This window comes from Manihot esculenta, chromosome 18, assembly GCF_001659605.2.
Source record: "Manihot esculenta cultivar AM560-2 chromosome 18, M.esculenta_v8, whole genome shotgun sequence".
In the NCBI taxonomy this organism is placed as follows: Eukaryota; Viridiplantae; Streptophyta; class Magnoliopsida; order Malpighiales; family Euphorbiaceae; genus Manihot; species Manihot esculenta.
In genome coordinates this window covers 5,640,432-5,699,309 of record NC_035178.2, presented here as the reverse complement: position 1 = coordinate 5,699,309, position 58,878 = coordinate 5,640,432, and the positions used below count along the sequence as shown (strand labels likewise).

General features: G+C 37.3%; 4 protein-coding genes, 1 long non-coding RNA gene, 1 other non-coding gene and 1 pseudogene across 7 annotated transcripts; 5 read left to right on the top strand and 2 right to left on the bottom strand.

Moving 5' to 3' along the window:
- Positions 1-4,568: 4,568 nt before the first annotated feature.
- LOC122722548 lies at positions 4,569-4,991 on the bottom strand. The gene is made up of 2 exons (XR_006349491.1): positions 4,933-4,991; positions 4,569-4,792 (listed from the first exon to the last, which is right to left on the bottom strand). It is a non-coding gene; the product is annotated as an uncharacterized LOC122722548 (long non-coding RNA).
- Positions 4,992-5,419: 428 nt separating this feature from the next.
- On the top strand, positions 5,420-7,989 carry LOC110608391 (annotated as a pseudogene).
- A 1,591-nt stretch (positions 7,990-9,580) lies between these two features.
- On the top strand, positions 9,581-12,223 carry LOC110606816 (wall-associated receptor kinase-like 22). Its single transcript, XM_021745803.2, has 3 exons — positions 9,581-10,532; positions 10,657-10,830; positions 10,930-12,223. The coding sequence occupies exons 1-3, from the start codon at positions 9,731-9,733 to the stop codon at positions 12,153-12,155; spliced, it is 2,202 nt and encodes a 733-aa protein (XP_021601495.2). The 5' UTR covers positions 9,581-9,730; the 3' UTR covers positions 12,156-12,223.
- Positions 12,224-17,124: 4,901 nt separating this feature from the next.
- LOC110606889 (protein FAM91A1) lies at positions 17,125-23,329 on the top strand. Of its 2 annotated transcripts, XR_006349487.1 has the most exons (9): positions 17,125-17,560; positions 17,895-18,040; positions 18,462-18,579; positions 19,056-19,152; positions 19,293-19,399; positions 20,783-20,905; positions 21,048-21,200; positions 22,803-22,863; positions 22,954-23,029. XR_006349487.1 is itself a non-coding variant. In XM_043953643.1 (8 exons), the coding sequence occupies exons 2-8, from the start codon at positions 17,913-17,915 to the stop codon at positions 23,082-23,084; spliced, it is 765 nt and encodes a 254-aa protein (XP_043809578.1). In that variant the 5' UTR covers positions 17,127-17,560; positions 17,895-17,912; the 3' UTR covers positions 23,085-23,329. The 2 variants fall into 2 exon arrangements, 1 of the variants encoding a protein (XP_043809578.1); XM_043953643.1 differs by lacking the exon at positions 21,048-21,200 and having other exon boundaries at positions 17,127-17,560; positions 22,954-23,329.
- Positions 23,330-26,641: 3,312 nt separating this feature from the next.
- Positions 26,642-29,869, top strand: LOC122722544. The gene is made up of 3 exons (XM_043953644.1): positions 26,642-27,748; positions 29,064-29,114; positions 29,222-29,869. The coding sequence occupies exons 2-3, from the start codon at positions 29,091-29,093 to the stop codon at positions 29,765-29,767; spliced, it is 570 nt and encodes a 189-aa protein (XP_043809579.1). The 5' UTR covers positions 26,642-27,748; positions 29,064-29,090; the 3' UTR covers positions 29,768-29,869.
- Positions 29,870-34,262: 4,393 nt separating this feature from the next.
- LOC122722521 lies at positions 34,263-35,363 on the top strand. The gene is made up of 2 exons (XM_043953529.1): positions 34,263-34,429; positions 34,655-35,363. The coding sequence occupies exons 1-2, from the start codon at positions 34,263-34,265 to the stop codon at positions 35,361-35,363; spliced, it is 876 nt and encodes a 291-aa protein (XP_043809464.1).
- Positions 35,364-53,399: 18,036 nt separating this feature from the next.
- Positions 53,400-53,506, bottom strand: LOC122722574. The gene has a single exon (XR_006349512.1). It is a non-coding gene; the product is annotated as a small nucleolar RNA R71 (small nucleolar RNA).
- Positions 53,507-58,878: the final 5,372 nt, after the last annotated feature.

Sequence of the window (58,878 nt, the reverse complement as noted above, 5' to 3'; positions counted from 1 at the left end):
AATTTTAATTAAAAAAAATTTAATTTTTTATTTATTTTGAGTTGATTAAATTTTTAATTTTAAAATTTTAATTATTTTAATTTAATTTAATTTTAATTAAAAAAATAAAATGAATCGATTAATAATAATAATAATATATTTTTAATCAAAACTTAGTTGCCACGCACTGAAGGAAGCTTCTTAGTAACTATCTCGAAGTCAGCGTCAAACCCATCATTATATGTTTTGTTTGGCTGTTGGCTAAACATTTATAAGTAAAATTTTTAATTTTAAATAAAAAAATTTAAATTTCAAATTTACTGTAATTGTAATAAATTTTTAAATTAATTTTAATTAAATTTAAATTTAATTACATAATATGTAACATATTATTATTTTATCATATAAATATTTTTTTAATTTAAATTAAATTTTAATAAAAATTCTAAACTCTTAATTATTAAAATTTTTAAATTATATAATTAAAATTTTTATTTTTATTTTAAAATTTTAAGTAATTAAAAATTTAAGTAATTAGAAATTTAAGGTGTTAAATAAAATTTCATTTAAGTTAATTAAATTGTTTGTAAAAATAATCATACCTGAAATGTAATTTAAATTAATTTAAAAAATTACTATGATTATAATAAATTTAAAATTTAGTATTTTTTTATCCAAAATTAAAAGTTTTATTTATATATTTAAAAAACTTAAAATTATAATTTTTTTGAGTTTATAGACTTTTTATTTTTAGAAATAAGTTATGTATTTTTTTCAATGACTAAATAGTTATTATTATTATTTTAATTAAATTTTCATATTTTTATTTAAAATAAGTGTTAATTTAATATAATATTTTTTAATAATAAATATTTTTATAAATTTAAAAATTATTTACTATTTTATGTATTTTTTAATTTTTATGTTAATTAAAATACTAAATTTTTAATATTTTAAATTATAAAAATAATATTTTATTATTAAAAATAATATAATATTAAATTACAATTTATTTAGCAATTAAGTAAAAATATAAGAATTTAATTAATAAATAAAAATTTGACTTTTTTAACTCTTGAATAAAAATAGATGGTTTTAATTTTACATATTTTCATAATTTTTTGAAAATAGTTATATATTATTTTTATATTTTTCATTTTTAATAATACATTTTAATTTTTTTACATTTTAAATAGTTAAATAGTTTGATGTCCCTTATTATTTTTTTGAAAATCTTTAATCCTTCATGATTTATTTTGTAAATAAAAAATTAAATAAATTATTACAAGATCATGACTAACTTTATTTTCTTTAAAAATAAAAATTTTATAAATTAAAAAATAAATTCTTTCATTTTAAATAAAAAATAATATAAAAAAATTAAATAAAATAAAATTTTAGTGAAATCATTTATTCCAAATAAGAAATAAAAAAAATTGTGGCTTAATATTATAAAATAAAATTTTAATTTCTACTTGTATATATATAGACACTAAATATATACATATATCGACAACATATATTATTTAAAATATTTTTAAAACTATTTCAAAATAAGATATTTTTAATATTAATTTATTTTAAATTTTAACGATTTACTCAAAATTTATTTCTTTAATTATAAGCATCATTAATTAGTTAGATATATCAGTTATATTTTTTTAAACAACTCTAAAAAGTGAAATAAGTTTAATAATAATAATTATTATTATAAAGTTGCCATGGATAAGATTTTTTTATAATAAAGAATTGTATATATTTTTAACTTATAGTTTAGGAATTGAAAACAATTTATAAAAAATATAAATATTATAATAAATAGAGATTAATTTGTAAAATTATAAGGATTATTTTTTAAAAATTATAATATTTAAAGATAATTTAATTTAAATATAATTTTTTTTACTTATAAAAATTTAATAAATTTATATATTATTGATGTTTTCAAAAAAAATTATAAAAGAATAAATATTATATTATTCACTTTTAAAATATCTATTATTAATGAAATTATAATAATTTTAATGTTAAAAATTAAAAATTTATTTTATTTAAAATTAAAATGAATGACAAGAATGAAAAACCTACATTTTGAATTATTTTCTTTATTTTTTTAAAAATCAAATGATATAAAAAATAATAAAGAATTATTTTTCTTATAAAAAGAATAAAAATTAAATTTATTTAATTTTAAAAAAATAATAAAAAAATCGTAAAAATGATTACTTTTACAATTATGTCTGCCTGCAGTGATAAATGGCTGTTAAATTTAACAGCAATTAATAAAGGCTGTTAAATTTATTCAAATTTTATTTTTAATTTACTTTATTATCTATTAAAAGTTAATCATCGTATTAAATTAAAAATTAAATTAATATTTAATTATAATATGATAAAATGGTATAATATGATGGGAGAAGATATAAATTAAATAGAATGATAATGTGAGATAAACAAATAAAATTTTAAGATTAGAGTTTAATGTCAAATCCCATATTGACCATAAATAAAAAATATTGAGAGTTTAAAGTTAATTTGAATCCAAAATGTAAATTGGAGTCTTTAGTTGGAGAAAGGTATGAAAATTAACATATGAAGTGAAGACGCCTAAAACTAATAAGAGTTGCCGGTTCTTTGAGTCAAGATTTTGGACTCAAAGACTTGTTCCAACTCATCAAAGAGTTCCAACTCATCAAAGACGAGTTGAGTTGCCGGTTCTTTGATATGGGATTTTGGACTCAAAGACTTTATGTTGTCTTTGATGAGTTGGATCCAACTCATCAAAGAGTTCCAACTCATCTTTGATATGGGATTTTGGACTCAAAGACTTTATGTTGTCTTTGATGAGTTGGAACTCCAACTCATCAAAGAGTTCCAACTCATCAAAGTTGACTCAAAGACTTTATGTTGTCTTTGATCTCATCTTTGATATGGGATTTTGGACTCTAAAGTCTTTGATGAGTTGGAACTCCAACTCATCAAAGAGTTCCAACTCATCAAAGAGTTCCAACTCATCAAAGTTGACTCAAAGACTTTATGTTGTCTTTGATGAGTTGGAACTCTTTGATGAGTTGGAGTTTCAACTCAACTCCAACTCATCAAAGACAACATAAAGTCTTTGATTCCAAAATCTTGACTCAAAGAACCGGCAACTCTTATTAGTTTTAGGCGTCTTCACTTCATATTTATTTCCTCCGCCTTTCCCTATAAATGTCCCCTATTCCTCTTTCATATGACAAGCCCTATTTCTATCTAAAGTTCCCTTCCCCTCTCTCTCTATTGCAGGACCTCTCTCCAACTCACTGCCTGAAAATGACAAAAAATCTCTGGAATTTTGTAAAGATCAAATTCTCTTCTATTCTTTTATTTTCTTTTGTATTCTTTTTTAGATATTAATGATATTTTAGTTGTTTTTAATGCAGGCTCGTTGGTTTCGGTGGGACATAATTCTGTCTATTATTGCCGTTGGAGCTGAGGCCATATCAGCAGCACTTGAGCAGACCTCTCCACATAAGGTGAAAGCTGCAAGATATGGAGTGATTATGGCCATTGTTTCTGTCCTCCTAACATTTGCAGACCTTGCTTGCAACAAGTATATGCTCATACGGGACAAAAATACAAGGCCAAATAATAATCATCACGAGTTAAGGTGGGCGTTTGCAGATTCTTTTGGCTCTATAAGCTCTATATTAACCCTCATTTCTTCTTGCCTCCATTACAACTTTCTGAGTAATGGCAAGCAACAGCCAATACAGTTCTCAACCATACCTCTTGCCTTCTCTGTTTGTGTGTTCTGCTCCAGAGTTTTTCGACAACCCAGCCATAAGCATAGACCTACTTTTGTCTTGAACTGCAAGCTTTTGGGTCTCATATATCTAGAAATAGAATCTGGCGAGATATTATTTGATAACGATGAACCTACGCAATTTGCTTGCCCGGTGTGCCAGATAGAACAGATACATCCACAGGGTGTTTACTCCATTCCTCAAGTGTCTCCTTGTCTATCAAATAACTTTCCATGAGAAAAAATTATTACACATTGTACGATTAAATATTAATCATTTATTATGTTGGATTTATATAAGACACTCTTATAAATGAGATTATTATACGGTGTAATAAAATTTCTACTTATTGTATAAATCATGATTTATTTGTTCGATTAATAATAGTAAAAGATGACTAGAGAGCGGTGGTTTGTTTTTAAAATGTTGTGTCAGTCAAAATTTTCCTTGGTGCAGGATGATTCCTGGAAGCTAGATGGGCTGAATTCGTTTCCCTGTGTATTAATATTAATGACAAGTAATTTTCATGGGCGCGTTGTATGCTACTTTATATTTTACCTAATTTTTTGCTAAATTAAATTTTAATAATAATTGATAAAATACTTTATATAAAAAATAAAATTTATAAAAAATTTCGGTTGATATATATCTCCGAGAAACATGGTTATGCTCTCATAATTCTCCAGCCTCAGAAATAATCAATAGAAATTTAATAATGGCGAAATTACTACAACTAGCAGCTGAGACAACCATAGAAACTTCAATAAAATATAATGGCAAGCCATCCGCATAGATGTTTCATGAGTAGATCAATAAAACAAAGCACTACAAAGGAAAACAAAGGGATAATAACAACAGCAGTAGAGTCAACTGCACTACTCTCATGATATATTCATCTGGTTTTTTACTGTATGCAAGAAACGCATACCCGAAATCTCAATCAGATGTATTTAGAACAAGAGGGCGGCTAATTTCTTCCATCTTTATTTATACTTCCGTCTCCCATCTTCATCACCTTCAAATTATTGCTGAAACTGAAGAGATATTACATATAGGAGAAGATAATTCACACAAGTAGAGATATATATACATATTTCTTGCGTTGCTCAGATCAGCCAAAGCTTACAGGAGATGAAGATCAAGAAACAGGAGAACCTCAGAAACTCACCGTTTACACTTGATGACTTTGAGAACCCAGGAAGAGCAGGCTGCTTTCATTCGCCTACGCGGCAACGCCCTGCGGGAAGCTTCTTCGAGGATACCACAAAGTCAAATATATGATCAAATTATTCTTCTTAATTATAGAGCTGCGGTAATTAATAAATTTTGAATTTTCAAAATTATTTTAAAGATCAATAAAATAATCAACATTTTTGTATCATACATATGTAATAATTTATTATAACACAATGGAAATTTTAAAATTAATTATTTGTAAAAATTTAAAAGACATATATGACTAATTTGTAAAATATAAATGGACTTATTCGTAGATCATTGTTAAATTAATAAGCTACTCATTTAAAAACTCATGATATGATTCATTTATTGGCTCTTTAGCTTAATTCATTAATCTAAAATTTAATTGGACCTTTTTTTTTTCCAAAGTTACAAAGGATAAGGAGGTAAGTTCACTTTGCTGTATTTGCATTTTGGTTTCTTCTGTCTACTGTTTCCTCATTGACATTGATGAGTCGCACGAGTGAACGAGTTGCTGATTCAAATGGGGTAGGCTGGAACGTGAGACTGGCAATTAAGCAAAGTCCTCCTATTAAAAGCGTTTAAAAACCAGAGAACTGAAATAATGGAGAGAGCTGCAATGGTTCCGCTGAAGCTTCTTGTCCTTTTGATACTTGTATGCGTTACAGCACCACCGGCCATGGCTGCATCTTTGGCAAACCCAGTATGCCAAGACAAGTGCGGTGATGTTAACTTCTACTTCACGTTTGGAGTCGGAGAAGGTTGTTACATGAACAAGAGCTTTGAGGTTGTTTGCAACGACTCTTTTACACCTCCAAAGCCTTTCTTAAAGAGCATCAACATGGAACTTCTGGCACTTGTATCAAGCAGTGACGCTGTTCTTGTTAACAATCCAGTAATTCATTCCGATTGCGGTGACAAAGTCTCTACAAATAGAGGAGTTAACATGTCAGGCACTGGTTTTGTCTATTGAAATGAGGCGAATAGATTCACAGCCACGGGTTGCGACAATTATGCCATGCTTGTTCAGGATGGTGAAACAGTTGGAGGGTGCTTGTCTATTTGCCGCAATGAAAGTAGTAATACAAGGGGCTGTTATGGTCTCAACTGTTGCCAGGCTACTATTCCTCCCAATATCCAGTCTTTTGAAGCTAATATGACAGACCTTAGTGGTGAGATTGATTGCATCGGTCGTAAGTCCGCCTTCATGGTTCACCAAGATTTGTTCGATTTAAGAAGCCTTGATGAAATGCTTCAAATGGATCATGTTCCTGCACGGATAGAATGGGCAAAGTTTCAAGGGAATTGCGATCTAAGCGAAACTATAACCCCATACATCAACTGTACTTCAGACTCCAAGTATTGTTGAGCACAGATAAACACAAGGCAATTGTGTATTTGTAGGAATTGTCAAGGTACAAATTCTCACTCAGCTCTTTCAGATTACTTAGATTGATGAAATTTACCTGGTTGAACAAAATTTGTTTTCGCATTCCAATATCTGGTTGATATCAGATCCGCAATTTATAGGTTTATTTATTGTATGTTATTTGACAGATGACAGCAAATGCACAGATGGAGGGAACTATAACTGTGATCTGTTTTGTATGCATACTCCGGGAGGCTACGACTGCCCCTGTCCGACTGAGAATTATGAAAATATTTCCAATATTTGTTACCCATCACATCTCTTTTCAAACCAGAAATCCCACTCCAAGTTCATTATTATAGGTGCGCAAGTTTCTCTATTTATGCCATTCTTCATTTCTGTCACATACAATGTTACAAACTTGACTCTCTTTTGGGCTGTAAAGGCTGCGCATCAGGTCTTGGATTTTTGCTCCTCCTAATTGGTTTATGGTTGTTGTACAAGTTAATGAAGAGAAGACACGCAATGAAACTCAAGCAAAAATTTTTCAAAAGGAACGGTGGGTTGTTATTACAACAACAACTCTCCTCTGAGGGAAACAATGTTGAGCAAACAAAACTATTTGCTTGCAACGAATTGGAGAATGCAACTGACCACTATCATGAGAATCGAATCCTTGGTCAAGGAGGTCAAGGAGGTCAAGGAACAGTATACAAAGGAATGTTGACAGATGGGAGAGTTGTTGCTATTAAGAAATCCAAAGTAGTAGATGAAGATAAGCTTGAGCAATTCATCAACGAGGTGCTAATTTTATCACAAATTAACCATAGAAATGTGGTCAAGCTACTTGGATGTTGTTTGGGGACAGAAGTTCCTCTACTTGTTTATGAGTTCATCCCTAATGGAACACTCTTCCAATATATACATAATCAAAATGAAGAGCTTCCACTTACATGGGAAATGCGTTTGCGCATTGCCACAGAAGTTGCAGGTGCTCTATCCTATTTGCATTCAGCAGCCTCCTTGCCTATTTATCATAGAGATATAAAGTCATCCAATATTCTTTTGGATGATAAGTTTAGAGCGAAAGTGGCAGACTTTGGCACCTCAAAATCAATTTCAATTGATCAAACACATGTGACCACTCGAGTACAAGGAACTTTTGGATACTTGGATCCAGAGTACTTCCAATCAAGCCAATTTACAGAGAAAAGTGATGTTTATAGCTTTGGAGTAGTTATTATTGAGCTTTTAACTGGACAAAAACCAATCAGTCCACTACGATCTGTTGAAGCGAGAAGTCTAGCTACATATTTTCTAGATTCAATGGAAGCAAATCGTTTGTTTGAAATTGTTGATGTTCGAGTTCTCAAGGAAGGTGGGAAAGAAGAAATAATTGCAGTTGCTAAGCTGGCAAAAAGATGTTTGGACTTGAGTGGTAAGAAGAGACCTAGCATGAAGACTGTGGCAATGGAGTTAGAGGGAATTAGAGCCTCTCAAGGATTTTCTTTAACAATTGAACAGGATCAGGAAGAGGTTGATTTTTCTGTTGGCGACTATACTGGGCCATGGGATGTTGATTCATCGTCAACTGGATCACTTAATAGTGGTATCCCTGGCCATTGAGATGTGCAACCAAAAATTTCTAGTAACTAGTTGCCATAAACACTCTGCCATTAGGCTCATTTTCACTGTTTCTTGAAGTGAAGTTCTATTTATTTATTTGTTTGTCTGTATATTTGATAAACTAGATAGAAATTTCTTCACATTTTGTTTTTGAAATAAATGAATAGTGAAATATGAAATTTATTTCATTGCATATGAAATCATTAATATAAATTTCTTTTAAAGGTGTATTAATTTATTTTCATTATAAAGGCTGAAGATAAATTTATTATTTTAATTTATGAATATTTATGGTGTAGTGAGTAGAGTATTATGATAAGCAACAGTTATAAAAATTAAATAAATTAGAGAACTGAATGAAATAAATAAAAAAATATGATTGAATAATTCTACATGGACAGAAAGTTACGTTGGACTATTGTGTTGAAAAGTATAATATGGCTGCCAATGGACTTGTCTCCCTTAGCCTCTGTACTTTGGTCTTTGAAGTTGAGTCCACTGTTGCTACAATTGGTTGTTTGTTTAGTTGATAATCCTGAAAATTATGGAAAAAAAAAAACACTTGTACAACAATTTTAAATACAGAAAAGTAATTTTTATTTAGACCCGATTTATCATCATTCTTATTTATTATGGATTTCAAACATAAACACAAGTTTTTTTTATATATAAAAATTATTTACATATTTATATTTTGGATTATGATGAATCTGAGTTTAATTTTTTTTTAGAAATATTATTAAAATCAATAAATAATAATGATAAAAGATATGCAAGTACTTTCGTTCAGCAATCCATATAACGAGAAAGAATTGACATGAATGATATTAATGGCAAGGATAATAAAAAGATTAATTTAAAATTGACCTATTTGGCAATAATTTTATGAATTTTTATATTTGTAGTCTAAATTTGTAATTTAAATTATAAAATTTTAATTTTTAAATTTATTATAATTATAGTAATTTTTTAAATTAATTTTAATTAAATTTAAATTATCTTACTCAATATGCTACATGTTATATAAATAATTTGATTAATTGAAATAAAAAATATAAATTATATAATTAAAATACTTAATTCTTTCATATTTAAATAAAAATTTTAATTGAAAATTTTAATAATTAGAGATTTAAGATCCTAATTAAAACTTAATTAAATTATTTATATAATAAAAATAATGACACTTGATATTGATGTGCGAGCTAATTTAAATTTTATTAAAATTAATTTAAAAAATTAATATAATTATAAAAATTTAAAAATTGAGACTTTTTATTTCAAAATTAAAAGTTTAAACTATAAATAAAAATTGTAAAATTTGGATTTTTTAGTCAATAGACCTTTAAAATTTTACAAGATTAACAAATTTGCCAACGTTGATCACTTCAAAACCTGAGCGCCTATAGTAGCTGAACATGATAATGAATTTCAACGTTCAAATCTTGATTTTTCAACAAAAGGTAAAAAAAACTCAAATCTTGAAGATCACTTTGATGATATTATTCTGTCTTGGTCAATAATTATAAATAAATTTACCAATATCACTTAAACCATAAAAAAGTCTGATAATGACAGGATAGAGAGTGATTGAGCAACTCATGGCACAGATGGGTTCCAGATTCAACTTTGGCAGGTTACCAATTTGCTCCGGAGCAAGAAATTGGAAAATTCCAGGAGCCAAGAAATATATCTGGCTAACCCTGAAGTATCCATCCCAAGTCCTTTTAAGGCCTGGCCTGGAAGTAGCTTAATTAATTTGATACCTGTAATGGAAAGAAAGAGACGACAGAGAATGATGATTGCTCTAATGGAGCTTGGCTTCATTACAATATTATGGCCAACACAAATTCTAGCAGTGGAGCCTTGTCTGTCAATCTGTGGTGATGTCATCGTCCAATTTCCATTTGGAATTGGGAAAGGTTGTTACATGGATGAGAGTTTCGAGGTAACTTGCAACTACTCTTTTACATCTCCAAAGCCTTTCTTAACTAGCATCAACATGGAGTTGCTGGACATATCAACAACAGGGCAAGTTCAAGTCAGCAATCCAGTAATTTATTCCGATTGCAGCAACAAAGCCTCCAATACGACAACAGTTTCCCTTTTGGGCACCCCTTTCGTATTCTCAAATTCTTCTAGCAGGTTCACAGCCCTGGGTTGTGACAATTATGCTCGATTTATGGAGGATGGTGGCAACATAGTTGGAGGATGTCTGTCTATTTGTCCTAGTGGAGCTAATGCAAGTGGCTGCTACGGCATCAACTGCTGCCAGGCCACTATACCTCCTTACGTCCAGTTCTTTGAAGCAAACATGACAAGCCCTTTTAACAGCATGGCCGGTCGCAGCAGCTGCAAGTCCGCTTTCATGGTTGATCAAAACTGGTTTGCGCCTAAATCTTCAAGCAGCCATGATGATCTGAACCTCGAGGATCATGTCCCTGCGGTGCTTGATTGGGCAGCTGATCAAGGATATTGTGATATAAGTCGCGAGCCAAACATTAATTGTACCTCTAGCTACTGCTGGAAAAAACTTCACGAAAATCAAGTTTGTATTTGCAGAGGATGTGAAGGTACGTATCTATTCTCTGTTGGTTCAACTCTGCATAATTTGGACTAGAGATGGTCATTAATAAAGAGGGCAGGACATGGTTGCAATTTTTTTCGTTATGTGTTGTTGGATTTGTTATGTGACAGATATGGTCAGCTGCACTGATCCAAGAAACTATAGATGTAGCTTGTACTGCATGTATACGCCGGGAGGCTACAATTGCAGCTGCCCTTTTGGGTATGAGCGTCTTAGCAGTAGCAACAGATGTTACCCATATGGTTGGGCATACAAAAAATCTCGGATCAAGATCATCATCATAGGTATGCAATTTTCTTTGCTTATAATCAATCCTCATACCACTTTGTCTATATATATAGTTTATAGATCAAGTGAATTGAAGCTATCTTTTGGCTTTGCAGGCTGTGTATCAGGTCTTGGATTACTGTTCTTTGTAGCTGGATTATGGTTGTTGTACAAGTTATTGAAGAGAAGAAAGGCCATGAAGCTCAAGCAAAAATTCTTCAAAAGAAATGGTGGATTGTTATTACAACAACAACTGTCTTCCACAGAAAATAACGTTGAGCAAACAAAAGTTTTTACTTCCAAGGAACTGGAGAAAGCAACTGATCACTATCATGTGAATCGAATCCTCGGCCAAGGAGGTCAAGGAACAGTATACAAAGGAATGTTGACAGATGGGAGAGTTGTTGCTATTAAGAAAGCCAAAGTAGTAGATGAAGACAAGCTTGAGCAATTTATCAACGAAGTGTTGATTTTATCACAAATCAACCATCGAAACGTGGTCAAGCTACTCGGATGTTGCTTGGAGACAGAAGTTCCTCTACTTGTTTATGAGTTCATCCCTAATGGAACACTCTTCCAATATATACATAATCAAAATGAAGAGCTTCCACTTACATGGGAAATGCGTTTGCGCATTGCCACAGAAGTTGCAGGAGCTCTATCCTATTTGCATTCAGCAGCTTCCATGCCGATCTATCATAGAGATATCAAGTCATCAAATATTCTTTTAGATGAAAAGTTTAGAGCAAAAGTTGCAGACTTTGGCACCTCAAAATCAATTTCAATTGAACAAACACATGTGACAACTCGAGTACAAGGAACTTTTGGATACTTAGATCCAGAGTACTTCCAATCAAGCCAGTTTACAGATAAGAGTGATGTTTACAGCTTTGGCGTAGTTCTTGTCGAGCTCTTGACTGGACGAAAGCCCATTTCTTCATCATTATCAGCTGAACAGAGAAGTTTAGCTACGTATTTTATATTTTTAATGGAGGAGAATCGTTTGTTTGAAATAATTGATGATCGAGTTATGAAGGAAGGTGGGAAAGAAGAGATTATTGCAATTGCTAAACTTGCTAGGAAATGCTTGAACTTGAATGGAAAGAAGAGACCCACGATGAAGACAGTGGCAATGGAGTTAGAAGGGATTAAAGCATCTCATGGAGCTTCCTCCGCCATTGAACAAGACTATGAAGAGGTTGATTATATTGTAGGCGACTACGCTGCTGCATGGGATGTTGCTTCTTCTTCAACTGGATCCCTTAGCATTAGTATACCAACCCGTTCAGACTTGCAGCCTCTAATTTCTGGTGCCAGTAACCCTGGCCCCATGAAACAGTAGCTATATGCGAAATACTTGCATGGATCCGTCCAATATAAATTAAGAACCAAATAAATAAGTATTTTCATAAAAAAAAACTCTTTGATTTTTTTTTTAAATCAGAATAAAGAATTAAGAATTAATAAAGTAGAATTTGAAAACTTTCGGATTTATTTAAATACATTTACTAACATATTAAGCATGTGAGTACAATTTTTAAATTTTTTATTTTGTGTTGTATTTGGTAATTTATTTAATTGTATCTCATTACTTTTTTTTTAAATTTCAATTATATTCAAGTAATAAATTTTTATTAAAATAAAAAATATATATATAATACTATATTTAAAGTGAAAAATAATTTCTAATTATGTCATCACAGCTAAAAAGTATAAATTAATATTTTATTATTTAATTTGCGACTGACAAAAAAAATGTGACAAACTTTTAGAATCTTAATTGGCTTTGGGAGCATTAAATTTAGAATCAGGGAAAAAAGCATATGCATGGTTAACCTTTAAGGCTTTGTTTTTTTTTTTTTAATAATTCGATTAATATTTAAAGCAACATATAACCTAATATAATTTGACTAAAAAAAAAAATTGAATCTGAGCAACTTCAAAAATCTAATTTAAATACTGTAATACTCAATTGAATTTAAATATTTTATAAAATTAAATTCAAAAACTAAAATTTGAATTTTATAATTGAGTGAAGCTCAAATTTAGCAATGTGTTAACTCAATTTTTTGAAAATAATTCCAGTATTAACATAATCAAAATCAATAATTTATTTTTTGAAAATAATTACACTAACATTGATTTAAAGTTTATCAAAATTCTATAAATATTTGAATGCACTGAATTGGATTATAACTTTCTTCCTATTATATATTAATTTTAAAATTTTAATTTTAATATAATTAATTATGAATTTCTATATTTTTAAAATTAAATATTTAAAATTTTTTATAATGTAAATTAGAGATTTTTTCATTTATTTTTTTTGTTAAAAATATAAAAATATATTTATTATTTTTTTTAAATGAATATACTGCACTCGAATTTTTAATTTTAATATAACTAATTGATTAACTCCTATATTTTTAAAATTATACATTTAAATTTTTCTATAAGTAATTCCTCCTTATCTATTATAATTTAAATATCTTAATTTTTATTTTTTAATTGAAACAACACTTAAATTTCATTAATTTTTATTTATAATATCTCATTTAACTAATTTTTAATAATTTTTATTCTTCAATTTCTATTCATTAATATACTTTAATACTTATAATTTTAAAACTCTTAAAAAATATTTATAATTTCAGTTATTTTTAAGTGGTACTAAATAACATAGATATATTGTAAACTTTTATAAAAAATATTTTAGAAGAAAATTGTATTTTTAGAAAAAAATTATAATTTACTAGTTTTGAATTAATATCTATAATGAATAGTAAAATTATAGTTTTAAACAGATTAAATATAGAGAAATTTAAAAATTCAATTTTCAAAATATAAAGATTGATTTGTCAATAATATTAAAATTTCAAAATTAAAATATAGTTTATATAATATAAAATTCTTATCTATATTAGAAAGAGTATAAGTGTTTATAAAAATATTTTAAATATTTTAAATATTTATTTTTTTAATCGATTTACTAATAAAATTATAAAAAATACTTTTAATTTAAAAAGAATAATTATACAGTAATTTGAATATTTGATTCTAAAAATATAAAAATTAATTTATTAATTATATTAAAATTTAAAAATTAAAATGTAATTTATACTATATCTTAAAAAACCATTTACAGTTTCTTACTATTGCAGAAGCTCTCAAAACTGAAAATGGTTCAGTCATCATCCTCTCAAAAAAAAAAAAATATTTAATTTATCATATTTAGAAGGCTAATTGATTAGCACTCCAAGACTTAGCCTAGTAGATCCTAATAGCCTTGAGAGGTCTAAGGTTTTACTCCCTCAATCCCTTATTTCAAAAAAAAAAAAGGCTAATTGATTTATTTAGATGAAAAAAATCTTGAATTTTTCTTAATTGATGATGAAAAATTAGCATAATAAAATCTGAAATCTCTTAAATTTATTTAGATGTACTTGTTATACTAAATTAAGTATGTGAGTGCAACTCTTGAATTTTTTTATTTTGTGTTATATTTGATAATTTATTTAATTGTATTCGATTATTTTTTTTTAAATTTTAATTATATTTGAGTAATAAATTTTTATTAAAATAAAAATAATTATATAATACCATATTTAAAGCGAAAATAATTTCTAATTATGTCGTCAGACTTAAAAAGTATAAATTAATATTTTATTATTTAATTCGCGTTGACTAAAAAAATGTGAGAGCATTAAATTTAGAATCAGGGAAAAAAGCATATGCATGGTTAACCTTTAAGGCTTTTTTTTTTTTTTTTTTTTTTAATAATTCGATTAATATTTAAAGCAACATATAACCTAATATAATTTGACTAAAAAAAATAAAAGTTGAATCTGAGCAACTTCAAAAATCTAATTTAAATACTGTAATACTCAATTGAATTTAAATATTTTATAAAATTAAATTCAAAAACTAAAATTTGAATTTTATAATTGAATGAAGCTCAAATTTAGCAATGTGTTAACTCAATTTTTTGAAAACAATTCCAGTATTAACATAATCAAAATCAATAATTTATGTTTTTGAAAATAATTACACTAATATTGATTTAAAGTTTATCAAAATTTTAAAAATACTTGAATGCACTAAATTGGATTATAACTTCTCACATGCTGTACATTATTCGTGTATGTTTTAAAATTAATAATTTCATGGTTTTTATTATATAAAATTTAAATTTTCACCAATGTGAAACGGAAAGCAGCGAATGGAAAATTCACCGATGTAGAATGGAAAATAGGCGATTATCACACTCTCCTCTATTAAAATTATATCAATTATTACTCTGTCATATTAAAACTGCATTATTAAATTTGTGACGTTCTCATTGCAATTAAATCAAATATAATCTAAAACTTCACCTCGTCTCACATGGTTTCACATCATTTTATAGAAGTACTAATTTTACATAATTTTTCTGATTTAAATGACTAATAAAAATTAAATAAATAACTTTTAAATATATAAAATATTTAATTTAAAATAATTAATTTAAATTTATTAATAATTTTATATTAATTATTACATACAATTTAAATTTCGTGAATATTTTTCGTAAAAACGAAAAGAAGCGGATTATCACATGTTTTTTAATCCATTTATTACAAATTAAAAAGGAAATAAAAAACGACTTGCTATGATTAATTAAATTATACTAATCGTGGGCCTTATAACCCTAAATTATCAAATACTTGTATCAATTTTTTTAATGAGTTGATTAAATACGATTGTTTATTATTAATTTTGTATAACATCATAAATATAAATTTAATATTCCTTAAAAATTGTAAAATATAATTTTTAAAATTAGTAATGGATAATTAAAGAGTGTAATACCATGCTAGTTATAAGATTTGGTTTTGAGACAAAACATTATCCGAGGGTTTTAGTAAACCTTAAGAATGAAAGAAGCCTCAAGCTTCAGGGCTTTTTACCTTTTTAAGTTAAAAAAATAAAAAAATTTTCAAACTTAGATGGGAAAATTTTTTTCCCAAATTAAGATAAAAGTTGACTCTACCGCATTTTTAAAGTGCGGTAGAGCTTACCGCACTTTAAGACTGCGGTAAGAAAGAAAATTTTTTTAAAAAATTATATTACCGGACTTTAGAAGTGTGTGGTAATGTAATTTAATTTTTATTTAATTAATTATTTTATTATATTATATTAATTTAATTATATATTAAATTTATATAAATATAATTATGAAAATTATATTAATATTAATTATTTTAAATTATTTATAATATAATATTATATTTATTTTATTAATTATATATTAAATTTATATAAATATAGTTATAAAATTATATTACTATTATTATAAATATTAATTATTTTAATTTATTTATAATATTACATTTTTTTTGAAATGGGTTTATAATATAACATTATATTTTTTATATTTATTATTCTGTATTTTAAAATTTAATTTTTATTTAATTAATTATATTATATTTTATTAATTTAATTATATATTAAATTTATATAAATATAATTATAAAAGATATATTAATATTAATATTAATTATTTTAAATTATTTATAAAATAATATAATATTTATTTTATTAATTATATATTAAATTTATATAAATGTAGTTATAAAATTATATTAATATTATTATAAATATTAATTAATTTAATTTATTTATAATATAACACTATATCATTAATATTTATTATTTTATTTTATTGTTTTCATTACAATTAATTTATAAATATTTAATTTTTGAAATAATAACAGCTTTTAATTTTTTTTTTAAATTTTAAAATAGTAAAAAGTCTAATTTTTTTAGGTGTTGTTAGTTATATAATTTTTTAAAAATTTAATAATAATAAAAATAATAAAATAAAATGATAAATATGAAAATATAATGTTATATTAAAAATAAAATAATATAATTAATATTTATAATAATATTAATATAATTTTTATAATTATATTCATATAAATTTAATATATAATTAAATAAATTAAATTAATAAAATAAAATATAATAATTAATTAAATAAAAATTAAATTTTAAAATGTGGAACTCCACATTTTAAATTGTTCACGTACATTATTACACTTTTAAAGTACGTTAATATAATTTTTTTAAAAATTTTTATTTCTTCTAGCACTTAAGAGTGCGGTAAACTCTAAGTATTTTTAAAGTGTGGTAGAGTCAACTTTCACTCTTATGAGAAAAAAGTTTTCCCAAACCTTTGAGGATTTTTTTTTTTTCAACTTGAAAAGGTAAAAAGCCCCAAGCTTCAAGCCTGAGACACAACACAATCATAGTCAAATATTCAAGAGCTCTCATTACAGGCAGGCAACGCAAGTTTAATCCTGAGACTAGGTCCGTTTGAAATTAAAAGCTTCTTAATTTACACCAAATCGACTTTTGTAATTTATTTTGTCCAAATCTCGTTTGGTTCTTCTCTTCCTACCAAACTCTCTCTTCATTTTAAATCAGGACAGCGACTCCACAGACAAACGCTCAACACTTTAGCTGAAGAGGGAGAAAACGGTAACAAATAGAGAAGTTGAAGCTTCACCATTCTCAATCCTTCGTCGACCAACGAAGTCATAAGAAAGGGAGACTAGATCGGAAAGTGGAGACTCGTTTGATTTCGCCTGATGAGTAAGAATTCTAGCTTGGGGTAGGCGCCAAGGTGACCACTGAACAAAAGCTGACCTCTCTAGCAACCTTCAGTGGGAGCAACCGGTGGAGGAGGCAACGACGGCGTTGACGGTAATTACCCCCTTGATCGACTAGCTTTTGAGTCGATTTTGAACAGTGATTTTTCTTAGTTATGCCTGGATCTATTCGCTTTGCTCTATTAGAGTTATTTTGGATATTTTAGCTCATTTTGCATGTTATCCTTTTTATTAGTTGCTTAGTTTAGATGCAAAAGCTGAATGCGATACTTCGTTTAGAACGATACTTTTCTAGTTTTCTAGTGGCATGTATGCATCTGTTTGATGTAGTATAATTAAAGCTGTTAGTGAGCTTGTAGTTGCTGGCTTGAGTGGTTTCGACAGTTAGTTGATTGTTATGGTTTGATTATTCTATTTACTGGGAGCAGATCGAGTGAATTGCCACTATGCAGCGAATTCCTGTGACAGTTGAGGAACAGCTTATTTTAAAAGCAATAAAAGAGGAATGCCCATGGGAGAATCTCTCCAAGAGGCTTCAAGCAACTCTCACTTCTAAAGAAGAATGGCACAGAAGGTCAGATTAGCTTTTTCTACGCACCTTTATTTGAAATTTTCAGGTTCTGTGTCTTTGGAACAGAAAAAGTTGTGCTGCTTTTTGGTTATGCAAATAAGGTAAGGGAAAGTTTATGCAATTGGCATCTGATAAGTCCGTAAAAGATTCAGATTTTATTCACTGCTGCAATTTTATTTTGCTGAAAGTGTGATTACTAAAGGTGGCATTTTGTTGGCCTTCAAATGTATTTTCTGAGAACTGAATGCGGTCTTAGTTAAGCTTTAACATACGGGATTCGGATTAATATTTTTCTACAAGCTGCTTTTAGTTATGACGGGTTTTTGGGATTATATTCTCAAACTCCCTTCACATTTCCTTTTTCTTTTTGACTAAATTTGTTTCTAATATTTGTTGTTTCTTTGCTTCTGATGAACTCTTACAGAATAGTTGAACACTGTATAAAGAAAAGACAACAATGGAACACCTCTTTTGCTCGCAAAGTGTGCAGAGAAGGTGAATATTATGAAGACATGATGCGCTACTTGAGAAAGAATCTAGCGGTGCGTGTTGTACAAAGTATTAAAAAAATCCATATAAATTAGTCCCACTTTGATCCCTGTGATTTTCATGCTGCTGCAATCCCATTCTTCTACTGTTGCTTAAAGCACTGATTCAATTCTTGTTTGGCTTTCTGAACTACTGGAAAGTAGTTTGTTTTGGGATTCTCATATAGGTCCTACTGTTTTTCATATTGTCCAGTTCACTTCAAGAGGAAAATCTTGTTTGACTTTTTTAGTTAAATTAATATTTTAAATTTGTGATGAAAGGTTAGCACACAGTATTTTTTTGGCAAGGTCAGTCATGTACTAAAGTAGCAGTTTCATGTAAAACATGCTTTGATATGTTCTTCCAAAGTTATGCATATAGCTTCCTGTAATAGAAGGTAATGTGAAGCAATTATACAAGTGCAGCATAAGGCAGTGTCATTTGCTTTATGCTTGCATCTGCATTTACTTTTTGGTTTCATTACTTGCAGCTGTTCCCTTATCACCTTGCTGAGTACGTTTGCCGAGTGATGAGGGTATCACCTTTTAGATATTACTGTGACATGATATTCGAGGTCATGAAAAATGGTAATGTGCTATTTCATTTTATCAATTCTGTAAGGGTTTCCAAATTGCTCATCCGTTATATTGTTAACTCCTGCTAGATTGTAATCAGTAATTTATATCAGTCCTTCCATTCATTTTCATGTATTTCATATTCTCTGCAGAGAAACCATATGATAGCATCCCGAATTTTAGTGCTGCAGATGCCTTACGGCTTACTGGAATTGGGAGAAATGAATTTATCGATATCATGAACAAGTGCAGATCTAAGGTACTGGATCAGATGCATATATGCTTACAGAATCACGTGGCTGTATTTGAGTACAAGCATGCGTGTTTTTCTGTAAATATTGAGATGTCTATATTTCAAATGTACTTGAACTCCCCATTTTGTTGAATTATAGAATATATGTGGCTGAATTTTTAGATGTGGCACTTGAGAATAAGAAGCAAAATTGAGGCACTTCTTCCTTACCCTAGCATATTGTGCGTGTGTTGGTGGGATGGGGAGGAACCAAAATTCTTCCTGAAGTTCACACTTTCTTTTTTGCTTATCAGGAGATATAACAGTTAGTCTTATGTTTTTGGGTTTGACAGTTTGCTTGAAACCCATTTCACATGCATCAGGAGCTTATATACATGCATGCAGGGTGGAGTTGTGTGTATTTGAGTGGGGTCAATTGACCCATCTCGATTTTTTTTTAAAAAAAAAAACTTATATACTTTGTATTAAATTATCAATAATCTATTAAAATAAATTATTTGTTCATTAAAATTTAGAGATATTATTATATTTAATGAAAATTAAATCTTATTGAATAATTTGCCCCATACTTTTTGTATTATTTTTAAAAAATAAATAATAATACCTAAAACTATTAAAAATGTATCTAATAAATCCTAAACTATACAGCCACATATTTTTCTTTCTATTTTCTTTTTTCTAACTTTCATCTTTTCTCATATTCACAAGATCACAATTTCTCCGTTGTTCATCTATCTTTATTATTATTATTATTGTTGTTGTTGTTGTATATTCAATTTTCATTGAACGAGAAATCTGTGGTTGAATGATTCTTTTGATTATATATAATGATAAAGATGTATTTAGTCGCCTATATAATAAAGCAATTATGCAATGCTTTTAAAATTTAAAGACTTAGGGAGAATGATTGTAAATTTAATATTATATCAAATTATTATTATATAAAGTTATTTTCTTTGTATATGAAATTATTACTACATATTGAATATTTATATTTACTACAATAATTTTTTTCTCAAAATTAAGTAAAATAAAATCTTTTTCATCCCATCCTGGCTCCACTCCTGCATGTATGCAATATGAAATTCATTGTATTCTATTGCTTCTTATGAGGTTAAAAATAAAATCTTCCTTGTCAAATGTAGTAGTCTTTTTGTAGTCAAGTTATTTAATCAAAACCTTTATAGCTACATTATCTTGATATTAAGAACCATCTAGTTAAACTATTCACTGTTGCATCTATTTTGCTGTATGAAATTTTGCTTTAATAATAAATCCTCTGTTGTAAAGATCAAATGGAACTTATTTTTGTTACTATTTCATGCTATAATGTCAAAGTAAATACTAATTGTTATCTTACCCACAATTGGCTTATCTGGTGCTGTTTAGAAAATTATGTGGAAGCTAAATAAGTCCATTGCAAAAGAACTTTTACCTACACAACCTGTGGACTTTGCAATTGAACCATGGTGGGGAGTCTGTCTTGTCAACTTTACCTTGGAAGAATTTAAGGTAAGTTTTCAATTCTTTGTTTTGAATCTAAGGCACTACCTTTGATTTATGTGCAATTGTGGCACAATTAATGCACACTCAAGACACCACAATCTTTGTGCAACTGATTGTAATTCCCTCCTCTATCTCTGTGCATTTCTAGAACTCTCAGAAGAAGAGATGGCAACAATTGATAAAGTTTGTAAGGAGGAAAATAATGCATATATCCTATTTGATCCTGACATTATAAAAGGTCTGTATTGACGAGGATTAATCTACTTTGATGTCCCTGTCTACCCCGATGACCATTTTAAAGGTGATTTCTTTTTCAGTCATTGTGAAATCAGGCTTTCTAGGTTTATCCTTGTTTAACTATTTGTTAAAGACGCCAATTCTCCAAGTTGGACTATGAAGGCTATATTTGAAGCTCATTTCTTTGGTTCACATGACTTGGTTCTATTGTTTCTGATATATTTTTTTTTGGGTTGTAAGTCTTTGCAGTTAAAATATTCTTGGTCCATTTGACATGTAAATTTCTTTTTATTCTTGATGGGTCTTTGATGAATGCCGGAGATGTATTTATTTTGCATGTCTTCATGCTTTTCTTTTGTTTAAAAGGGCAATAAAATTTAGGGGTAATTTATAATATAGTTCTTGAGATTTGGCAAAATCCATAACTTAGTTCTTGTTTTTTTAACGAGAAACAATTAAGCATTGATCTTTTATTTTGGTCATGAAATAGTCCTATTAAAATTTATTGTTAGACTTAACAACTTAGTCCTTTGAATTTCACTTTATATAACAGTTTAGTCTCTGTAGTTTTAATATTTGCAACAATTCTATCCATTCAATTTGGGTTGGCTTCTTTAATTTATGATCAATTAATGCTGAATTTAGCATAAAGAATATTTTATTAACAGAATAAAAAATCACAGACTAAATTGTCTTCTGCTAAAAAAAGTAGGGACCGAGTTGTAAGTTTTGCTAAATCTTAGAAACTACATTGTAAATTACTGCAAAATTTGTTTGTTAAGGGGGGGACTGAATATTGATTTCTTGATGCAAAGGGCGAATTGATTGGATAAAATAAAATCTCCTATACATTCACAATAACATTATACAAGTGGATGCTTTTAGTATGTTAGCAGGCTTGCAAATGCCCTGGAATCATTGTTTGTATTTCTAGATTATATCTTGGAATCAGGAAGTTTTAATTCCATTTGACAAATGAAAATGCACAATGATTATTTGGTGATAAAAATTTGATATTTTGGTGGAAGTTAACTTGTAGCAACTTTCTCATGGCAAGGAACTTGTAGTTTACGACAGGGAGTTGTGAGGGAGGGAGGGAGAGAATAACAAGAAAGAAATAAATGAATGAAGAAAGGCTTGTAACCATACTGATTGCTAACTCTAAAGCAACAAACTTGAGAGTTGAGACTCCTATTTAGCAAAATAATCTGGCATATATGTACTTTGATCACATGAAGATCCATAACTTATACAAAAACCCATATTGAAACCAATATAACTTAATATTAATATAATTTGACCTATGAAGATCCATGAGGTGTTGTACTAGGCTTCACTAGTTCCAAATTGGAACTGCATGCAAAAGCAACCAAAATCCCTATTTTTGGTTGCTCTGGACAACTTCTAGTAGTGTCCTAAACCCTCTAGTTTGGTTTTGCAATATTTATTAATTTGCGCATAAATTACTTTGCTTTGTGAAATTTTGTTTGCAAGCTTGAACATGTTCTGTCAAATCTTTCTTTCTTTCTATTTAAATTTTTTAACATGTGATTGACAATGTGATCTGTGATGAGGGTTATTTTCAATGAATTGAGGAAGCTCATTTTTCTTAATTCACTTTTCCCAGTTGATTTCTGAAGTCAAATGTAATTTTTTTGTGGCTCAGTTTCCAGGCTTGAAGGGTTTGTTTCAAATAGGGATCAGTCTTATGAGGATCCTATCGAGGAGTAAGGAAGTTATTGACATTTTTTTCGTTATTTGGTTGTTCTTATTAGCAGTGAGACTAAGATCCTTATCGGAGTGATCTCATTTTTCAGGTTGCTCTATGCAGTTTTTGTTGTTTCAAGTGAGAATGCTACTGTTGCTGAACTGGCAACAACTTTGCAGGCTGACCTTTCTCAATTGCAGGCTGCTGCATCCTTTGCTTGTCGACTTGGGTGGGCTGTAAAATTGATTGATCCAGGATCCATTCTTCAAGATACAAGTATACCTGGCTCTCCTAAAATCGCTCTAAGCGATGAAGAAGATGCTGCTTATGCTAGTATAAGCTCAAATGTGTTCAATGATGGCGATGTTGCTCAGCAAGAAGATATTTCAGGAATTGAAAACTATGGGCTGCATTCCGGCCATGCTCGTGTTGCTTTTATTGTTGATGCTAATATAACTTCATATCTTATGATGGGATCAGTTTCACCAGGTGTTTATCCTTTTCCCTTTCACTCTTTTTTCTTTATAAATTAAAAATAAGAAAAGGAAATAAACGCTAGTTGTGTAGGCAGGAAATAACAATTTCCCCCATCCAGTTTGTGTGTGTGGGGGGGTGGGGGGTGGTTTAAATTACACTTAAACCTTGTGCTGTATGAATATAGGCATTTGTCGATGAAATTGAATTCTGGTGTGAACTAGTTTCTGCTTTTAGTTTGCTGTGGGGAACTTAAGTGCAAATAGTTTTATTGATTAGTTATAACTATTTGTTTTAATTGCTCCCCGAAAGCTGGAGTAGAGGTTGACTTGGGCCTAGCAGCCTCAGGGGACGTAAAGGAGCATGGAGTCCTACCTTGGGTGGAAGCCTTGGAGGCTGTAGAACGTGAGCCCTTGGAGGCAGGCACCAGTGCCCGAGAAGAAGTAGGGGCAAGAGAAGTAGTTCGGCCAGCCACGGAAGGGGAGATGGCCTGAAAAACTTCCCAGGTCACATCGGCCACTGGTCGGCTAGCCCGGAAGGTCTCCAAGGTAGCCCTCATGTTTTTCCGAGACATTGTGAAGTTCCTCGAAGGTTTAATCTTGTCCATCGGTACAGAGGAGGTTGCGAACAACAAAAACAACTAAAAGTTTAAAATAATACAACTAAAAGTTTAAAATAAAACATAAGAGAAAGGCAAAAGTCAGAAGAAAAAGGCAGAATCATCAACAAATGAATGCCAGCTTCCCGGTAGTCCTGAAGACTAGACACGAACATGCACTTCTCGACATCATACTTCCGCGAGATAGAGGTCAGTCGGAGAAGGTAGATCTGATCCAGCACGGGCAGCCGAGGAAGGTCGTTATAACCTGGGGGGACATCCCTCCAAGAAAGGTCCACATCCCAAGATATCCCAGAGCCTTCCTTCAGCTCCACCACTTCAAAATCTTAGACCCAACCCTTAATGGAGTCCTTATACTCCGAGAAGATAGGCAACCCTCCTCGGGGAGCAAAATAGTAAAACCCCTGGCTAACCCTGACCAAACGAAAAAATGTGGAAAATAGGATGGCTGACAGGGCAAAACCCTAACACAGGTTGATGGATTCAAAGGAACACATGAAGAGAATGGAGTTGGGTGAGAGCATGCGAGGAGTTACTCTGAAATTGTAACGACCCAAAAATCGAACCGCTATCGGCGCTAGGATTCAGATCGACTTAAGGTCGCCGGGACCCGTAACAAGCCTACTAAACATACTGTGTACCTGATAAAATCCCATACATGATCCAACATTTCCATAAAACTTTAAACTTTTCACATATACCAAGCTTGACCTGTGCATGCACCATATCTGTAACATAAAACCCCTTACTGGAGCCCTCATCAAATGCTCCAGTTGGGTCAACATCTCATATGTCAAGCCTGATTCAACATAACTCATTATTAAAACATTTACAAAATAAAGATCATGTACCGACAGGGATTAACTAAACATACTAGGGCAAAGCACAACTCTATCCATTACATTTCATTACATTACTTTACATTACATCATTTTACATTTCATTACATTACATGTCCACTAAAACTCTATTACATGACATAACCATAGCCATTACCCTTGCTGACTCCCTGTGCTATCCCTGGTTCTGCAAACCTGGGGGTTAGGGGAAAGGGAGGAGATAAAAAGTCCAGTGAGCAGAATAATAAAAACAGTTTATTTAAACATATGCTTTCATGGAATGCATCACATCACAAAATGTGTATGGACTTGTCACCAATAACCCTCTACATATTCATTAGATGTTCGGCCCTCAACGGGGCTCCTCAGGACTTCCTCTTAAGCATATCATAACATAACGTGTCCAACTGTGCCAGGGGCGATACAGCCTCACCAGGTCTTCTCTTATATATAACATATCATATCATGTCCAACTGTGCTAGGGGCGATACGGCCACACCTGGTCTTCTCTCACATATAACATATTGCCAGGGGCGATACGGCCACACCTGGTCTTTCCATCTCATATCATATTATATTGAGGGCTAGAGGATCATTCAATACCCATCCACATCATCATCATCATATTATGCAATGCATCATATTCGTGAATTCTAATGCAAAACAACCTAATACATATCATGGCATTCGTGATGCATGGGCATGCTAAAAGTTCAGTTTCTTTCAAATAAAAAGGAGTTCTGTTCTACTCACCTTTGGTTGCTGACTCTGGAGCAGCTAACTCACTTCTGATCACCCCGGTTCCTCAGGTCCGATCCTACACAGGTGGACTCAAATGAGGGACCAAACATACTCTATCATGACTCTAAACATCTCCCCAAAAATCCCTCCAAAAACATCATAAACATGCAGGGAAAAACATGCAAAGGAAGGCTGGGCAGGGGACTTTCGGCGGCACCTTCGGCGGCCGAACCCCCTTCCAGATCCGAAAGCCATGCACCTTCGGCAGCACCTTCAGCGGCCGAAACTCCCCTCCAGAGCCGAAAGTCCAAACTTTCGGGGGCGAGCTTAGGCGGCCTAAAACTGCCTCCAGGCAGGTTCGGCGGCCGAACCTGGGCTCTCCCAAATGGTAGAACCCGATTCTGCCTCTCTCATCTTGCCTCCTAAAACCCTCCAAACATGCATTCAACTATTCTACAACATGCATAAACACATATTTAAGCATATAGGGGCATAAAACTAGCCTAAACCCCAACAACAACAACATAGCATCACATTTTCCTACATTTCTCATTTAACTAACATAAACCCTAACCTCTTAGGTCTACTTAACACATGCATCATTTACCCTTAACCCCTTTTTAAAACTTACTTAAAACATAAAAATAGATGAGGATCTACACTTACCTCTTGAAGATCGAGGGTTGGTGTGACCCGAACTTGGAGATGAGGAGAACACAAGCTCCGGGGGTCTCCAAACTTCTAAAACCTTGATTTGAGCTTAAAATCTTCAAAACATAGTAAAAACTCATAAAAACTCTGGGAGATTTGAAGGAAAACATAAAACCAACCATTGAGGGTCAAGAACTCACCTTTGTCCGGAAATGGAGAAGAAAACTCGCCCATTTTCGGACACGGGGCCTTTTATAGGTGGCTGGCTAGACCAGCTTCGGAGGCCAAAGGTGCTTCCACAACTCCACCATGTTCGGCGGTCGAACTTGAGGTTCGGCCGCAACAAAAAGGAGCCACCTTCGGCGGCCGAACCTGAGGTTCGGCAGCCGAACCTGGCATTTCCCTTCAAAACTTTCTTTTCTTTCAAAACTCAATTTTCTTTCTTGATCAAACCATAAAAACATGTAAAAACATTTTAGAAAACCTTTACTTTACCCTTCTAGAAGGCTCTAACATCCGGAAAATTCCGGATTCCAACGGAGATTCCGCCGGAAAGTAGGAATTCTGATGCCGGGGTCTAGCCAGGTATTACAGAAATAATGAAAAACCTCAATGGAGAAGGGAGAAAAATGAAAGGTTAAATCAAAATTGCGCTGCTTGACAAAAAAGACCAAGCTGCGATCCCGTTGGGGTCAATCAAACCCGGCGGTGGAGGATTGTGAAGAACGATCATCTCATTACGATGAGGAGCCCTAACACGATAGATAGAGGTATCTAGATATTCCCGAGAAAAGAAGTTGGTAAGGGAAGCAGTAGTGATGCAGGACCTCAGATTCACAACATCAAGAAGTCTAGAGACAACCATTAGAGAAAGCAGAAGACGTACCTCGAAGGGATTTCGCAGAAGATGAGAGAGACAAAATACAAAGAGAAAAGTGAGAAGAAGAGTCTGGAGAGAAATGAGGAGTTTGAATTTGAAAAGAGTAAGGGCAGAGAAGGGATGTTTTGACAGAAGCCTCCCTTGGGCCGCGCGGGCATAATGGGGGCCTAGGGATTTACCCCCTCATCACTCATGAAATAACTGCTGAGGAGGTAAAGGGGCACTTGATGACTGCCGGCCTTCTCACACCCGGGGTGAGGCCGGGCCCTAGAGAAGGATATAGGCCCAAGGCCCATCAGGCTACTCTAAAGCAGACCGGCCCAACATCGTATGCTCTAGCCTGGTGACGTGAAGCAGGTCGGATTGACCACAAGCGCATGTTCACCAAAAGATAACCTAGCCCAATGACATGATAAGAGGTAAGAGAACAGGTCCAGCATCTCGCAATCCTATCAGCATGCGCGTCGGAGGGAATTAAATGGTCGCCTGACAGAGAAGAGTACGTTGGCATGTCCGTACGTATGGACCTGAGTGGCAGAGAGATGTGGCACTGTAGTAGAGTAGCGGTTATGCGTCACTAGAGAGCAAAAGAAAAAGGAATAAAGAAGAAAGACGTGATCATTCCTGACTAAACTCAGCAAAAGGAAAAGGAATAAAGAGGAAAGATGTGATCATCCCTGACTAAACTCATTCACATGCGGTAAATCCTATTTTCTGTATTTCTCAATACCAGTTATAATTTTGTGCTAGTATTTCTCCCTTTTTCAAATATTTTTGGATAACTTTGTCTCTTTCTCTTAATTTGCTTTTTTTTTTTTTTAATTTAATTTAAAAGTTTATACTTTTATTCAAAAGTGAAAAAAGTTTAATAATAATAATTATTATTATTATTATTATAAAGTTGCCATGGATAAGATTTTTTTTATAATAAAAAAATGTATATATTTTTAACTTATAGTTTAGGAATTGAAAACAATTTATAAAAAATATAAATATTATAATAAGTAGAGATTAATTCGTAAAATTATAAGAATTATTTTTTAAAAATTATCATATTTAAAGATAATTTAATTTAAATATAATTTTTTACTTATAAAAATTTAATAAATTTATATATTATTGATGTTTTAAAAAAAATTATAAAAGAATAAATATTATATTATTCACTTTTAAAATATCTATTATTAATGAAATTATAATAATTTTAATGTTAAAAATTAAAATTTTATTTTATTTAAAATTAAAATGAATGACAGAATGAAAAACCTACATTTTGAATTATTTTCTTTATTTTTTTAAAAATCAAATGATATAAAAAATAATAAAGAATTATTTTTCTTATAAAAAGAATAAAAATTAAATTTATTTAATTTTAGAAAAATAGTAAAAAAATCGTAAAAATTATTACTTTTACAATTATATCTGCCTGCAGTGATAAATGGCAATTAATAAAGGCTGTTAAATTTATTTAAATTTTATTTTTAATTTACTTTATTATCTATTAAAATTTTGATGATTAATCATCGTATTAATTTAAAAATTAAATTAATATTTAATTATAATATGATAAAATAGTATAATATGATGGGAGATGATATAAATTAAATAGAATGATAATGTGAGATAAACAAATAAAATTTTAGGATCAGAGTTTAATGTCAAATCCCATATAGACCATAAATAAAAAATATTGAAAGTTTAAAGTTAATTTGAATCCAAAATGCAAATGGGAGTCTTTAGTTAGGAAAGGCGGTGTGGATGACCACACTCTGAAAAGTCACTTTCATGTTAATTTTCACTTCATATTTATTTCCTTCGCCTCTGTGAGGCGGGAGGCGGGAGGCGGGTGTGGATGACCAGACTCTTAAAAGTCACTTTCATGTTAATTTTCACTTCATATCTATTTCCTCCGCCTTTCCCTATAAATGCCCCTATTCCTCTTTCATATGCAATTCATCTAATAGACAAGCTCTATTTCTATCTAAAGTTCCCTTCCCCCTCTCTCTCTACTGCAGGACCTCTCTCCAACTCACTGCCTGCAAATGACAAAAAATCTCTGGGATTTTGTAAAGATCAAATTCTCTTCTATTCTTTTATCCACTTTTACAAGCCCTATTTTTTTCTTTTGTATTTTTTTTGGATATTAATAATATTTTAGTTATTTTTAATGCAGGCTCGCTGGCTTCGGTGGGACATAATTCTGTCTATTATTGCCATTGGAGCTGAGGCCATATCAGCAGCACTTGAGCAGACCTCTCCACATAAGGTGAAAGCTGCAAGATATGGAGTGATTATGGCCATTTTTTCTGTCCTCCTAACATTTGCAGACCTTGCTTGCAATAAGTATATGCTCATACGGGACAAAAATACAAGGCCAAATAAAAATCATCACGAGTTTAGGTGGGAGTTTGCAGATTCTTTTGGCTCTATAAGCTCTATATTAACCCTCATTTCTTCTTGCCTCTATTACAACTTTCTGAGTAATGGCAAGCAACAGCCAATACAGTTCTCAACGATACCTCTTGCCTTCTCTGTTTGTGTGTTCTGCTCCAGAGTTCTTCGACAACCCAGCCATAAGCATAAACCTATTTTTGTCTTGAACTGTAAGCTTTTGGATCTCATAAATCTAGATATAGAATCTGGCAGGATATTATTTGACAATGATGAATCTACGCAATTTGGTTGCCCAGTGTGCCAGATAGAACAGATACATCCATAAGACGTTTTACTCCATTCCTCAGGTGTTTCTTTGTCTATCAAATAACTTTCCATGAGAAAAAATTATTACACATCATACTATTAAATATTAATCATTTATTATGTTGGATTTATATAAGACACTCTTATAAATGAGATTATTGTACGATGTAATAAAATTTCTACTTATTGTATAAATCATGATTTATTTGTTCGATTAATAATAGTAAAAGATAACTAGAGAGCGGTGGTTTGCTTTTAGAATGTTGTGTCAGTCAAAATTTTCCGGGCTTTTTACAAAATTAGGGATTGAAGAAAAATTATTTGTGGATTTAGGGTTAGAAAAAAGTTATTTGCGGATTTGGGGTTTGACTGCCAGGTGGCAGCTGAAAAAAGAGCCTGGCGCCTATTTAACAGGCGCCTATTTAACAGGCGCCATTTAAAATGGCGCCAGCCTTTTTTTTTTCTTTTTAAGAATGGCCTGGCGCCACTTAGAGTGGCGCTAGGCCATTCTTTATTTTTTTATTTATTAAAATATTATAATTATATTAATTAATTAATATAATAGTATATAAATATTTAAAATTATAAAAATTAAATTTATTTTTATTGAACTGCTATTATACAGTCGTATATAATTACAGAATAATATTAATATCATAATATTTTGGAGAGTTATGAAATATATTATTATATAATTTGATAACCGCCGGACTTTTTTCACTCTAGGGGAAGCTAAACCCGAAAAAGTGAAATAGGCCTAAGGTCTCAGAAACTCACTTCATTTAGTCGGTCCAGCATCTTCGGTCTTGATGCAGACAGACACGGGGTAGATCGGGCTGCTCGCGAGTCTGAGTTCAGCACGAGAAGTCCAGCCCAGTGATGTGACTTGAAGAAGAACAGTAAGCCTAGTCAATTTGCAGCTCTGCCCGCATGCGCGCTAGAAGAATTAAATAGCCGTCTGACGTGAAGAGAGGTTCTGATACTTCCATACTAGCAATATATGCTCGGTTGTAATTAGATAATATTGGATATTTTTATAATAATAAATATTTTTTATAATTTTAATATATTAATATTTAATAAATTTTATTATTAATTTTTAAATAAAAAATTAATATTATATTATGATTAAATATATAAAAACAATTGGATGGTAATTAGATATATAAAAATAATTCAATAATGTTTTTTATATTTATTTATTGATAATTTTTTTTATTATTTTAATAAATTAATACAGTAATTTTTTATTTAAAAATTAATAATAAAATTTATTAAATATTAATATATTAAAATTATAAAAAATATTTATTATTATAAAAATATCTAATATTATCTAATTACAACCGAGCTTAGATCGCTAGTATGAAAGTATTAGAACCTCTCTTCACGTTAGACGGCCATTTAATTTCTCTAGCGCGCATGCGGGTAGAGCTGCGAATTGACTAGGCTTACTGTTCTTCTTCAAGTCACATCACCGGACTGGACTTCTCGTGCTGAACTCAGACTCGCGGGCAGCCCGATCTGCCTCGTGTCTGTCTGCATTAAGACCGAAGATGCTGGACCGACTAAATGAAGTGAGTTTCTGAGACCTTAGGCCTATTTCACTTTTTCGGGTTTAGCTTCCCCTAGAGTGAGAAAAGTCCGGCGGTTATCAAATTATATAATAATATATTTCATAACTCTCCAAAATATTAGGACATTAATATTATTATGCAATTATGTACGACTGTATAATAGCAGTCTAATAAAAATAAATTTAATTTTTATAATTTTAAATATTTATATATTATTATATTAATTAATTAATATAATTATAATATTTTAATATTTTAATAAATAAAAAAATAAAAAAAATAAAGAAATAAAGAATGGCCTGACGCCACTTAAAGGGGCGCCAGGCCATTTTTAAAAAGAAAAAAAAAAAAAAACAGTGGCGCCAGGCCATTTTTAAAAAAAAATAAAAAAAGGTCGGCGCCATTTTAAATGGCGCCAGGCTCTGGCGCCTGTTAAATAGGCGCCAGGTTCCTTTTTCGGTTGTCACGTGGCAGTCAAACCCTAAATCCGCAAATAACTTTTTTCTAACCCTAAATTCATAAATAATTTTTCTCCAACCCCTAATTTTGCAAAAAGTCCAAATTTCCCTTGGTCCCTTGGTGTAGGACGACTCCTGAAAGCTAGATGGGCTGAATTCGTTCCCTTGCGTATTTAATATTAATGACAAGTAATTTTCATGGACGCGTTGTATGCTACTTTATATTTTACTTAATTTTTTACTAAATAAAATTTTAATAATAATTGATAAAATACTTTATATAAAAAATAAAATTTATAAAAAATTTCGGTTGATATATATCTCCTAGAAACATGCTTATGCTCTCATAATTCTCCAGCCTCAAAAATAATCAATAGAAATTTAATAAAACAAAGGGATAATAACAACAGAAGTAGAGTCAACTGTTTCATAAGTTGATCAATAAAACAAAGCACTACAAGGGAAAACAAAGGGATAATAACAACAGCAGTAGAGTCAACTGCACTACTCTCATGATATATTCATCTGGTTTTTTACTGTATGCAAGAAACGCATACCCTAAATCTCAATCAGATGTGTTTAGAACAAGAGGGCGGCTAGTTTCTTCCATCTTTATATATACTTCCGTCTCCCATATTCATCACCTTCAAATTATTGCTGAAACTGAAGAGATAGTACATAGGAGAAGATAATTCACACAAGTAGAGATATATATACATATTTCTTGCGTTGCTCAGAGCAGCCAAAGCTTACAGGAGATGAAGATCAACAAACAGGAGAACCTTAGAAACTCACCGTTTGCACTTGATGACTTGAAAACCCAGGAAGAGCAGGCTGCTTTCATTCGCCTACGCGGCAACGCCCTGCGGGAAGCTTCTTCGAGCATACCACAGTCAACTTATTAATAAATTATTCTTCTTAATTATAGAGCTGCGGTAATTAATAAATTTTGAATTTTCAAAATTATTTTAAAAATCAATAAAATAATCAACATTTTTGTATCATATATATGTAATAATTTATTATAACACACAATGGAAATTTTAAAATTAATTATTTGTAAAAACTTAAAAGACAGATATGACTAATTTGTAAAATATAAATGGACTTATTCGTTGATGACCGCGAGATTTCTTCGACCGAATCAGAGACGAGACCCACGATATCGGCCTATTACTCAGACATCTTAGAGCCCTTAGTATGGATAAGGTCTGGTTTATTCAAATGGTAAGGACGGGCTCCCTCCTGGCGCGCCTCAACCGGGATGGCCCATTCTCCAGTTTCGTAGGGGAGCCCCTCTTCAACCCAATCTTGTTTCCTTCACTCGGCCCAGCCTGGCCGGCCCAACCAGGAACCCAGAGTAAGACCCATCCGTTCATCTTGCAGACCCGCCCATCCGTGCCCAGGGAGAATCAGAGGTCGTTACGCATAGGGCAGAGATTTGATTCCCACGTACGTCTGTATCAGCGTGGCAGGGACAGATGGTCTACTGGTACTCGTTCTTTTGGCACGTCACTAGCAGATAAAAAGAAACCTATAAAAGGAGAAATACTCTCTTCTAGAGTTAAGCTTTTTCTAAATTTTACAGAGCCCATTGTAAAAACCCTATTTCTCTGGATCTCAAATCATCAATTGGCGCCGTCTGTGGGAAACGAGGTTGATCTTTCCATCACCGGAGTTTCCATTCTTGCAAAACCCACTGAGATCCACAATGGCTAACCCCACTGAAAACAATAGCACCCACAACGACCTGAACTCTGCCCAAGAAGGACAGCAGTTCTCTTTTTCCAGTCCTACGACTACCAATAACCAACCACCCATTTCTTTCAACCCTTCGCCAAGCTTGACAGGGAACGCGCCCGCAGTGGCCTTGTCCAACCAGGACCTCCAAACTATCGCATTCCAGCTACAAAGCACCACCCACTGGTTGGGGCAGATAATGCAGCAAAGGGGCCTTGGCACCCCCGTGAATGCACATCCGGTGGTAGAAGAACCTCGTTCAAATGAGCCCCGACCAACCCATGATCGCCTTCAAATCGACAGCCGTGACATTGGAGAAAGAGAGAGGAGAATCGGGGGAGACGAAGAACCAGAGGCTAGAGTTCATGGGAGAAGGGTAAGGGAGATGATAGAAAATGACGAAGCCGACAGCTATTCTGCCGGAACCACCAGGGAAACAGGAGGTGAAGCAGAGGGGGAGGAATAACGCCTAGAAAAGAGACCCAGGCAAGAGGAGGATAGCGTAGATCAAAAGCTACAAAGGCTAAAAGAGCAGCTTCTGATCGAGCTGAGAACGAAGGAACAGAACCAAACTCTCCTACCTGCCTCTTCTCCTTTCTCGAAATGGGTGCAACAGGAGACCGTGCCTAAGAAGTTTATGATGCCACCTCTGGCTGCCTACGATGGAACTGGGAACCCCCGAGAACATGTCCTTAACTACAAGACCTTCATGGAGCTACAAACTTTATCGGATGCTTTAATGTGCAAGGTATTCCCAACGACGTTATTAGGCCCAGCAAGAGCATGGTTTAATAACCTGGAGGCTGGGAGCATCAACAGTTTCGGAGACTTGGCCACTCGCTTTATCAGCCGCTTCATTGCTGGTGTTCCTGCCGATAGGAAAACGAGCTACTTGGAAACAATCAGGCAAAGGAGAGAAGAGTCACTCAGAGAATATGTCGCCCGTTTCAATACAGAAGCCCTCCAGATCCCCGAACTCGACGAAGGAAGGGCAGTAGAGGCCATGCAGAAGGGGACAACCTCCGCCGAGTTCTTTGGCTCGTTAAGTAGGAAGCCTCCGACCTCCCTGGCTGAGTTGATGAAGCGGGCCGAAAAATACATAAGGCAGGACGATGCCTTGGTAACAAGCAGGTTTGCTAGGGGATTGACGGATAAAGGAAAAGCACCGGAGGAAAAGAGGCTAGAGAAACACGAGAGAAAGCACGGTAGAAGGCCTGAGCCCTATAAACAGCCTTGGGAGCGCAGAGATCAAAGACCCCTCCCTTCTCAGGATCCAGTACAAAGATCACGGCCCTCCTGGGTCCCGGAGAAGCCGACCCCGCTCAATGCCTCAAGGGCCGAGGTACTTATAGCCGTACAAGATAAGGAGTTCTTACAGTGGCCCAGGCCCCTAAGAGCTGAGGCAGACCAACGAAATCCTGACAAGTACTGTCAGTACCATCGCACTCACGGCCACGATACCAATAACTGTTTTCAGTTGATTGCCGAGATCGAGAGGTTAATAAAGAGGGGTCACCTCAAGAACTTCGTGAAGAAGCCGGAAGGGCAGAGGCCTCCGCCAACTCCGACAGTCCATACGCCGCGAAGAGCGGGAGCCAACCCCGCAAATGATGGGTCCAGCGGAACCATCCATATGATTGTAGGAGGCACGGGGGGTCGGATGAGCCGACGGGGAAAAAAGAGGAGCAGAGAAGAAGGAAACAGTAACGCCGAGGTCATGCAAGTCGTTGAACACTCTTCAACAACCATCTCTTTCTCTTCGGAAGACGCTCGGGACATTCAGATGCCCCATGATGATGCCCTCGTCATCGAGGCCATCATCCACAACTATAAGGTATAGAAGGTCCTAGTGGATGATGGAAGCAAAGTGAATCTGCTGCCTTACCGAGTCTACCAGCAGATGGGTATTCCTGAAGAACAATTAAGCCGAGACCAGGCCCCGATTAAAGGGATAGGAGGAACGCCAGTGACGGTGGAAGGAAAGGTAAAGCTAGCCCTTACTCTGGGAGAAGCCCTTAGGACTCGCACCCATTATGCAGTGTTTCTGGTAGCTAAACTCCCTCTGAGCTACAACGCGATCCTGGGAAGACCTGTGTTGTTTGATTTTGAGGCTGTCACCAGTATCAGATACTTAGCAATAAAGTTCCCCACAGAAGCAGGAGTGGGAACAGTTCGGGGAAGTCAAGAGGAAGCAAGGGCAGTGTACTTGGCTACCGTAGCGGAGCCGAGCTCAGCAGAGGAAAGGATGGATTCAGAAGTCCTGGAGGTCCGAGATGAGAAAACGGAGGCCAGGACAGAGCCGATGGGAGAGCTGGAGACTTTCTCCTTGTCAGAAACAGAAACAGACAAAGCCTTCAGTCTCAATGCCGGCCTCACTAAGGAGCAGAAAGCCGAGGTGATGTCCTTGATTCAAGGTCATGCATCAAGCTTCGCTTGGAAGCCTTCGAACATGCCTGGAATTGACCCCGAGGTGATGACCCATAGATTGAATGTTCTCCCTGAGGCCAGACCGGTAAAGCAGAAAAAGAGGGTAGTAGGAAGGGAGAAGCAACAGGCCACCAAGGAGGAAGTACAGAAATTAGAGGAGGCAGGCTTTATTAGAGAAGTTATGTACCCACAGTGGCTGGCCAATCCTGTATTAGTCAAAAAAGCCAATGACAAATATAGGATGTGCATAGACTTTACTGATCTAAATAAGGCCTGCCCTAAAGATTGTTATCCCCTCCCTGATATTAATAAAATGGTCGACTCTACGGCCGGTTTTGATTACATGTCGTCTTTGGATGCAATGTCTGGTTATCATCAAATCCCAATGTACAGGTCGGATGAAGAGAAGACCTCATTCATAACCGAGGATGGGACTTACTGTTATAGAGCTATGCCTTTCGGGCTGAAAAACGCTGGGGCAACCTACCAAAGACTGATGAATAAAATCTTCAAGAATCAAATTGGCAGAAACGTCGAAGTATATGTGGATGATATGGTGGTAAAAAGCCTAACTTTCCAGCAGCATATGACAGATTTGAAGGAGGTATTTGGGGTATTAGATCAGTACAGAATGAAGCTGAATCCCGCAAAGTGCGCTTTCTTCATCAGAGGAGGGAAATTCCTGGGATACATGGTAAGTGGGAAAGGTATCGAGCCCAACCCGGAAAAAGTAGAAGCTATACTGAATATGGCAGAACCAACCTGTGTAAGGGACATCCAGAAACTGACCGGGAGAGTAGTGGCACTCAATCGATTCATGTCACGGTCGGCAGAAAAGTGTCTACCGTTCTTCAGAAAGTTAAGGAAAGTGCCAAACTTCGAATGGACAGAAGATTGTCATGAAGCCTTCAAAGAACTCAAAAGTTATCTCAGCTCGCCTCATGTGCTCAGTAGTCCCATAGAAGGTGAGGAACTTCTGATATACCTGGCAGCCTCCGAGCAGGCAGTTAGCGCCGTACTGGTAAGGGTGGAAGAAGGAGAGCAGAAGCCTGTGTTCTATGTCAGCAAGGTGCTCAAAGATGCCGAGGTCAGATATCTGAATATTGAAAAAATAGCGTATGCTCTACTGCTGGCAGTCCGGAAGTTTAGGGTTTACCTGGAAAGCCACCAAGGGATTGTCATGACAGATCAACCCCTGAAGAAGATCTTACAAAGGCCGAAGACTTCAGGTCGGATGTTAGCTTGGTCTGTGGAGATCGGTCCTTATTGCCTAGAGTATCGACCTCGGACAGCTATAAAGTCTCAGGCCCTCGCTGACTTCATAGCGGAGTGCACATTCGATGAGAAACAAGGAGAATCGTCCTCAGAAACGTCGAGGAAAGAAAGAAAGGAAGAACTCTCCCAGAACTTCAATTGGAAGTTATATGTAGATGGGGCTTCAGGCGCTGGAGGCAGCGGCGCTGGAATAATGCTTAAGGGGCCCGGAGAGTTCAAGGTTTGCTACGCCCTACGTTTGGGATTCAAAGCCTCCAATAATGTAGCAGAGTATGAAGCCCTAATAAACGGAATGCTGGTCGCACTAGAAGTGGGGGCAACTGACCTCGAGGTGAATAGTGACTCACAACTAGTAATCAATCAAGTAACTGGGGCATATCAAGCCAGGGATCCAACCATGCAGAATTACCTAGCAAAGGTGAAAGCAATAGAGGCCGAGCTCATGGATCGAGGAGTTGTTGTCAAATTTCAAAGAATACCTCGAGAAGAAAATGAAGAAGCAGACTTGCTCAGTCGGTTAACCAAAGAAGAATTAGAACAGCTCCCCGATGAGGTATACATACAACACGTCAATACACCTGCCTTTAGTAAAACAAACATGGTTTTGCAGGCAGAACAAACCCAGACTTGGATGACCCCGTACCTGGAATATTTAGAGAAAGGAAAGCTCCCCGAAAACAAGGAAGAAGCAAGGAAAATAGCCGCCCGAGCAGCTAACTACCAGGCGGTACGGGGGACCCTATACCGAAGAGGAAAATCCAGCCCGTGGCTCCGGTGCGTGAGTCCAGAAGAGGCATTAAAGGTGATGGAGGAAATACATAGAGGAACGTGCGGAGTTCATGAAGGAGCGGAAACATTGGCCAATAAGATATTCAGGCAAGGATATTACTGGCCCACTGTAAAAAAGGAAGCAAAAGAGTTCGTCAGCAGGTGCGATGTATGTCAGAGGTTTGCCAATGCCATCAATGTCCCGGCCGTTCCTCAGTCCAGCATATCCAGTCCATGGCCATTCTCACAATGGGGAATAGACATCCTGGGACCTTTTCCCAAAACCACGGGGCAGAAAAAGTTCGTGGTGGTGGCTGTGGAATACTTCTCAAAATGGCCGGAGGCAGCAGCAGTACCCACGATCACAGCTCGACAGATGATAGACTTCGTATGGGGGCATATTATCTGCAGATTTGGCATACCAAGGGTACTTATCTCAGATAATGGCAGGCAGTTTGATTGCAGCACTTTCCGAGCGTTTACGGCAAACATGGGAATATGGCATAAATTTTCCTCAGTGGCTCATTCTCAAACCAACGGCCAGACAGAGGTTACCAACCAAGCCATCCTCCAAGGATTAAAAAAACGACTGGATGGGGCAAAAGCAAATTGGGCAGAAGAGTTCAACAGCATTCTATGGGCACTGCGAACTACCCCCAGAACATCCACTAAGGAAACGCCTTTTGCACTCGCATTCGGTACTGAGGCTGTAGTCCCAGTCGAGCTACAAGTTCCTACACATCGAGTTCAGTTTAGCAGTGAAAGTACCAACGAAGACAAGTTAAGAAGCAACCTGGATGCTCTTGAGGAAGTCAGGGAGGAAGCTCAAGTTTGAACTGCTGCGTATCAGCAAAGAGCCGCTCATTACTATAATCAAAGGGTTAGAGAAAGAAGCCTGAAGGTAGGAGATTTGGCCCTAAGAAATCTAGAGGCTACGGGAAAAAGAGCGGCAATTGGAAAGCTAGCACCGACCTGGGAAGGCCCATTCAGAATAGCTAAAGTGGTCAAACCAGGAGTGTATCGAATTGAGAATATGCAAGGAAACCCTGAACCTCACGCCTGGAATATTCAGCATCTTAAAAGGTATTTTCCTTGAAGTGTTATTAAGTATAAAAGATAGATTGTATCTCAAAGCAAAGCAATAAAATACACGCTGTAACGACCCGAAAATCGGACCACTACCGGCGCTAGGATCCGGGTCGACTTAAGGCCGCCGGGACCCGTAGCAAGCCAAACATGCATCCTGAAAACCTGTTTAATCCCATACATGATCAACAAACATACATAAAAATTAAAACTTTTCTTTCATACATTCTAACATATGCCAAACTCAACCTGTGCATGCACTGAACATAAACATTCTCATAAACTTGACCCCTCTGTGGGATCTCATCAAAGCCCCCAATGGGTGGCCTAACATGTTTTGAGTTGGCTAACATAGTCATCAATAACATTAAGATCATGCATCAACAAGGGATTACAACATCTATGGGGTCAAGCACAACTTCTAATCCTCGATATCATTATACATAACATGACTATTCAATTATACATCATCTTACAATTTCTCATGTCCACTTCTAACTATTACAAATACAAGACTCTACTCTTCTTGACTTCTCTGCCTAGCCCGTACCTGCAATCCTGGGGGATTAGGGAAAAGGGGTGAGCTACAAGAGCCCAGTGAGCAGAATACTAGAAAACAATATTTAAAATCTCATGTCATCATGTAATGCAACACATCACAGCAAATCACATCTCGGATGGTATTGTCACCGATAGTCCTCTACTTTCCAAAGTGCCGGGACGTAGAATGGGTACAACCGGTCTTTCTCTTAACATAACATATCATAACATACCAATGTGCCAGGGACGTAGAATGGGTACAACCTGGACTTTCTCTTACATAGTGCCAGGGACGTAGAATGGGTACAACCTGGACTTCCATACCATATCATGCCGTAGCATCATCATGCCATATGAGGACTAAAGGATCATCCAATAACCAATCCACATCAACATCATAAATGCAATGCAACATATTCGTGAATTCTAATGCAAACAACCTAATTCATCACATGGCATTCATGATGCATGAACATGCTCAACTGTATAATTCATTTGCTTTTAAAAACATAAAGGTTTATTCTACTCACCTCTGGCTGAAGCTCTACAGACAAAGACTGATGCAGCTAACTCACTGCGGGGGTCCTCGGTTCCTCGGGTCCGGACCTACACAGGTGGACTCAAATGAGGGACCAAACAATTAGAACATAACTCTAAAAACATCCCCCAAAAACCCCCTAAAACACCTCAAACAATCATGCAAAAACATGCAAAGGAAGGCTGAACAGGGCAGGTTCGGCGGCACCTTCGGCGGCCGAAAGTCCCTCCAGAGCCGAAACCCAGGCAGGTTCGGCGGCACCTTCGGCGGCCGAAAGTCCCAGACAGAGACGAAAGTCTCCTTTCAGGGGCAACTTCGGCAGCCGAAAGGCCTGCCTCCCCAGCCATGTTCGGCGGCCGAATGTTCCTTCGGCTGCCGAACCTGGTTTCTGCCAAAGGGCAGAAACTTGGCTCCTTAATGCACATTTGCCTCCCAATTCCTTCAACATGCATATAACTCATTCAAAACATGCAAAAATACATACATTGGCTCCTAGGGGCTTCAAACTAACTTAAACCCCAACTACAACACACAACAACAACACATTGCTCAAAAAACTCAACATAAACTCAAAAACCTAACCATGAGCTAAACATGCATTCTACCCCATAGATCTTGCATAAAACTTACTTTAAACATAAAATGAGCTTAAGATCGGCTCTTACCTCTTGAAGATCGAGAGAGAGACGTCCTAAACTCGAAGGTGGGAGAGATTTGAGTCCTTGAACCTCAAAGCTCCAAAACTCGCTCAAAACTTGCGAATCTTCAAAACAAGATGAAAACTTGTGAAAATCATGAAAGATTTGAAGGAAAGAACACAAGGATGGTGAGGAATGGCGGAGAACTCACCTCGGCCGACAATGGGGAGAAAAGCTCGCCCGTTTTCGGCTAAGGGACCCTTTTATAGTGGCTGGCCAGGCCACGTTCGGGGGCCGAACGTGCCTCCGCATGCATGCCATGTTCGGCGGCCGAACTTGAGATTCGGCGGCCGAACCTGCACTTTCCTCAACCTATGCCTTCGGGGGCCTAAGGCACACCCGAAATGCCTGCATGTTCGGCGGTCGAACTTTGAGTTTCGGCGGCCGAACCTGAGTTTTCCTCTAAGGTTGTTTTCATGCAAAAACTCATTTCCTTTTCATTTAAAAACATCAAAATCATTTAAAACATTTCATAAAAACATGATTTTCCCCTTCTAGAGGTCTCCGACATCCGAGATTCCACCGGACGGTAGGAATTCCGATACCGGAGTCTAGCCGGGTATTACATTCTCCCCCCCTTATGAACATTCGTCCCCGAATGTTCCTCAACTAGCACATGCAAGGCATACACATATCAAACATGTAGAGCACAAAAGACTCACAGGGAACTAACCTCAGAAAAGATAAGGGTATTGCTGGAGCATGGACTCCCGTGTCTCCCAGGTGCACTCTTCCATATTGTGGTGGTTCCACAGGACTTTCACCATCGGGATTTCCTTGTTCCTCAACTTTCTGATCTGGGTGTCTATGATCCGTACTGGCTGCTCAACATAGGTGAGATCCTCTTGGATCTCCACATCAGGCTCACTAAGAACCTTGCCCAGATCTGACACAAATTTCCTCAATATGGAAACATGGAAAACCGGATGGATTCTTTCCATTGAAGTAGGTAAATCCAGCTTGTACGACACATTCCCGATCTTCTGTAAGACTTCAAAGGGTCCGATGTATCGTGGGGCTAGTTTACCCTTCTTCCCAAAGCGAACCACTCCTTTCATTGGAGACACCTTGAGCAATACCAGATCCCCCTCCTGAAACTCTACTTGTCGTCTGCGGATGTCTGCATAACTCTTCTGTCTGCTTGCAGCAGTCTTGATCCTCTCTCTGATTATGGGTACCACCCTGCTGGTGATCTCTACCAGCTCAGGCCCTGCCAAGGCCTTTTCTCCAACCTCTTCCCAGCAAACTGGTGATCTGCACTTCTTCCCATACAAAGCTTCATACGGAGCCATCCCGATGCTAGCATGATGGCTGTTATTGTAGGCAAACTCCACCAACGGTAGATGCTGCCTCCAAGAACCGCCAAAGTCCAGCACACACATTCTAAGCATATCCTCGATAGTCTGGATGGTCCTTTCGGACTGTCCGTCCGTCTGGGGGTGGAAGGCAGTACTGAAATCTAACCTGGTACCCATGGCATTCTGCAGACTCCGCCAAAACCTGGAGGTGAACTGGGGCCCTCTATCCGACACTATTGAAACAGGAACCCCATGCAGCCTGACGATCTCATCCACATATACTTGCGCCAACTTGTCTACAGAGTAGCCACTCCTGACGGGGATGAAGTGAGCAGATTTGGTGAGTCTGTCCACAATCACCCATATGGAGTCCAACCTGTTGGACGCTGCCGGTAATCCCACTACGAAGTCCATAGCTATGTTCTCCCATTTTCACTCTGGAATAGGTAGCGAGTTAAGCATTCCAACCGGCTTCTGATGTTCCAGCTTCACCCTCTGACACACTTCGCAGGCTGACACAAACTGTGCCACGTCTTTCTTCATCGCTGGCCACCAATAAACTTTCTTCAAGTCTTGGTACATCTTGGTGGCTCCGGGGTGAACACTGTATCTTGCATTATGAGCCTCTCTCATAATGTCTCCTTTTAGCCCTATGTCATCTGGTACACATAGCCGACTCCCATAGCGGAGGATCCCCTTGCTGTCAAATCTGAACTCACTGTCTTTGCCTGACTGAACAATCCTGGCGATCTTTACTAATTCTGGGTCCTCATGCTGTTTCTGAGCCACTTGCTCCAGAAACATAGGTGTCACTCTCATCTGAGCCACTAAAGCACCTGTACCGAACAACTCCAACTGTAGACCTTCATCAATGAGCTTGTAAAATTCCTTCACCACTGGTCTCCTCTCTGCCGTGATGTGGGATAGACTGCCTAGTGACTTCCGGCTTAGGGCGTCTGCCACAACATTCGCCTTACCCGGATGATACAGGATCTTACAATCATAGTCACTCAGCAGCTCTACCCATCTTCTCTGTCTCAAGTTCAAATCTCTTTGACTCAGGATGTACTGCAGGCTCTTATGATCTGTAAAGATCTCACATTTTACCCCATAGAGGTAGTGCCTCCACATCTTGAGTGCAAAGATTACTGCTGCCATCTCAAGGTCATGCGTGGGGTAATTCAACTCATGCTTCTTTAGCTGCCTAGAAGCGTAAGCAATCACCCTCTCATTCTGCATCAGTACACAACCCAGTCCCACACGGGACGCATCACAAAAGACTATAAAGTCCTCCTCACTAGATGGCAGAGCTAAAACTGGTGCTGAAGTCAACCTCCTCTTAAGCTCTTCAAAACTCTCTTCACACTGGTCGGTCCACACAAACTTCTGATTCTTCCTGGTCAACCTGGTCAGAGGAGCTGCTATTTTCGAGAAGTCCTGAACGAACCTCCTGTAGTAACCTGCCAAACCCAAGAAACTCCTGATCTCTGTCACTGAAGTGGGTCTGGGCCAGTTAGCCACAGTTTCTGTCTTTTTGGGGTCCACCTCTATCCCATTCTCTGACACTACATGCCCCAAGAACGAAATGCTCCTCAGCCAGAACTCACACTTGGAGAACTTGGCATACAAGCCATGTTCTCTCAAGGTCTGCAAAACCAACCGCAGATGATGGGCATGCTCCTCTGCATTCCTGGAATACACCAAGATATCATCTATGAAGACAATAACAAAGTGATCCAGGTATTGACTAAACACTCTGTTCATGAGGTCCATAAATGCTGCAGGGGCGTTGGTTAACCCGAACGGCATTACAAGGAACTCAAAATGCCCATATCTGGTCCTGAAAGCTGTCTTTGGCACATCTTCTTCCCTTATCCTTAACTGATGGTACCCTGATCTCAGATCTATTTTGGAGAAACAACTCGCTCCTGCTAGCTGGTCGAATAGATCGTCGATCCTTGGCAACGGGTACTTATTCTTGGTAGTGACTTTGTTCAACTGCCTGTAGTCGATACAAAGCCTAAGGGATCCATCCTTCTTTTTCACGAACAAAACTGGTGCACCCCAAGGTGAAGTGCTCGGTCGGATGAAACCCTTTTCTACCAGCTCTTGCAACTGTTCCTTCAATTCCTTCAACTCAGCTGGAGCCATCCTGTAGGGAGGAATAGAGATCGGTCGGGTTTCGGACATCAGTTCTATCTCGAACTCTATCTCCCTAGCAGGTGGTAAACCTGGCAGCTCGTCTGGGAAGACGTCTAGAAACTCTCTAACCACTGGCACCGAGGTGGGCTCTCTGACCTGACTGCTAAGCTCTCTCACATGAGCCAAAAACCCCTGACATCCCTTCCTAAGCATCCTACGAGCCTGAAGAGCTGATATCAGACCTCTAGGTGTACCCCTCCTGTCTCCTCTGAAGACAACCTCAGACCCATCCTGACCTCTGAACCTGACTACCTTGTCCCTGCAGTCCAAGGTAGCACCATGGGTAGTGTAATACCCGGCTGGAGTCCGGTATCGGAATTCTGCTTTCCGGTGGAATCCGGGATGTCGGAAGTTTCTAGAAGGGTTTGATTTCTGTTGTTCTATAATGTGTTACTATGTTCATCAAGTTTTATGCATAAGGAACTGAGTTTTGAGTGAAATGAACCAAGGTAGAAAAGCCAGGTTCGGCCGCCGAAGTTGAGGTTCGGCCGCCGAACATGCATGGTTTTCGGTTTCACGTATGGCCGCCGAAGGTGGTCTGGCCAGCCACCTATAAAACGGCCCTCAGTCGGTTGAAGCGGTGAGAACACCGTTTCTTTTGTCTTCTGAGGTGAGATCCTGCTCTTGGTGAGTATTTCTTCATGTTTCATTAAATCATGCAAAGATTTGATTAGTTTTCATGATTCTTTGAAGGTTTTAAGCTAAACACCTAAAGTTTTGAAGTTTGGAGAGTTTGAAGGCAAGTTGCTCCAACCCTCCACGTTCGGATCCTTCATCTACTTATTTTCACGAGGTAAGTGAAGATCCTGAGCTTGTTTTTATGTTTTCTGAAGGTTTTATGGGGTTTGATAGAGAGAGTTGCATGAATAGGGTTATTGGAGAGGTTTTGATGATTTTGTTGTGTATAGCTTGTTTTTGTGTTGTTTGTGTTGTGTGTTTGGGGTTTTAGGTAGTTTTGGACCCCTTTGAGCATATACATAAGTGTATGCAAGTGGAGGAAGTGTGGTGTGCAGTGGGAGAGGCGTTTGGTGCCTTTGGCGAGAGGCAGGGCAAGTTTCTGCCCTGCTGATGAACTCAGGTTCGGCAGCCGAAGGTACATTCGGCCGCCGAACCCCTGAGGAGAAGAGAGGAGGTGGCTTCGGCTGCCTAAGCTTGCCCTGAGCTTTTGGACTTTCGGCTCTGAAGGGAAGTTAGGCCGCCGAAGGTGCCGCCGAAGGTTAGAGACGTTCGTCTCTGGAGTGCCTTTTGGCCCCCGAAGCTTGCCCCCGAAAGGGTTCGGCAGCCGAAAGTGAAAGTTCGGCCGCCGAAGGTGCTTGAGTTTCGTCTCTGGAGAGGACTTTCGGCAGCCGAACCTGCCGCCGAAAGTGTTCTGTCCAGCCTTCTTTTGCATGCTTTGCATAGATAGTTGAGTGAGTTTATGGGGAGTCTTGGGCAGTGTCATAGAATTGATACACAGCTAGGTTGGTCCCTCATTTGCCTTTATCTGTATAGGTACAGACCAGAGGAACCAGAGAGAGCAGCAGTGAGTACTACTCCAGAGTTTTCAGAGCCTGCAGAGTCAGTCAGTCTAGATAGCCAGAGGTGAGTGGAACTAAACTTAACTCTTTTAATTGAACAATGACATGTTTTCGCATATCTCATGCATCATGATTATGCAATAGGTTGATTGCATTAGTATCCACGAATATGTTGCATTGCATAGTACTTTGTTGATGTGGGTGAATGCTGAATGATCCAGTAGTTCCAGACAGGAAGTCCAGGAGCCTTTGACTACGCCCTGGCAGGTATAGCAAAGTCCAGGAGTCTTTGACTACGCCCTGGCAGGTATATAGTAAAGTCCAGGAGCCTTTGACTACGCCCTGGCAATGGTAAGTACAGAGGTGTTATATACACATATACATATATGACAGGAAGACCAGGTGCTCGATTCTACGCCTTGGCACAGAGTTACTGGGACTATGTGGTGACAGGTTTACTCTTGATGTGGTTTGTCTGTGATATGGTGCATTCCATGAGAGCATCTTTTACTGAATTGTTTGCCTGTTCTACTCACTGGGCTATAGAGCTCATCCCACTCCCTTAACCCCAGTTTTGCAGGTTCAGTGTACAGTGTACAGGGACAGTCCAACAGAGTACAGAAAGAATAAAAGAGCTTGTAATAGTATAGAGTGGACATGTAAATTGTAAAGAGATGTAATAGTTATGTAGAGTTGTGCTTGACTTAGTTGTATTGTGTGGTAAAGCTTTTGTTACGTACATGATCTGTATATGTATAAATGTTTTATTACCAGGCTTAACAGATATGAACCCATCTAGAGCAAGCTCTAGTCAGGGGTACAGCGTACAGAGTACAAAGTACAGAGTACAGAGCTAGTGCATGCACAGGTTAAGCCTTGGTACAGAGAAAAGAGTTGTTATTTTCACAGAAAATGTATGATCATGTATGAGTTTTACAGGTACACAGAGAGTATAGCAGGCTTGCTACGGGTTCTGACGGCCTTAAGCCGACCTAAATCCTAGCGCCGGTGACGGTCCATTTTGGGGTCGTTACAGGTAGATAACCAGTCCATCCCTAGAATGACGTCAAAATCTGTCAAATCTAGAACCACTAGGTCGGCGGACAAGCATCTTCCCTCAACAAACACAAGACTACTCTGGCAGACTGACTCTGCCACTGATGGATCACACTTGGGTCCACTGACCCAGAGAGGACACTCTAACCCAGACGTCATCAACCCTAACCTCTCAACGGCTCTCGGTGCAATAAAAGAATGAGATGCACCAGGGTCCATCAAAGCATATACATTAGAACAACCAACGATTAAGATACCTGCCACCACGGTGTTAGATGCATCTGCCTCCTGCTGTGTCATTGTGAAGATCCGTGCTGGAGCTGATGGACCTTCACCTCTGTAACCTGCTGAAGAAGAGGCTGCCCCTCTCCCTCTGCCTCTGCCACTGGCCTGAGTCATGGCTGGAGCTGCTGGCTGAGCTACACTACCAGAAGCTGTCTGCTGAGACTGTGCTCCAAAAGCTGCCCTAGGACACTCCCGAGCCATGTGTCCCTCTTGCCCACATCTGAAGCAGGCCATTGTCCCAGCCCGACAAACTCCCCTGTGTGGCCTTTCACACTTTGCACAAACTGCATTATCCGCGCCAGAGCTTGAGCCTCTCCCTAGTCCCAGACTAGACTTAACTTTGTTCCAAAACTTATTCTTCTTGAACTTCCTAGTGGTGTTACTCCACCTTTTGCTACCTGAAGCTGCTGCACTCAGAGAAGAAGGGCCTGGGGTCTTGGAACCAGAAGGTTGTGCCACTGACTGCTTAACTGTCCCCCGAGTGATGGCACTAGCCTCCATTTTCCGAGCCATATCCACTATGGCATGAAAGCTCTCCCTATCTGCTGACTGGATCAAGGAGGAATATCTGGGGTGAAGTTTCATGATATACCTCCTTGACTTTTTCTGGTCTGAGTCAAGGTTTTGCCCTGCAAACGGCAACAGCTCCAAGAATCTGTCTGTGAACTCTTCAATACTCATATCATCAGTCTGGCTCAACTGTTCGAACTCTATCATCTTCAATTCCCTTGAGCTGTCAGGGAAAGCCCATCCTGCAAACTCGTTTGCAAATTCTTCCCAAGACATGCTGTCCACCCTCGGGTTCACATAATTCTTGAACCACTGTCGTGCCTTTTTGCACTGAAGTGTGAACCCTGCCATCTGAATGGCTCTGCAATCATCAGCCCCGATTTCATCTGTGATCACTTTGACCTTCTCAAGATACACGAACGGGTCATCCCCCTTTTCATACTGAGGAGCACCCAACTTCACATAGTCGGTCATCTTGACCTTGCTCCCACTGGCTGAGCTAGGTCTAGAAGGTTGAGTAACTGGGGCTGCTGGTTCTGCTGGTGGAGGAGGAGGTGCAGCATCCCCTGGGGTAGGGTTTGCTGGATTTGGATGGTAAGGTGGGGGTGGATACATTGGGTACTGTGGATATGGTGGGTAGTAGGGTGGGTATGGCATCTGTGTGGGATAAGGGCTAAAGCTATGGTAATCCGATGTGCCTCCCATCGAATACCCAGGGTTTTGTGAGAAGTGTGGGTAGTGGGGTGGCTGAACAAATCCCGAGGCCTGAGTGCCTCCTTGGGACTCTCCCATTCCCTCTTCTGACATGCTAACTCCCAGACTGCCATCCCTCCTCTGTTCTACCTCCATAGCATCCCCCATGTCCTCAGACGGTCCTCCCTGAACTGTTCCTCTGACTGATCTGCTCCTACCCAGATCCAAAGACCTTATAGGGTCTCTCACTGCTCTTTCTCTATTGGACCTACTTGACATTGCCCTAGGCAATGCTGGAGGACGGGCGCTCGTGCCCTCATCCTCAGGTGGCACTCCAGTCAATCGTGCAGATCGACGAGTTCCTCTCATCCTGTTTTATGAAAAACAGTTCACATAACAAGCAAACATTAGCATTATATGGTTCATGTGGGCACACATGAACCCTCATCACATAGCATTAATGCACATGTATATTATCATGGCATTTCACATCATAAAACATGACAGGACTCCACATCCTATCCTAGTGGACATGATCTCCCTAATGTGCTTGACCTTCTATAACATCTATGAGCCCGACACTCTAGGTCCGACCATATGAACCTAGGGCTCTGATACCATTCTGTAACGACCCGAAAATCGGACCGCTACCAGCGCTAGGATCCGGGTCGACTTAAGGCCGCCGGGACCCGTAGCAAGCCAAACATGCATCCTGAAAACCTGTTTAATCCCATACATGATCAACAAACATACATAAAAATTAAAACTTTTCTTTCATACATTCTAACATATGCCAAACTCAACCTGTGCATGCACTGAACATAAACATTCTCATAAACTTGACCCCTCTGTGGGATCTCATCAAAGCCCCCAATGGGTGGCCTAACATGTTTTGAGTTGGCTAACATGGTCATCAATAACATTAAGATCATGCATCAACAAGGGATTACAACATCTATGGGGTCAAGCACAACTTCTAATCCTCGATATCATTATACATAACATGACTATTCAATTATACATCATCTTACAATTTCTCATGTCCACTTCTAACTATTACAAATACAAGACTCTACTCTTCTTGACTTCTCTGCCTAGCCCGTACCTGCAATCCTGGGGGATTAGGGAAAAGGGATGAGCTACAAGAGCCCAGTGAGCAGAATACTAAAAAACAATATTTAAAATCTCATGTCATCATGTAATGCAACACATCACAGCAAATCACATCTCGGATGGTATTGTCACCGATAGTCCTCTACTTTCCAAAGTGCCGAGACGTAGAATGGGTACAACCGGTCTTTCTCTTAACATAACATATCATAACATACCAATGTGCCAGGGACGTAGAATGGGTACAACCTGGACTTCCATACCATATCATGCCGTAGCATCATCATGCCATATGAGGACTAAAGGATCATCCAATAACCAATCCACATCAACATCATAAATGCAATGCAACATATTCGTGAATTCTAATGCAAACAACCTAATTCATCACATGGCATTCATGATGCATGAACATGCTCAACTGTATAATTCATTTGCTTTTAAAAACATAAAGGTTTATTCTACTCACCTCTGGCTGAAGCTCTACAGACAAAGACTGATGCAGCTAACTCACTGCGGGGGTCCTCGGTTCCTCGGGTCCGGACCTACACAGGTGGACTCAAATGAGGGACCAAACAACTAGAACATAACTCTAAAAACATCCCCCAAAAACCCCCTAAAACACCTCAAACAATCATGCAAAAACATGCAAAGAAAGGCTGAACAGGGCAGGTTCGGCGGCACCTTCGGCGGCCAAAAGTCCCTCCAGAGCCGAAACCCAGGCAGGTTCGGCGGCACCTTCGGCGGCCGAAAGTCCCAGACAGAGACGAAAGTCTCCTTTCGGGGGCAACTTCGGCAGCCGAAAGGCCTGCCTCCCCAGCCATGTTCGGCGGCCGAATGTTCCTTCGGCTGCCGAACCTGGTTTCTGCCAAAGGGCAGAAACTTGGCTCCTTAATGCACATTTGCCTCCCAATTCCTTCAACATGCATATAACTCATTCAAAACATGCAAAAATACATACATTAGCTCCTAGGGGCTTCAAACTAACTTAAACCCCAACTACAACACACAACAACAACACATTGCTCAAAAAACTCAACATAAACTCAAAAACCTAACCATGAGCTAAACATGCATTCTACCCCATAGATCTTGCATAAAACTTACTTTAAACATAAAATGAGCTTAAGATCGGCTCTTACCTCTTGAAGATCGAGAGAGAGACGTCCTAAACTCGAAGGTGGGAGAGATTTGAGTCCTTGAACCTCAAAGCTCCAAAACTCGCTCAAAACTTGCGAATCTTCAAAAAAGGATGAAAACTTGTGAAAATCATGAAAGATTTGAAGGAAAGAACTCAAGGATGGTGAGGAATGGCGGAGAACTCACCTCGGCCGACAATGGGGAGAAAAGCTCGCCCGTTTTCGGCTAAGGGACCCTTTTATAGTGGCTGGCCAGGCCACGTTCGGGGGCCGAACGTGCCTCCGCATGTATGCCATGTTCGGCGGCTGATCAAGCATAATTTAACCACATTTTTATCATAATTATTATTGCTTATTTACACATTTTTCAGTTTAATTTATGGTTTTTATCTTGTTTTTACAGAAAAGGAGGAAATTGGAAAATGGGAGAAAAAGTGCAGAAAATTTACAAAAGGATGATTTGCCCAGTGATTTGCCCAAGATCACCAGATAATCTGCTCCAATCACTGCCCAGATCAAACTGAAGCAGAAACCCGGAGGCAACAGACAGCAGTGATATGGGCAAGTGATTTGCCCAAGATACTCGAAGATCACTGGCCAAATCACTCGTAGAGACATAGAGGACTGACTCACAAAAGAGTGATTGGATCAGTGATTTGCCCAAAAACACTCAAATCACCAGGCAAATCACTTTGACAGCAGAAACTTACAGCAGAGCGGGAAAATGGGCAGAAAACAGAAATCCGAATTTTCAAAAGTCCAAATCCAATCCAATCACTCCCAACACAAAACCAAGAGCCACGAAAGAGTCTCTCATCCAAGGAATTCCAATTGCAATTAAAATCAACATCAAAAGAGGAGTCAAAACACCAAATCAAAGAGGGATTTCAAAACCCTAGATGGAGAGAATTCTTCAGCTATAAAAGGAGAGCCTCCAAACCAGCAAATCATCTTCTGATCAGCTACTCAGCATCTCTACCTCTTGGCAGAACTGCAGTTTCTTCCCTTTTTCTTTTCTTTTCATCTTTTGTGTATTATGTCCACCATGAGTGGTTAAACCACTTTCTTTTCTAGTTGAAGTTGGTGAATTTCAGATTTTGTGATGAATTGGGAGATTTAAATCTCCATTGTTAAACTTCTATTATTTTCAATATTTATGCAATTTGATCTTTCCATAATTGTTGCTTTGCTTTTAGAATCAATTTAGGCCTATTGCTTTTGCTTGCTTGAGTAACAATTATTTGAATAGTTTAGGTCCGTAATTGCTTAGATTATTTAAACACACATTTAATAAAGTTGCATAATCTAAACTTGACCACGCGGTTGGCAAGGTTAGAATTAGGTTTCTCTAAGTCTTAATGCAGTTAACAGTTGTTCGATGCCAAAGGCCCCAAGGACGTTCCTTGGCAACTTGTTAACTAGTGTTTGATTAGTGAACGTTTCCTAATCAAACTAGAACTAAGGAGGAATTTGGATTGTGAGAAGCGTCTTCCACATCCTAAACTAATTTATTGAAATAAATAGGAGTGTTAAAGAATCAATGATCAATTCTAAACAATCTGAAATAGATCCATACTTCAACTAGAAGCTTTTCTCTTATTGATTTACTCATCATTAAATTAATTGCTTTCTCTTGCTTTCTTAGATTTAATTCATCAAAACAAAACCCCCCTCTTTTTATTTATTTGTTATTTATTTACCTAGTCATTATTAGAAAAATCTTTGGTGTCAAGTCCCTGTGGTTCGACCCTATTGCCACTATCTGCAAAGTTATTTGTTGATTGATAATAGGTTTATTTTTGACGGCTTCGACAACCGCTTATCAAAAATTGGCGCCATTTCCGGGGAATAGATTTAAACTAACGTATTTTCCTTTTATGACCAGGGCTGATCGTAAAGAAGCTCTTCTTTACGATCCAGAAATTGAACGTATTGCCAAGAGCTTGAGAAAGCAAGCAAACTTGAGGAAGCAAGCCTCAAAACCATCTGCATCAGCATCGGCAACAAATCTGGTGTCCACCATTCAATCTGCTGCACAAGTTACTGAGGAACCTGCTGCTGCACCTGCTGAATAAAGTTGCTGAACCAATTGTTGAAACTGCTGTACATGCTGCACTTTTTGAATCTGTTGCTGCACAAGCTGCTGCACTCAGAACCAGCCCCTAAAATTGCACCAAAACCAGCCCAAAAACCAGAAATTTTTGCCAACAAAATCCCAGAACCAGCCCTTAAAATAGTAGCTGAACGAGCTGCTATAAAGACAACCACAACAGCACCTGAAGAGGCAGAAAATGCAGCAGCTACTACTCTTGAACCAGCTGCTGTCCTTGCTGAATTTGAAGCTAAAAATGTTGAGGCAAGAGCTCCAATGGCACAAGAAAGAACTCTTCGTGAACTAGCAACACCCTTGGATGACCAAGCACTATGGTGCATCACTTACCCACCTTTGGCAGCCCCTTTTGAGCTCAAAGCCGGACTAATTCATCTTCTTCCAAAATTCAGAGGTCTTAAAAATGAGGATCCACACAAGCACCTCAAAGAATTTCACATTGTGTGCTCAACAATGCGGCCTCAAGGTATTTCCGAAGAGCATGTTAAATTAAGAGCTTTTCCCTTTTCTCTTGATGATTTTGCCAAAGAATGGTTGTTTTATTTACCACCTGGATCCATCACTTCATGGGATGGGATGGAGAGAGTCTTCTTGAGAAAATACTTCCCAACCTCAAAAGCTATTGGCATCAGAAGAGAGATTAGTTGCATCAAACAAAAGGATTATGAAGAGCTATATGAATATTGGGAAAGATTCAATCGATTGTGCACAAGCTGCCCTCAACATGACATCTCTGATAAGTCACTCATTGAATACTTCTATGGAGGTTTGCTACCTTCGGAAAGAAAGTTCATAAACGCAGCATGTGGAGGATCAATTGAAGACAAGTCACCTCAAGCCATAAGGGATTTCATTTCCACCATGGCAGCAGCCTCACAGCAATTTGGAGACCAAGAACAGCCACCAAGAAGGGTGAATGAGGTGAGTACATCCACTTTAGCATCCCAAATTTCTGATCTCACCAATGCTGTCCGCAGTCTTGTTGTGGGTCAAGCCCAACAAATCCAGCAGATTCAGCAGCCCAAACCATGTGGAATATGTGCAAACTTGAGCCACCCTACTAACCTATGTCCCTCCCTTCAAGAAGGAGACCAACAAGTAAGAGGATTTAATGGGCAAAGCAGTTATGCAAGGGGCAATCAATATCCAAGCTACCAGCAAAGAAATCAAGCCCAAGCTGCACCTCAAAAGTCCAATATACCCCTTGAAGAGATTGTGAAGACCTTAGCAAATACTGTGCAAAATCTTGAACAACAAGTGAGTCAAATGGGCATTTCAATGAGCAAATTGGAGTCACAAGGGAAGCTACCATCCCAAACTGAGATAAATCCAAGGCAAAATGCTAGTGCCATCACATTGAGGAGTGGAAAAGAGCTACAAGACAGTAGGGCAGAAAAATTGCAAAAACAGGCCTTGGAAGAAAATCTGCCAGAAAGTGATCAGGGCAGTCGATTTGCCCAAATCACTGACCCAATCGCTAGGCAGACTGAGCTGCCCAGCAGTGATCTGCCCAAATCATCAAACAAGGCAGAATTCGATCTGCCCAAATCAATAATCCAGGCAGAGTTCAGCTCCAAGCAGACCAAGGCAGACCAGCAACTAGTGGAAAAATTTAAGGTACCTCCCCCCTTCCCAAAGAGATTTGCAAGGTCCCAAAAGGAGAAAGAGGAGAAAGAAATACTTGCAACCTTTCGCAAAGTGGAGAGTAACATACCTTTGCTTGATGCTGTCAAACAAGTACCAAGGGACACCAGCCAGGAGGATGAGGAGAAAAGGAAAAATTTGAAAGAAACGAAAGAGATAGCATGCTGCACAAACTGGTCCAGAGGCGATTTGCCCAAATCACTTGTGCAGACAGCATCTGATTTGCCCAAATCACTTGAACAGGCAGAAATCAAATCAGCAGCGCAGACAGATTTTGATTTGCCCAAATCATCAGTACAAGCAGAATTCAATTTGCCCAAGGTCAATACCAGATTGCAGCCACCTTTTATGGAGAAATATGAATTGGAGTTCAAAGTGCTGCCCAATCACCTCGAAAATTTAAACATAGAGGCTAGAAGCACACCTCACTTGAAAGAGGAGAAATTAATCATGTTACTTCATGAGTACATGAAAGAAATAGGATGGGTTATAACTAAAATGAAAGGAGTGCTGCACTTCTTACTTAATTATGTTGGAATCCTTTTCCCTCCCCCCATTACTTGAGCCTTGATCAAGTCAGAAAGTCCAGCCCAAGACAGAAAACAGGGCGCTACTGGGAGGCAGCCCAGAGGCAGTGATTTGCCCAGTGATTTGCCCACTGCTTACCCAAATCGCTGGGCAAATCGACTGAATGTACTATAATCACAAGTGATCGGGGCAGTGATTTGCCCAATTGCCCAGATAATTTGACCAGATCACCGGTCCAATCGCAAAATCAAGCACATCATCAGCAAAGGGCGTGAACAGTACCAGCCCAGCAACTGCAAAGGAGGAGTGATTTGGCCAAGTGATTTGCCCAAATCACTGGTCAAATCACCCTGTCAAGAATCCAGAGGGCCAGCATTAAATGATCAGGGCAGTTCACATACCCAAATCACTTTAAGTAGTTCTTTTCTTTTATTCTTTTACTTTTTACGCTATCTACTATTTTTATCTCTTCTTCTTCAAGATTTCTCTTCTCCGACCACCACTCACCCACCGGCAAACTCAAGACCACCATGGTAAGAATCAAAATGAAGGCCACCGGCGGACCATTCATGTGGAAGAAACTAGGGCTGCCGAGACCCATCCCCTCCGACAGTGATGACGAAGCACGGGACACCCTTCCACCAGCCACCACCAGCACCGAAACGCCACCGGCTAATGAACCAGATACCGGACGCACCGACTCACCGGCCGTTCAGACATATCGCCGGCAAAAGAAACAGCAAAGAACGCCGCCACCACCATCCGCGTACCCAACAATTTGCCCACTGATGCGCCCACTAATGCACCCAGCGATCTGCCCACGGACTTGCCAAGTGATATGCCCAGCGATGTGCCCAGCAACACACTCAGTGATATGCCCAGCGATGTGCCCAGCAACACACTCAGTGATATGCCCAGTAATCTGCCCAGCGATTTGCCCAAGCCAGCATACCCAGATCACATCGTTCAAGCCCTGACATTCAACAAAAATTCTGAGCGCACCAGGCTGATTAAAATTTCATCTCTACCCTATCACCCAGATGATATGGGGTTGCTTTGCAAGGTGGGGGATGTTTTTTTTTTTTCCATTGCACCTGCAGGTCCAGTAACGCCACGCCATGAGCGTGTTTTCAGAAGGAAGAAAGCCACCACAAGCACCACCACTCAGCAGCCAGCCTCCATAGCAGCCCCTGCAGATGAGACAGCACAGGAAACAGGGCAAGAACCAGCAAATACTCTTCCAGCAGCCCCCCAACAGGATGCCAATCAGCCACCTGAAGGCGAAGCCCCCAACCAGACAGTAGAGGCTCGTCTCAGTCGAATTGAGGATCGAATGCACAGGATGGAGCACTTGTTGGACCTGCTGGTGGACCATTTTCTGCCCCAGCACCGTGACAGATAGCGATTTGCCCAGTGCTTGCCCAAGTCACTGGTCAAATCACTCACAGGCCAGGAAGTCCCTTTCCCTTTTCTCCTTCAATTTTCTATATTTATATTCAAACATTGAGGACAATATTTGGGATAGGTGTGGGGGTACTGGAGAGTATTTATTCACTGATCACACCATCTTTTGATTTCCATTTGTTTCTTTTTGTTTCTTATTGCATTGTTCTTACCCCTTTTTGCACACACCAGAATTTTTTTCACACTCCTAGCACACACACACACAGAATTTTGTAGCTAATTGCTCTACTCAACATAGATAACAAGGTTGAAAGAGTGCCCTTATCTTATGACCCCATTGATTTGCCACCCCTTTAAGCCTAAATTGAATCGTTCACAGTATGTTACCTTCACTTAGGGAGTTTTTCTCTTGAATTGAATCCTTAAATGTGCTAAGGTCAAGGGAAATAAAAATACAAATACATGCAAACACAAAAGCTAGTGTAACTCCCTGTGAGTTGATTTGCCCAAACTATCATGAAAAACCAGCACAAAGCACAAATCATAAACCTGTTCCAATGGTCTAAGACTATGAACTGTGCCTAAAAGCCACTTGGAGAAGTGACTGACTGAGTAACCGGGGGTGTATCACCCATGTACACAATCGCGTAAAAAGGTCAGTAAATTTTTTCAAGCAAATAAGTTTCGATGGTCTAGACTATGAACAGAGCTAGTAGCCACTTGAACAAGTGACTAACTGAGTAACCGGGGGTGTATCACCCATGTACACAATCGCGTAAAAAGGTTAGTGACTTTTTCAGGCAAGGATAAGAATAAGTGCTGCTGAAAATAAAAATAAAAATTAAAAGGAGAAAGAGAGAAGGTGGCAAGTCACTCCTAGGGGTTGCATTAAACCTAACATAAAGGAATAAGCATGACTGAGTCAAAAACCTTTCTCTTGACCATGGTAGGTGGAAGGAAACAATGAAAGGAGAGATGACCTTAGTGCATGTACTCTATACTGTGATAATTCAGATTAGGAGTCTAGGGGGGCTGATTAAGTGGTACTTAGGCTCTAAGGAAAAAGGGGGCTTGATTGGCTAAGTGATTTGTTGCTTGAGGACAAGCAAAAAGCTAGGTGTGGGGGTATTTGATCAAGCATAATTTAGCCACATTTTTATCATAATTATTATTGCTTATTTACACATTTTTCAGTTTAATTTATGGTTTTTATCTTGTTTTTACAGAAAAGGAGGAAATTGGAAAATGGGAGAAAAAGTGCAGAAAATTTACAAAAGGATGATTTGCCCAGTGATTTGCCCAAGATCACCAGATAATCTGCTCCAATCACTGCCCAGATCAAACTGAAGCAGAAACCCGGAGGCAACAGACAGCAGTGATATGGGCAAGTGATTTGCCCAAGATACTCGAAGATCACTGGCCAAATCACTCGCAGAGACATAGAGGACTGACTCACAGAAGAGTGATTGGATCAGTGATTTGCCCAAAAACACTCAAATCACCAGGCAAATCACTTTGACAGCAGAAACTTACAGCAGAGCGGGAAAATGGGCAGAAAACAGAAATCCGAATTTTCAGAAGTCCAAATCCAATCCAATCACTCCCAACACAAAACCAAGAGCCACGAAAGAGTCTCTCATCCAAGGAATTCCAATTGCAATTAAAATCAACATCAAAAGAGGAGTCAAAACACCAAATCAAAGAGGGATTTCAAAACCCTAGATGGAGAGAATTCTTCAGCTATAAAAGGAGAGCCTCCAAACCAGCAAATCATCTTCTGATCAGCTACTCAGCATCTCTCCCTCTTGGCAGAACTGCAGTTTCTTCCCTTTTTCTTTTCTTTTCATCTTTTGTGTATTATGTCCACCATGAGTGGCTAAACCACTTTCTTTTCTAGTTGAAGTTGGTGAATTTCAGATTTTGTGATGAATTGGGAGATTTAAATCTCCATTGTTAAACTTCTATTATTTTCAATATTTATGCAATTTGATCTTTCCATAATTGTTGCTTTGCTTTTAGAATCAATTTAGGCCTATTGCTTTTAATTGCTTGAGTAACAATTATTTGAATAGTTTAGGTCCGTAATTGCTTAGATTATTTAAACACACATTTAATCAAGTTGCATAATCTAAACTTGACCACGCGGTTGGCAAGGTTAGAATTAGGTTTCTCTAAGTCTTAATGCAGTTAACAGTTGTTCGATACCAAAGGCCCCAAGGACGTTCCTTGGCAACTTGTTAACTAGTGTTTGATTAGTGAACGTTTCCTAATCAAACTAGAACTAAGGAGGAATTTGGATTGTGAGAAGCGTCTTCCACATCCTAAACTAATTTATTGAAATAAATAGGAGTGTTAAAGAATCAATGATAAATTCTAAACAATCTGAAATAGATCCATACTTCAACTAGAAGCTTTTCTCTTATTGATTTACTCATCATTAAATTAATTGCTTTCTCTTGCTTTCTTAGATTTAATTCATCAAAACAAAACCCCCCTCTTTTTATTTATTTGTTATTTATTTACCTAG

What these genes read in the sequence shown, in the direction of transcription:
- LOC122722544 (XM_043953644.1), top strand. Translation starts at nt 29,091, where the DNA reads ATGACAAAAAATCTCTGGGATTTT. An exon ending in CAAAAAATCTCTGGGATTTT is followed by an intron (nt 29,115 to 29,221) that starts GTAAAGATCAAA and finishes TTTTTAATGCAG; the next exon opens with GCTCGCTGGCTTCGGTGGGA.
- LOC110606816 (XM_021745803.2), top strand. Translation starts at nt 9,731, where the DNA reads ATGGAAAGAAAGAGACGACAGAGAATGATGATTGCTCTAATGGAGCTT. An exon ending in TATTTGCAGAGGATGTGAAG is followed by an intron (nt 10,533 to 10,656) that starts GTACGTATCTAT and finishes GTTATGTGACAG; the next exon opens with ATATGGTCAGCTGCACTGAT. An exon ending in GATCAAGATCATCATCATAG is followed by an intron (nt 10,831 to 10,929) that starts GTATGCAATTTT and finishes TTGGCTTTGCAG; the next exon opens with GCTGTGTATCAGGTCTTGGA.
- LOC110606889 (XM_043953643.1), top strand. Translation starts at nt 17,913, where the DNA reads ATGCAGCGAATTCCTGTGACAGTTGAGGAACAGCTTATTTTAAAAGCA. An exon ending in TGAACAAGTGCAGATCTAAG is followed by an intron (nt 19,400 to 20,782) that starts GTACTGGATCAG and finishes GGTGCTGTTTAG; the next exon opens with AAAATTATGTGGAAGCTAAA. An exon ending in TATGAGGATCCTATCGAGGA is followed by an intron (nt 22,864 to 22,953) that starts GTAAGGAAGTTA and finishes CTCATTTTTCAG; the next exon opens with GTTGCTCTATGCAGTTTTTG.
- LOC122722521 (XM_043953529.1), top strand. Translation starts at nt 34,263, where the DNA reads ATGTGCAAGGTATTCCCAACGACGTTATTAGGCCCAGCAAGAGCATGG. An exon ending in AGCTACTTGGAAACAATCAG is followed by an intron (nt 34,430 to 34,654) that starts GCAAAGGAGAGA and finishes GGTAACAAGCAG; the next exon opens with GTTTGCTAGGGGATTGACGG.